The sequence below is a fragment of the Mytilus trossulus genome, unplaced genomic scaffold (genome assembly GCF_036588685.1).
Source record: "Mytilus trossulus isolate FHL-02 unplaced genomic scaffold, PNRI_Mtr1.1.1.hap1 h1tg000085l___fragment_1__unscaffolded, whole genome shotgun sequence".
NCBI classification, from domain to species: Eukaryota; Metazoa; Mollusca; class Bivalvia; order Mytilida; family Mytilidae; genus Mytilus; species Mytilus trossulus.
The window spans coordinates 615935-688023 of NW_026963295.1; the positions used below are offsets into that span (position 1 = coordinate 615935).

Consider the following 72089-nt stretch of genomic DNA (forward strand, 5'->3'; position numbering starts at 1 on the left):
GAAGACTAAAAAATTCCCGAGGCACATAAGTATAACGGGAATTGATTGTCTTCTTGCGCATGTGTAATACATGTACGTGTTAGCGTAGGAATTTTTGGCGCCAAAAAATTAGGTTGTAAAGTGACTGTTTTATATAGTTAATTCTAGCCTGTACTTCGTACTGTGAACATCGTATTTTTAAGTTTTTTTTAAGGAAAAAAGATTTGCATAATTTTGTATTTGATAAATATATTGATTTTGATGTAGGTTGATTGGCTATACAAACGTAATCGTATTTAGACTTTTGTACCAAAACTTTTCATAGCTCTTGAGTCCTAATGACTCGCTTTCTTTTCTATTTCGATATTTACAAACAAAATTATGTTTTTCTTTTTCTCATTTGATAAGTGAGGTCCAACACTTAGAGTTTCGTTGGCATGGACAAAAGGACACTGGTTTCCTAAAAGGGGTTTTCCTGGGCGGCCACGAAACGGTACTTTCAAATGCCGATAAATGTATGGTTTCTGTTCCTAGTATTTCTAAATCTATTTTCGACGCTAACTCCTCGGTAACAAAAGAGCGCTGTGCTCCTTCATCAAACAAAATGTGCGTATCAACATATCGATTTCCCCCAACTGGTGCAACGGCAGTTTTTAGAAGCACGTTCGAATGGGATTTTTCTCCAGACGAATGAAAACTTGCGGCGATCAATGTATTTTCGCTATCATCAACTACGGCATTAACTGACATTTGCTGATCATTAGTACATGTATTTCCATGGCAAAGACTTGTGTGGTGCTTTTGATGGAACTGGCGGCAGCGAAATTTCGATTTACAATCTACGGAACGGTGTGATCCTAAACAGTTAAAACATAACTTCTTTTCTTTGACGACTAATAGGCGTGTATCGTGATCTGTAACATTTGGGCATTTTGCAGGGTCATGTATATTCTGGCAGAATATGCAAGGTTTTTGTCGAATATTTTGTGTTTGTCTCTCACGGTTATCGAATGTAACTACTCTACTCGGTTCACATTTTCTATTAGCGCATGTCAAAAACGATGCGGTCATTGTGGTAGGCTGCATTGAATCCATAAACGACGACGAACGTTGTCCAGCTTCAATTATAGTGATTTCTTTCAAAATTCCACGTCTAAAATCAATCAATTCCCAATTATCGGAACCGTTTTCACGAGCTAAGTGTTGTCGTATTTCTGACGGAAGCTTGTTTAGTATTATCGGAATAAGTAATGCACCATACGATTCTCCGGAGCGGCCTAACGATTCAAGACCTCTTATATATGCCTCTAACTTGTCGTAATAAACACGTAGACTGAGTAGGTTGTTTTGTGGTGCTCTAAGTTCTAGCATAGCTTTCATATAAGCATTTGTAATCTTATGCGATTGTCCGTAACGCTCCTTTAAAAGTTTAATAGCTTCCATGTAATTTGAGTTTGTGAGCGGTAATCCGTCAATAGTTCTTGCAGCATCATTAACACGCTGGGATTTTAAATAACTAAATTTCTGTACGTCTGTGAGTGTTACATTGTAATGGACGGAAGATTCAAAAGAGTCCCAAAATGTTTGCCAAGTCAGAATTTCTCCGTTAAACATGGGTAGTGTAAGTTTCGGCAAATGGTGATTTTGGTTGCTAGGTTGCTGAACGGGATACATTTGTGTTGTGTACGGAACAGAACTGTGTTGATTAATGTTTTCAAAAGTGTGAGAAGGTAATGCGTGATCATGCGGTGGGATATCATTATCAGTACATAATTTGTTTGCGAATGTTTTCCGTAAATGTCGTATTTTGGTGTTCAAAAAGAATTTGTACTCATCTGCATTTAGAATTTCTTCCTCGATGTTCTCATCCTTTAAATAATTCATAATATCTTCGTCCAATGCACTAATAATTTTCTGTTTTTGAATTAATGTTTCTAAAAGTTAAGCACTTTCTTCATTGTCCAAGTTTGAATCATCTTCCGTTCTCCGTAAAAGTCTCTTTACTGCACTTTTGTGACCATCTCTGACTGCTTTTAGCTTGCTGTCCAAATGTGTGAAATAAACTAAATAAGTCGTATAGGTACTTTGCGTTGTGTTTACTTTGCGTATAATATTTACAATCAGTTGGAAAGCAGGTCACGGTTTGACCCCAAGTTTATCAGCAACAATAGAGTCACGTGACCGTGAAAATTCAGTAAAAAAACGGATAAGACAAACCTCATTTTAACTCACTGAATACTATTGTCGTAATAAAAACTTATTGACCTAACTAATCTTGAGTATCCATAGTTTATTCTCATCAAAGCTCACACATCAAATCAAAGTCCTTTATTCTTTATTTTATCTGCAAACTTGGAGTTTGGGTGAAAATTGTCAAGTCTCCTGAACGAAAAATCTAAATATTTACGAGGAAACTAAAAATGATGGGCTGAATTTAAATTTCATAAAGCATCTAATTGAGACAAACACTCGATATGAATATCTCGGCAATAGAATGTTGGATACGCAAACGTCAAATTGATTTCAAACTGAAGCGGTGGTTTTTATGCCGATTTGTGCAAGTGGTTATCTCCCCTTAATATCACCAGTCAAAAAAAAAACAAAACAGCAAAATGCATAAAAATTAAAAAAGGAGTTTACTTTACAAAAATCAGAAAAAAATAAACGAAACTCGATTTATAACTATGTTATGATAATATAAAGAAGAGATACTTCCCCCTATTTTTTTTAGAGAAGGACTAAATGTAAATATAAAAAGACAAAATATTACTGCAGTAAAAAAAATTAAAAAAATCAGAAATCTGGATAATGACACCTACATGTAAAATTAAAAACCTAGCTATATTGAAAGAAATTAGATCTGGCAGATGAAATATACTACATGTAATTTTTATATGTGGGATCATTCCTAGCAGAATTTTTTTAAACACTTCTGATTATACTTAAGGTAGATCATAAGTAAATATTTTTTGAGACAGAATTTTCTTATTTTTAGCCAGAATGAAGATTTTAATATGGTTTTTTCAAAAATATAATAAAAAGGAGGGGTCACCGTGCTATTTTTCAAGCTATGAGTCGTTAAAAATTGCCTAAATTTGGATAGATTGTTCATGGAAAAACACATTTGTGTGCATAAAAAAAAATCTATGAGATAGAATTTTGAAATAAATTGTGAAAAGATAGGTTTTGTAATATGTTTTAAGAAAATAAAAAGAAAAAATGGTGTCAACGAACTTGTTTTCTTGCTACAAGTAAAAAGAAAAAAATTCCCTATCTGTCCAGTATATTTTTTGTACTAAAAGAGTTATCTACCCTTAAATGGCTCGTTTGAAAAAAATGATTATAAAATCAAAAAAATTGATATTAATATGAATATTTTGGATTATACAATAAATTGCCAAGTTTTCTTTATATCATTAAACAGTATAACCATTAAATTGCAAATCTGTCTTCAAATTTGCAGATTTAGGCAAATAACTAGACCGATTTTTTACTGTGATTGTTCAATCCAAGATGGCGGTATACCATGCATCTACCTTAATGCAATAAAACATATAGTTTATACAATTTCAATAATCATTCTGAAAATTGATATAATTATTAAATAAATACTGATCATATATATTTTATATTCTATAAAGTGTGACAACAAATTTCTTCAAATTAAAAAAGCCTTTAACTCAAGCCTATGTTTCTTAGTTGAACAGTAAAATACAAAAAAGGGATTTATAAGATTTATTCCAAAAATATTGACAGAAATTCTGTAAAAAAAATATGCTTTAAATTATAAGTGAAAGTGACACAATTTTGAATTTCAGAATCATTATTATTGTAAAATTAACCTATTAGATTAGCTTACACAGTAGCCCTTTGTCTTATTTCTCAGGGTATTTTATAGATTATGAAAGTAAACTTTGTGGAAAAAAATGGGGCTTCTTCTCTTGAACAGGTTGCTGTATCAGCTTCTTTAAATAATTACATATTTATAAACAAAGTATTGTGTATATTCTCTACCTGAATACTAGTAATAGGAAATGAAATGAAACTGGTGGGACAAATTTTGTGCATTTTACTTCAATAATGATCAAAGATGCTTAAATTGGACAAGAATTTGCCATTTGAATAAATTCAATTTTGTAATAACACATCTCTATGAATAAACTTCTTGTTTGGCTGACTTGGCTTGATAAGCTAGTTTTTGCTCTTAATACAATAAAATTGAGAATTGAAATATAGCTTTCTAAGTAAAGAGATAATTATGTAAGCAAGATTTTATTAACTGACCTTCATTTTCTTTTTTCATATGTTTTTTCCTACAGAATTTTCTTTGCAATGCATTTTCTATTGCTATTTTTGTGCTTTTGTCCATCCATATAGTAGGCTATCAATAATTTGTCACTCAGATCTGTCAAAATTTTCCAAGACGTTTAGCTTTAAACGCAATAAAGAAGATCTTTGTTTGTTGTTTCACTTTTCCAATGTGTAAATTTTTACCATGCACATGACCCTGACACATATTTTGTTATAAACGTTACATGACGTATGTTGAGAAAAGAAAACAATGTCACCGTCAATTTGTGTAGGGGATCAACAGGGGTTTTTGTTACTTTAAAATACCAGTCTCGTATGGAATTGTGAAAATCCACAACTGTTAATCAAAATTTCATTCATGTCTTTAATAAAATCAGTATTTTAGAGCACTTTGAAACAGGTACAATGAAAAAAGCTAAACTTTACTGTTTTGAAGTAGAAACGTAGCTAAATCCAGATAAAAATTGACACTGCTGGTGGTCACTAAAATTGATGTAAAAAAGTAAAAAATGATGGCTTCAAAACAGTGTATAAATTTGAAATAGGTTTCCCGGTTTCATTTAAGATTCTAACCGTTCTTTTCTGTATTTGGATACGCAAACGTCAAATTAGGAAAAATCTTTTTTTATAACGGACAGGATAAAGGAATAGCAATAACAAGCTATTTTGTATAATATTTGTATGTCGTAAAGAAATGATATTGGTCACAAAACCTACAAATTAAAAAATTCAATTGTAATAAAAGCATGACAAGTTGCAAAAAATACTTTAAACGTCAATCTTTTAGCCGATTGATTTGGCGGACTTTTTGACGTTACGGACGACTGTAGCGCCACCTAATTAATCCCCCCTGCTATTGTTGCTGATAAAGCTTGACGACAACGGATGTTTCCAAGGACTTGCTTTCCAACTGCAATGGCGAAGCCCATACAAGGTGTAAGAAACGTCACAAACATGTGAACGTAAATACAGGAAACGTAACGTTATAACTTCGAACTATTCTCAACAATAATATTTAACGACCTGCTATGCTGCATAGGTTTTGTTGATGGTGGTTGACATACATTCATTAATTCAATCATTGTACATGTAGACTACTAGTTTTTAAAATCTTCATTTGATGTTGGATGGATAGTTGTCTTATTTCAATCATATCCCATGTGTGACTCTCCTTGTTATTTTACTACACATACATGTACATCGTCAATATACATAGTACACTCAACACCAAGCAGATTTGAAGTATTAAATAAATCTGGCATGTAATGGAATTAAAAAAAAGATTTTCAATGATTTTTTTTTTTATGTTAAAATATAGAAATAAAACAATTTAACCCAGGTATCACATGATCATCTATCAAGTCACTATCAAAGTTCCCTACACACAAAGCGTAGCTTTCACATGTTGGTATAACAGATTGAATGTTAATGATCCCATGAAACATTGTTGGTATATCCTCCATAAATGATATTCAGAGGAACATTCTGGTCAAAAGTGGCATTCAGTTGTACCGATACACTTGTATTTCTATTTCTATTTGAAGGCATGCCATATATATATATATAAGTCCAAATGATTAGTGCATGAATGGTCAACTGCTGTTGGCACACAACTGCTTAGACTTTTTTGGGGACTTGAATCCTTGTGCCTAGACTTTTCTTCTTAGCATTCACCAGTTTGAGCATTTTGGAAAATACTGAAAAAAGGTGTAATAAAGTTACATGTGGCAATAATAATACAATACCATATGGCTTAAACAATTCCAATATCAAATATGTCCTTAACAATAGCAATACTACCTCAAGATCTTTGCTCTTACATTTATATTTGCAAAATTTATGTTAGATTTCTATGGGTTTATTCAAATTTAGGATTAATTTATATTTGTAGCAATGTTTCTACTGTTTTAAAATAAAATATTTTGCAATATTGTAGGATCAAAAGATGTCGCAAACAAAACAAAATCAAAAATAACAATAAAAGGAATAAATGTTAGATATTTTGGATAACAGAATATCCTTTATATATAATATATATAAACCTCTAACTGGACTTGACTGAAGTAGTTATGAGCAGTTCGGTCTACAAAAGATAAAGCTCAGGTACATTTGTAATGCACAGGTTTAAAAAAATTATGACGTCTTGCTATTTTAATTATTTGCTTTGACACCGTTGCAGGAAAAAATCTTGCAAGGCTACTTTGATTTTTGCTTTGACACCGTTGCAAGAAAACATCTTTCATTTTTTGATTTGAAGTTGTTGCAGGAAAACATTATTTAGCCTAGCAAAATGCCAGATAGAGAAGGGGGTTAATAATAATAACATGCATAATAAAGGGGGGGGGGGGGGGGGGGCAGTGATTTATAATGAAGACAAAAACAGCACTACCTATACATCATTAAAGGCATTAAAGAAGATGACCTGTGTTGGTGTATTATTTTGATGTCAGTAAAAATGTACATTCATCATTCATTTGTACAGTTGTACACAATGTACTTTCACAATATCATGATGCTGGTTAACATTGGGCTGAACATTTGAAAAGATTACCATCCATGCATTGTCCCTTTCCACATCGGCAAAGGCAAATCTATAGAGTTTTCTATGGAACATGGCTAGTTAAAATTTATGTAAAACTATTTCAAAACACATGGTTTAACAATTTCACTTCAGCATATTAACAGGAAGGAAGTATCAGATTATTATGACAACTGGATCCCCTCCCAATTTAGGCCTGGTAAATTGCGATTCATCTGAGAACCACATTGATTTTTAAAGACAAAAAAGTATCACAATTCCCTTATTTAGCGGTTTGAGATTTCTTCAATACACTTTATCACCAATGTTTTACGTTTGTAAACATGTTTGAACATTAATCTAGGCCAATTGAAAAACTTTATTCATTTTTCTCAAGCCACCCGCATTTTCGCTCCAGAACGCTATTTTTGTTGTAATCAACTCAAAGAAACGTAAAAAAATAGGAAAACTAATGCACCAATCACTACAAAATTTACTCAATACACGAAGAAATCATATATCTATCAGAAAATGTAAATTTTATCACTCATCTCCGTTTTTTTAGAAAGGAGTATAAAAATAGAAAATGATGATAGTAACGCCCAATAGGCGGGATAGGGTGAGGTCACTTCGGTCAATATGCAAATTAATTCTATGGAGCCGTGTATTCTTACTACGATCGTAAAAGTTATTAATTACACCAGAACCATTTTAAACTTCTTATTTCAAGCATAAAATTTGATAGATATGGATTGTAATACTTACATATCGGGTGTCAATTTGTTAAGGTGATGCAAATGTCCGCCATTAACCAAGGCACATTGAGCATTTTCCAGATGCATCACGGGTAATCACACAAAATCTCGCGCTGCATAAGACATTATACTACAGTCTATGCAAAATTTCACGAGATTCCAATCCTTCTTACTATAAAAATCCTTGATATAACATAGTAGCGAGCTAGATCATAACAATGGCAAGTATTTCAGCATTTATTGGGTAGAACACAAATCTAGGGTGCTCGCATAATATGCAGCTTAACTGCATAAAAATGCACAATTACTTAGAATAGCACATGCAATATACAGATTACATTAAATTTCTACATATTATACACAAGGAACATAAAAATAGATCGTGATACGATAATATAGCAAAATGAACCACTTCTCCCCACTTCTCCCTGATGTCTTCCCACTTCTCCCTGCCATTCTCAAAAAGAGAAGTCATTTCTCCCTGAAATTCTGGAGTAGTGTGAGCCCTTCCATAGAGTTGCTTTTTCCATGGAATTCAATGAAAATATTTCCATCATTTTTATTTAAAATGAAATGCTCAAATTAACCTTTTGGCAATATACCCTGTTTAACCGTATCTGTAATAATGAAGGTAAAACTAGAGGCTCTAAAGAGCATGTGTCACTCACTTTGGTATATGTGCATATTGAACAAAAGAACAATGGATTAATGACAAAATTGTGTTTTGGTGATGGTGATGTGTTTGTAGATCTTACTTTACTGAACATTCCTGCTACTAACAATTATCTATATCTATAATGAACTTGGCCCATTAATTAGTTACAGATCTTAGTGATTAGTACAGCAAATAAGGAGGGTCTAGAGTTATCCTTCTCTTAAGAGGTGGTCAATCATGATTTGAAAGAAAAATAGAAGGTAGACTTTCTTTTGCTGTTGAAATTTTGCCAAACATTCTAAATAAATACAATAGACCTTCAATTTTATCATATCATTTGGTACTTTCACAAAAATAATTTTTTCAACCATTACATAGAATTATTGAACATTTTCATGGGTACATAGTTATTGGAAATTTTAAGTAATAATATATATGGCCCAGACAGGACAAGTTAGAAACAGAATTACTAGGGTTTACTACAGAATAAGAAATTGGATTACTCAGAGCGGAAGTGATTTACTCTTTTACCTCATGAATAAATGTCTAGCTGAGATGAGGATTATTTCCCTTACCAAATGATCAAATGCATTTGCTGTTCCAGCTGGCTGTGAGGGTCTATGTGGCTGCTGAGAACTATACTGATGCGAGGGAGGATGCTGTTGTTGTCCATAACTCTGTGGCTGACCAGTTGGTTGACCATAGCCACCTGGTTGTGATGTTGGCTGACCATAGCTACCAGGTTGTAATGTTGGCGGACCATAGCTACCAGGTTGTGACGTTGGCAGACCATAGCTACCAGGTTGTGGTGAGGGTGAACCATACCCACTCTGCTGATGTGGAGGTGGGGCACAGTATGATCCTCCGGAAGGGGATGGGGCAGAGGCTCCATAGGATTGTACTGACTGTGGATAACCTTGGTAATAACCAGGTGTTGGTTTCTGTGGAGGTGGATTTAATCCTCCTTGTGGCTTTGGGCGACCATATACACTTTGATGAGGATTGTTGTACCCAGGAGCAGATCTATAGGCAGGTGTAGAACTCTGAAAATAAACCATCTCACATAATTAGACATGCTGGACCCCAATTACTACTTTTTTAAAACCCTTTCAGAATCCTCTGGTTTGATTGGATTATTTTTTTTTATAATTTTTTTTTAATATATTATATATACTTTATTGAAAAGCACTTTAGACCCATATGGGCCAATGGCTTAAAACAGTATACATGATATACATATATTAAACAATGAAAATAAACAATGCAGACACTTTGAACTATAATCCTTGTCCTTCTTTAAATCAATATATATATATATATACGACTCGTCTAAACATCAACCCAACAATCTTAGATGCTTTCGCAAATTTTTTGTTCTTCCCTCGCCGGGATTCAAACCCATGCTACTGAGATATCGCGACACCAAATCGGCTGCACTGTAGCCATCCCCCTAGACCACACAACCACCTGGGCTTCATAAAATGAAGCTTTCAGTGGCCGGGTGTTACCTTTCCTCGTCAATTTTAATCTAGCATCGTACTTCAGTACATGATATGTAACAAAGAGGCTGCTGGCTTCCTTGTTACAGGGTCATAATTTTATACATACAATCATTAGAAAAACATTGAGATCAGCTAGAAAAGCTTAAGACGTAAACTTAGCTCTGCCACTGAACTAATACCAAACTCACAGTAAGATTTTCTAATTTAATTCCAAACCAAAATCACATACAATGGTAAATGTCTATATAATATGACTCCTACTGTAATAATATAATTCTATCGATGTTACTATCCTACTCTCTTCTTACTTATTGAATTAACAACATATATACTTTTGAGTAAACGAATTCACTCTAGATAATTAGTACAAATTCATAATTACAATTATGTCAACTAATAATACTGATGCTAATGAGAATGTCCAATTAATTACATTACACATAATTAACTCAACTTGATCTTGTCACGTGATGATTTCTCTAAATTTATGACACCACAAATAATTAGAACTAGTCCAAATCTATACAAAATGCTGAAGGTCAAAATAACTCAAAATGCTCCTATGACAGATATATAAGGCATGGAGATGTTATTTCTTCACTCGCTGGGATTCGAAAAAAAATTGTGAAAGCAAATTTACAGATCTAACATTGTTGGGCTGATGTTTAGACGAATTTTATAAACAGAATGAATTGTCAGCCTTGTATCACCATCATTGTTGGTGATCCAATGGATCAAATCTGTTGTAGAGTCGTCATTGGTTCAGACGTACTTATAATATAATTATTTCTGTGACTGCATCTTGCATTAATTTGTAGGTTCCTTTACAATAGATAATTTAGCTGATCTGTTACAATTCCATCTTCATGCCTTATATATCATGTACTGTGTTACGAAGCTAGATTAAAACTGAAAAGGAAAGGTCAAGGAAAGGTAACACCCGGCCACCTAAAGCTCTTTTTTAAGAGCCTAGGTGGTCGATTAGCGCGTTGGGCACAGTGCAGGCGATTTGGTGCCACAATATCTCCATCAGTAGCATGAGTTTGAAACCTGGCAAGGAAAGAACAAAATTTGTGAAAGCAAATTTACAGATCTGACATTGTTGGGCTGATGTTTAGAAAAGAGATTCAAATTATATGAAGGACTCCATGCCCTCAGTCTTAGTGACTTTATAAAAAAGCAGCCTAATTGTAAGTGTCCTGTTTTGTTTCAGGATTGATGATATGTTTTAATTTATCTATATCATTTAAGTAATTATATTTATTTTCATTTAAAAATTCTTTTCTTAATTGTTCATTTGTTTTACATTTAAAAAAAAATGAAACTCATCATCTAGTACATCACAATGTGTACATAGTCTTAAACCTCTGGGAATTTTCCCGTATCTACCAGTTTCTATTAATAAACGATGGTCACTTATTCGCAATTTACAAATTAGTTGTCTATGTTCAAAGTTTTGAGAAAGTAGGTATGGTTCAAAGTTATAGCTTTTTTTATTTTTTTTTAAAAGTTGGAGTTTACTATTCTCCTGTAAATTTAATATCTTATCATTATATAAATTTTCATAAGAGTTTTGAATTCTAAATTTTGTTTGTATATTAGCCTATTATTTTTATCCTTATTTTGGTTTACAATTTCTAAATCATTTTGACTTCTGACATGATTAACATAGGAGTACCAAGAATAAATACCTGCATTATGTAAAGTTTTTGCCAAATTTAGTGTTTCTTTTAGTAGGGGCTAGATTTTACCCTTAAAAGTCTATCATGAAAAAGGAAGAGTTTGTCTTTTTATAAAGCAATCAAATGGGTAGTTGCCTAATTCAGATCGAGCAGCTATATAACAAGAGGCATTTTCACACATCTAAAAAATTTGAAGGTTGAACTTTCATTGGCTGATGTTATTCCAATCAGAACAGAGAGAAAATTGAAAAGATGTCAGACACTTGTAAGAAAAGCTTGGACACAGGATCTGTATTTTGGATAATGATAGAATAAAGATAAGACATATGTAAGATTAAATGTACTGATGCTGTGATTGAAAATATTATGGATAATTGATTGGTGATTGCTTTAAGCAACTCCAGCAGAAAACAATATGAATGCATTGCAGATTTATAGTTACATTAATTGACGTAAGGTTTACCTGATACTGAGGTTGTGGAGGGCCATAATTTGAAGGCATGACAGTTTGAGGGGGCTGTGGTGCTCCATATGAGGTCACAGGAGGGGGTCCATATCCAGCTACTGGTGGAGGTCCAACAACCTGAAAATATTTTAATGGCTCTTTTTTCAAATATATTCAATACACAATTTTACACCCATTTTGGTCAAAATATCAATTAACAAGTTGTCCCTCAAGTTTAATAATATTTTTTTTATTCTTTGTTTAAAATCAAAATTGAAATATATTTACATGTGATTAATAAAATTACCGGTACCAATTTTCTTGCACCAGATGCGCATTTCGACAATACATGTCTCTTCAGTGATGCTCGTGGCCAAAATATTTGAAATCCAAAGCTTATATAAACTGATCATAGATACCAGGATTGAATTTTTTTTCATCTACAAAAGACTCACCAGTGACTCTCAAATCAAAACTAGAGGCTCTTAAGAGCCTGTGTCGCTCACCTTGGTCTATGTGAATATTAAACAAAGGACACAGATGGATTCATGACAAAATTGTGTTTTGGTGATAGTGATGTGTTTGTAGATCTTACTTTACTGAACATTCTTGCTTCTTACAATTATCTCAATTTATAATGAACTTGGCCCATTAGTTACAGAGGAAAATGTTTTGTTACAATTTACAAAAATTTACAAAATTTACAAAAATTTACAGAATTTACAAAAATTTACAGAATTTACAAAAATTTACAGAATTTACAAAAATTTACAGAATTTACAAAAATTTACAAAATTTACAAATATTTACAAAAATTTACAAAATTTACAAAATTATTAAAAATTGACTTTATAGGGCAATAATAACTCCTAAAGGGGTCAACTGACCTTTTTGGTCATGTTGACTTATTTGTGGATCTTACTTTGCTGAACATTATTGCTGTTCACAGTTTATCTCTATCTATAACCAGATGCTCCGCAGGGCGCAGCTTTATACGACCGCAGAGGTTAAATCCTGAACAGTTGGGGCTAGTATGGACACAACATTCAAACTGGATACAGCTCTGAATTTGGATTGTGATTAAATAGTTGACACAGCATCGATTTCTGACACAGAATGAATGTGGTTTAATGAACTTAAAATGTTTTTTTTTTGCTTTTGAGCAATTCAGTATGCTGTTGAATATTAATCCTTTGATATTTGAAGAAATTTTCTTTTTCATTTATGAAATCTGAAATGAGAAAAATTGCACCCCCACCCCAATTTTTTTTCACATCCCCGTTTCCCTTATTCCAAAATAAGGGATCTAAATTCAAATTTCTTATGATGTTTTCAACAATAACTACTCATTTAAATACATCATAAAATATACATGATTTAAATTAATTTAACTACTATTCTGGACAAAGAAAGATAACTCCAAAGCAACATTTTATATTGGCAAATTTCCAATGAAGTTCATTAACCTAAAGTTTTTGGCAAATTTCCAATATACATAATTTAAGAGCAGTTAAGGTGAGATATTAAAATGAGTTTCAATTACCAACCTTACACTGCTTTTAAATTATGTTTTGTACTTAAGTAATTGTCCATAATTTAACCTGGAAACCCTTTCCCCCCCTTTTTTGCACCTTAGTCCTTAACAGTTTGAGCCATAACTCCCAAAGACAATTTTTACCATCCCTTTGTGGTATTCCAATATCATCAAGAGGCTGTCACAACGACAGCAAACCGGATTTATTAATATTTTTTTGTTTCGTGGCAATATCACAAGAACCATTACTGATGAATGGTGAAAGTGAAAATCGTCAATATCAAATTTGACCTCCATTTTGTCATCAGTATCAACATCTTAAAATTTGAAAAGCTTAGATTAAATGGTTCATGAGTAAATGCAACAAAGTGAATTTAAACGCCATTTCACAATCTTTCAAGAACCATAACTCCTGAACGGTAAAAGTCATAATCGTCATTATTGAACTTGACCTCTAATTTGGCATCAGTAACAACATATTAAAATTTGGGAAGCTTTGGTAAAACAGTTCATGCGTAAATGCATGGACATGACTGGAAACTCCATTTTTCAATCTTTCAAGAACCATAACTCCTGAACGGTAAAAATCAAAAATCGCTTTTATTGAAATTGACATCCATTTTGTCATCAGTAACAACATATTAAAATTTGGGAAGCTTAGGTAGAATGGTTCATGCGTAAATGCACGGACACGACTGAAAACTACATTTTCCAATCTTTCAAGAACAATAACTCCTGAACGGTAAAAGTCAAAATCGCCATTATTGAACTTGACCTTCATTAAGTTGTCAGTAACAACATATTAAAATTTTAAAAGCTTTGGTTGAACGGTTCATGAGTTAATGCACGGACAACATTTGATTGCCGCCCGCCCGCCCGCCCCACCGCCGTACATCCCCAAGTCAATAACCGACATTTTTGTCACAAAAATCCGGTTAAAAATGTTGGAAGCTTTGGTAGAACAGTTCATGCGTAAATGCACGAATACGACTGGAAACTCCATTTTTCAATCTTTCAAGAACCATAACTCCTGAACGGTAAAAGTCAAAATATTCATTATTGAACTTGACCTCTATTTTGTCAACAGTAACAACATATAAAAATTTCAAAAGCTTTGGTTGAATGGTTCATGAGAAAAGGCACGGACACGACTGGAAACACCATTTTTCAATCTTTCAAGAACCACAACTCCTGAACGGTAAAAGTCAAAATCGCCATTTTTGAACTTGACCTCCATTTTGTCATCAGTAACAACATATAAAAATGTTGGAAGCTTTGGTAGAAAAGTTCATGCGTAAATGCACGGACACGACTGGAAACTCCATTTTTCAATCTTTCAAGAACCATAACTCCTGAACGGTAAAAGTCAAAATCGCCATTCTTGAACTTGACCTTCATTGTAAGTAACAACATATTAAAATTTTAAAAGCTTTGGTTGAACGGTTCATGAGTTAATGCACGGACAACATTTGATTGCCGCCCGCTCGACCATCCGGCCGCCCGCCGTACATCCCCAAATCAATAACCGACATTTTTGTCACAAAAATCCGGTTAAAAATCTAAATACATGGTTAGATTCATCATATCAAAGAACCCCAAGAATTCAATTTTTGATGAAATCAAATAAAGTTCAGTTTTGGACCCTTTATGCGAACCAATTTGATAACAGGTCCTAAATATTAAAAATCTAAATGCATGGTTGGATTCAGCATATTGAAGAACCCCATATATTGATTTTTTTGTTGAAATCAAACAAAGTTTAATTTTGGACCCCGATTTGGACCAACTTGAAAACTGGGTCCATAATCAAAAAACTAAGTACATGTTTAGATTCAGCATATCAAAGAACCCCAAGAATTCAATTTTTGTTAAAATCTAACTAAGTTTAATTTTGGACCCTTTTGACCTTAATGTAAACCTTTTTGAAAACGGGACCAAAAATTAAGATTCTAAATACACGGTTAGATTCGGCATATCAAAGAACCCAAATTATTCAATTTTTGATGAAATCAAACAAAGTTTAATTTTGGCCCCTTATAGCCCCTAATTTGTTGGGACCAAAACTCCCAATCCCAACCTTCCTTTTATGGTCATAAACCTTGTGTTTAAATTTCACAGATTTCTTTTTTGCTTATACTAATGTTATTGTGCAAAAGCAAGAAAAATGCTTATTTGGACCCTTTTTGACCCCTAATTCTTAAACTGTTGGGACCACAACTCCCAACATCAATCCCAACCTTCCTTTTGTGGTCATAGACCTAATGTTAAAAGGAGTAGGTCCGGTAAGGGCCGATTTTGGCCTGAAATTTCAAGTTCATCTAACGAAAGTTTTTGGAAACTTTTTATAAACACTTGAGTGTCTATTTCAATTGATTCGATTAGTTTATGTGAAAGATTTTAACTGATTTAGTCATTAAAAACGCTCTGATTCAAGCTTAAATATGAAAAATCTATCAAATATTCCAAAAAACGCCGCTTTTCAGATGTTTTTTGTCAAAAATGAATGTGGCCGCATCCGTGTTCATCCTCAACCTTTATATATGTTTTGTATTATCATCAAATACAACTTACATTTCAATATAAAATAATTATGAATGAACACGAATGCGGCCACTTTCATTTTAGACGGAAACCGTCTAAAAAATGACCAAAATGGTAAGATTTTGAAGATTACAGTAATTTAGCACGACTTAATGATGCTAAAACGCGATATTTGTGCATTGTATCGTCAAGAACAGCTCATATTTATGTAACAGAAGCATTTTACTTTCCAAAATATAGCTTAAAGATTACATTTTCACAATTTTCTAAAACTGCTATATTTTGGGGCCAAAAAGGGGTCTTAGTGAACCTACTCCTTTCATTGATTACTATTTACTTATACTAAAGTTATTGTGCGAAAACCAAGAATAATGCTTATTTGGGCCCTTTTTTGGCCCCTAATTCCTATACTGTTTAGACCAACACTCCAAAAATATATCCCAACCTTTCTTTTGTGGCAATAAACCTTGTGTCAAAATTTCATAGATTTCTATTAACTTAAACTAAAGTTGTAGGGCGAAAACCAAGAAAATGCTTATTTGGCCCATTTTTTTGCCCCTAATTCCGAATCTGTTGGGACAAAAACTTCCAAAATAAATCCCAACCTTCCTTTTTGTGGTCATAAACCTGTTGTTTAACATAGATTTCTATAGACTTATACTAAAGTTACAGTGCGAAAACCAAAAGTATTCAGACGCCGACGCTGCCGCCGACGACGACGACGACAACGACGACGCAGACGACGACGCCAACGTGATACCAATATACGACCAAAACATTTTCAATTTTTGCGGTAGTATAAAAAAAAATTCAATTTTTGCGGTCGTATAATAATATTCAAGAAAATAACCAAAAACAGGAAAATTTCCATAAAAATTTACAATTCAGGGGCAGCAACCCAACAACCAGTTGTCGGATTCATCTGAAAATTTCAGGGCAGATTGATCTTGACAATTTAACCCCATGTCTGAATTGCTCTTAATGCTTTGGTTTCTGAGTTATAAGCTTAAATATATATTTTACACCTATGCTCTATTTTTATCCATGGCGGCCATCTTGGTTGATTGGCAGGGTCACCACACACATTTTTAAAACTAGACACCTCAATGATGATTATGGCCAAGTAAGGTTAAATTTGGACCAGTAGTTTTAGAGGAGATGATTTTTGTACAAGATGAGAAAAAATTAGGAAAAATTGGTAAAAAATGACTATAAAGGGCAATAACTCCTGAAGGGGTCAAATGACCATTTTAGTCATATAAACTTATTTGTAGATCTTACTTTGCTGAACATTATTGCTGTTTACAGTTTATCTCTATCTATAATAATATTCAAGATAATGGCCAAAAAACGTTATAATTTCCTTAAAATTGCCAATTCAGGGGCAGCAACCCAACAGCCAGTTGTCCGATTCGTCTGAAAATTTCAGGCCAGATAGATCTTCACCTGGTAAACAATTGTACCCCCCATGTCAGATATGCTCTTAATGCTTTGGTTTCAGAGTTATAAGCCAAAATCTACATTTTCCCCCTATGTTCTATTTTTAGACCATGTTGGTTGGCAGGCCGGGTCATCGGACACATTTTTTAAACTAGATACCTTAATGATGATTGTGGCAAAGTTTGGTTAAATTTGGCCTAGTCGTTTCAGAGGAGAACATTTTTGTAAAAGTTAACGGACGACAACGATGACGGACGAAGGACAACGGACGCCAAGTGATGAGAAAAACTCACTTGGCCCCAGGTGAACTAAAAAGTTAAAAAGGCCAAATAAAGTACGAAGTTGAAGAGCATTGAATACCAAAAATGCCTAAACGTTTTGCAAAAAAAAGCTAAGGTAACCTATTCCTGAGATAGATTGCCATTTTCTATATATCTACATAAAAAATAAAAATATTTGGTATGTTTGCAAATCAGACAATTCTACAACGGAGACCAAATGTTGTCTTAATCTAAGGAAATGTACAAATAATTTTAAAGTAAATTTAATGATAAAATTCACTATCAAAGTGAAAACCAATTCGCCGTTTTAGAATATAATGCTATAATATTATGGATAATATTTTCAAAAGTGTACACCAAAACATCATGATTGGTAAAAACATCCTTACCAATGGGAATCCAACCAATGACGTGACGTTGTTTTCATTTTGGTGTACAAACAATGAAATTACCCATAGTCTTTTAGATTCTGAAATGGCTAATTTTCTTTAATAAAAAAAGTGCCTTATTTGTATATTAAATATATACTCAAGATAAAGTTCACCAAGAAAAATTAACATCAAGTTTTTCTGAGAATTTCTACTAATAATTATATCAGCGAATTTGGTTGAGACTTTATAATCTTCAACGGTAAAGTAACAAATCACAAAACAGAACTTGGCCTATATTTCATGTTGGACAACATTGTATTAATATTTCAAAATCTTTGGTCAAGAGGAACATGCAAAAAATAAAATGTTAAGGTAACTGAGGTCACAACTTTTGAAAAGTGAGTGTCTAAAACACCAAAATCAAACTTTATTTTATTATCTATAATAATTATCTATTACATGTGCTTCATTATTCATACTTTTCCAATTTGAAGGTTGTTTTCATATTTATATTCCATGAATATCTTATTAAATCAATTAAGGTGCTTGTGAACACTGAATGATAAGGGTTGTATTCATTTTGCAATGGGCACTTAGTTAATTATATATAAACATTACATTTGCAGTGAGAGGTCCAACTTTGCATTGTAGATATCATCATAATTGTATTTGGTTCAACTTCAATTTATATTATTATGAACAAAGGAAGATAACACTAAACTGGTAATGCTATTTTTGGAAGAAGTATGATAATTATGTGTATAGACATCATTTTGTTCCTTGAATATCTGAGTATGCACATCATTGATACATTATTAGAAATACAAATGAATGAATGTAGGAATATGAACAATATTACTGTTCTTTGAAATTTCAAAAGTGGTGATTTGAGAAAGTCAGAAAGATATGATTATCATCCAGTAAAAACCCGCTATTAAGGTAACTAAGGGCATTGGAACTAAGCTGCAAATGTCAAAACCATATAAATCAAACATGAGCTGTTTTTTATGGTTGTCTTTAATTTTCAAAAAACGTTTTGTGAAGTAGTAGTTTTATTTTCATCACATAACAGAAGAAAACCTAACTTTTAAGGAAGTAAGGGAGATAACTCTTGAGCAGTAATTGTCAAAACCATCAAATCAAAATTTAAATGTATTTTGTTAAAAGGAGAAGATCCGGAAAGGACTAACTTTGGCCTAAAATTTAAAATACATCTGATGAGAGATTGTTGACATTTTTTCAAACACTAAAGTGTCCACTTCATTTGATTCAATTAGTTTATACATGTAAACAAGATTGAACTGCTTTGGTCATTAACAATGCTCAAATTTAAGCTACAATATGAAATATCTATCACATATGCCATAAAACATCACTTTTCTGATGGTTTTTGTCTGAAATATGTGGCCGCTTTAGTGTTCAGTATCAACCTTTATATATATGTTATATGAATAATCATCAAATACAACATGTATTTAAATATTAAGACTGAACACAAGTGCAGCCACTTCTGTTTCAGACAAAAAAACATCTAAAAAATAGCTTTTAAATGCTAAACTTGTGAAGCTTTTGGTCAAAAACAGCCCATAGTTATAACAACTTAGATATTCTACTTTCAAAAAAATGGAGAATGTGTCCCCATGGACACATATGATGCCCTCACTTGCATACAACATTAAACAGGGACATAACTCAAGAACAATAAAAGTGACGCTACCCATTTTGTACTTGATCTGAGTTTTGTGGTAATAAGTATTGTGTATAGGTTACATTATGTTTGGTTGGGGCAAACTTAAGTTACAGAAAGGAAACTAAACATTTTGCAATTTTTCAATTTATAAAGGGGCATAACTTGATAATGATTCAAATGATGCCACCAAAATTCAACTTGATCTGTGTTTTGTGGTAAAAAGCATTGTGTATAAGTTTCATAACATTTGGTTGAGGCAGTTTTAATCAGAGAACGGAAACTAAAAATTTAGCATTTTTTTCCATTTATAAAGGGGCATAACTCTAGAATGGTTAAAGTGACACAACTAAAATTCAAACTTGAGCTGTATTTTGTGGTAATAAACATTATGTATAAGTTTCATAATATTTGGTTGAGGCAAATTAACTCAAGTTAAAGAACGGAAACCAGTTTTGGGACGTACGTACAGAGGGACAAGGGTAAAACTTAATGTCCCCTCCGCTATGGCGGGTACAACCAGATGCTCCGCAAAGCAGCTTTATAATACCCAAGAGGCCAAACCCTGAACAGTAAGGGCAAGTATGTACACAACAGACAAGCTTGATATTTGGACCAATTTGAAAACTGGGCCTATAATCAAAAATCTAAATACATCTTTGGATTCAGTATATCAAAGAACCCCAAGAATTCAATTTTTGTTGAAATCAAACAAAGTTCAATTTTGGAACCTTTTTTTGGATCAACTTGCAAACTGGGCCCATAATAAAAAATCTAAGTACATGTTTAGATTCAGCATATCAAAGAACTCAAGAATTCAATTTTTGATGAAATCAAATAAAGTTCAATTTTGGACCCTTTAGACCTCAATGTGGACCAATTTGACAACCAAGCTCAAATATCAAAAATCTAAACACATGGTTAGATTCAGCATACATCAAAGAACCCCATATATTCAATTTCTGATGAAATCAAACAAAGTTTAATTTTGGACCCTGATATGGACCAACTTGAAAACTGGGCCTATAATCAAAAATCTAAATACATGTTTAAATCTGCCATATCAAAGAACCCAAAGGATTCAATTTTTGTTGAAATCTACATGTAACAATGTTAAATTTTGGACCCTGATTTGGACCAACTTGCAAACTGAATCCATAATCAACCAGATGCTCCGCAGGGGGCAGCTTTATACGAGGTTGAACCCTGAACGGTTGGGGCAAGTATGGACACAACATTCAAGCTGGATTCAGCTCTAAATTTGGATTGTGATTAAATAGTTGACACAGCATAAGTTTCTGACACACAATGAATGTGGTCTAATGAACTTAAAATTATTTTTTTTGCCTTTGAGCAATTCACTTTGCTGTTGAATACTAATTCTCTCAAAAAAACGTTTGAAGAAATTTTCTTTTTATTTATAAAATCTGAAATGAGAAAAATTTAACCCCCCCCCCCCCCCCCCCGCCATTTTTTTCACATCCCCTTTCCCTTTTTCCAAAACTGATCTCAATTAAAATTTCTAATGAAGTTTGCAACAATAACTACTCATTTAAATACAACATAAAATATTAAAATGTAAAATAAAGTGCTTGTTATCACTGAATGGTAAAGATTGTTTTAATTTATCAGTTGGTAGTAAAAGTTAATATACATTGTATATTGTATAAAACAATGATTTAAGTTGATTCAACTACTATTCTGGACAAAGAGAGATAACTCCAATTGAAAATTTCTTGCTATTGCACAATATTGTGCAATAAGATATTTCTTGCTATTGTGCAATACTGTGCAATTAAAAATATTTGCTATTGCACAATACTGTGCAATTGAAGATTTCTTGCTATTGCGCAATACTGTGCAATTGAAAATTTCTTGATATTGCACAATACTGTGCAATTGAAGATTTCTTGCTACTGCTGAATACTGTGCAATTGAAATTTTCTTGCTATTGCACAATACTAAATATAATAATTTTGGATCCTAATTTGAACCAACTTGAAAACTGGGCCCATAATCAAAAATCTAAGTACATGTTTAGATTCAGCATATCAAAAAAGTCCAAGAATTCATTTTTTGCTAAAATCAAACTTAGTTTAATTTTGTAACCTTTTGACTTTAATGTAAACCAATTTGAAAACGAGACCAAAAATTAAGAATCTACATACACAGTTAGATTTGGCATATCAAAGAACCCCAATTATTAAATTTTTGATGGAATCAAACAAAGTTTAATTTTGGACCCCGATTTGGACCAACTTGAAAAACTGGGCCAATAATCAAAAATCTAAATACATTTTTAGATTCAGCATATCAAAGAACCCCAAAGATTCAATTTTTGTTAAAATCAAACTTAGTTTAATTTTGGACCCTTTGGACCTTAATGTAGACCAATTTGAAAACGGGACCAAAAATTAAGAATCTACATACACAGTTAGATTCGGCATATCAAAGAACCCCAATTATTCAATTTTTGATGAAATCAATCAAAGTTCAATTTTGGACCCTTTTGGCCCCTTATTCCTAAACTGTTTAGACCAAAACTCCCAAAATCAAACCCAACCTTTCTTTTTTGGTCATAAACCTTGTGTTTAAATTTCGTAGATTTCTATTTACTTATACTAAAGTTATGGTGCAAAAACCAAGAAAATGCTTATTTGGGCCCTTGTTGGCCCCTAATTCCAAAACTGTTGGGACCAAAACTCCCAAAATTAATCCCAACCTTCCTTTTGTGGTCTTAAACCTTGTTTTTAAATTTCATAGATTTCTATTTACCAGTACTTACACTAAAGTTATTGTGTGAATCAGGTGCTCCAGGGCACAGCTTTATATGACCCCAGTGGTTGAACCCTGAACAATTGGGCAAATTTGGTTACAATATAATATTCAAGCTTGATTCTGTCTGAATTTGGATTGTGATCAAATTTTTGACATAATATATAGGTTTTTGTCACAAAATTAATGTGGTCAAAGATCTAACAAATCTATTGCACAATACTGTGCAATTGAAGATTTCTTCTTGAAACTTTTCAAAATTTAAAATTTGAAAAATGTTTGAAAACAAGAGGCTCTAAAAAGCTTGTGTCGCTCACCTTGGTCTATGTGAATATTAAACAAAGGACGGAGATAGATTCATGACAAAATTGTGTTTTGGTGATGATGATGTGTTTGTACATCTTACTTTACTGAACATTCTTGCTGCTTACAATTATCTCTATCTATAATGAACTTGGCCCAGTAGTTTCAGTGGAAAATGTTAGTAAAAATTTACAAATTTAATGGAAATTGTTAAAAATTGACTATAAAGGGCAGATTCCAAATAAGAAAGTTGAAAAGTTCCCAAAATTATGTTTAACGAAATCAACACCAATGAAGTTCTGTTTTGGAATACATGTTATACTTATATAAGTTAACACTTTTTGACAAAAAATAGATCTATTCACATTATATTTTTTAAATAAAGACCACCTTAAAAACTAGAGGATCTCAAGAGCCTGTGTCGCTCACCTGTTACTGTATTTACTGATGTCGGCCATCTTGGTTGGTAGGCGGGGTCATTAGACACTTTTTTTTAATAGATACCCTAGTAATTATTTTGGCCAAGTTTGGTTAAAATTGGCATATAGTTTTAGAAAAGAAGATTTTTGCACAAGTTAAAAAAGGACGAAAAGTTGTTCAATATTGACTATACAGGGCAATAACTCCTTAAGGGGTCCTTGGCAATTTTGGTCATGTTGACTTATTTGTAGATCTTACTTTGCTGACCATAATTGCTATTTACAGTTTATCTCTATCTACATTAGTATTCAAGATAATAACCAAAAACTGCAAAATTTCCTCAAAATTACCAATTTTAGGGCAGCAACCCAACAACGGGTTGTCGGATTCATCTGAAAATTTGTGAGGGGATAGATCTTATTCTGATGGACATTTAAATCTTGAAAGCCTTAGTTTCAAAGATGTAAAGCAAAAATTACATTTTACCACTATGTTCTAATTTTAGCCATGTCGGCCACTTTTTTTGGTAGGCGGAGTCATGTGACACATTTTTTAAACTATATACCACAATGATAATTGTGGCCAAGTTTGGTTAAATTTGGCCAAGTAGTTTCACAGAAGAAGATTTTTGTACAAGTTACAAAAAATGACAAAAAGTTGTTAAAAATTGACTATAAAGGGCAATAACTCCTTAAGGGGTTGACTGACAATTTTGGTCATGTTGACTTATTTGTAGGTCTTACTTTGCTGAATATTATTGCTGTTTACAGTTTATCTCTGTCTATAATAGTATTCAAGATAATAACCAAAAAATGCAAAATTTCCTTAAAATAACCTATTCAGGGACAGCAACCCAACAACAGGTTGTTCGATTTGTCTGAAAATTTCAGGGCAGATAGATCTTGACCTGATCAACAATTTTACCCCATGTCAGATTTGCTCTAAATGGTTTGTTTGGTTTTAAAGATATAAGCCAAAATATACATTTTGCCCCTGTGTTCTATTTTTAGCCATGGCGGCCATCTTGGTTGGATGGCCAGGTCATTGGACACATTTTTTAAACTAGATACCCCAAGGATGATTGTGGCCAAGTTTGGTTAAATTTGGCCAAGTAGTTTCAGAGGAGAAGATTTTTGTAAAAGTTTACGGACGACGGACGACGGACGCCAAGTGATGAGAAAACCTCACTTGACCTTTCAGGTCAGGTGAGCTAAAAACAATGCTGCTAACATAAGATTTGACAGAAATTAAGTTGTTGTTAACATAAAAATTGACGTTTTTTTTTGTTGCTAGCATAACATTTGACAGACTTTTTTGTTGCTAACATAATATTTGAGGGACTTTTTTGTTGCTAACATAAAATTTGACGAACATTGTTGTTGCTAACATAAAATTTGACGGACTAAATAGTGTTGCTAACATAAGATGCTGACGGACTTGTTGCTAACATAAGATTGTGCTAACATAAATAAATTTGACGGACAATAAATGTATATATTTGAGATTTTTAACCAACATTGGAGATCTTATCCTAATTGAAAGTCATATTAAGAACTCCTGCAAAATACCGCTGCCTGAAATCTAAAAAGATTTTAACGCAGGACAGATAACTCTTATTTGTAGCACATCCAAATGTTGCTAACATAAAATGATAAGTTTGACAAAAATTATGTTAGCAACAGATTTGATAAAATTATTGATTAAATAAAGTAAATTGAAAGATCCAAAATGTGTATGAATAATGTACATCATGAAATACAATTTTAACAGGCTTAGATAAGTACCTACAATGATGTGGCAAGATTTTATGAACCTGTTGCTATCATAACATTTATTGACAGACGAGCATCTAATAAGTAAGGTATTTGAAATTGAAAAAAATACATATCACAGATGTTTTTAACAAAAGAAAAGCAAAAGATTTGGAAACAGAGATGTTTGAATAATCAGACTACACTAATAAAAACCATTATACCAGTGTCAACGTAAAGCCTCGTAAAACATGAACCTTGTGTCAAAACATGGGAAGTAATTTCCGTCAAACATTTCACATTTTTCAACTTGTTGTGATCATTTCTACTTTTAATGTAAACAATCATATCCAATAATTGGTTTGCTTGCTTTATATAACGTTACTATTCAATAAAACATTCACATATTATCATTCAAATAACAGTTAGTATTATTTTTCTTAATTTGTTCTTTTTGACGGAAATTTTCTTTTCTTTTTGGAATCTGCCAGAGGACAATAACTCCTTAGGGGGTCAATTGACCATTTTGATCATATTGACTTATTTTAAGGTCTTACTTTGCTGTACATTATTGCTGTTTACAGTTTATCTCTATCTATAATAATATTCAAAATAATAAAAAAAAACGGCAAAATTTCCTTAAAATTACCAATTCAGGGGCAGCAACCCAACAACGGGTTGTTCGATTTATCTGAAAATTTCAGGGCAGATAGATCTTATCCTGATAAACAAATTTACCCCCATGTCGGATTTGCTCTAAATGCTTTGGTTTTTGAGTTATAAGCCAAAAACTGCATTTTACCACCTATGTTCTATTTTTAGCCATGGTGGCCATCTTGGTTGGTTGGCCGGGTCACGCCACACATTTTTTAAACTAGATACCCCAATGATGAGTGTGGCCAAGTTTGTTTAAATTTGGCCTAGTAGTTTCAGAGGAGAAGATTTTTGTAAAAGCTAACGACGACGGACGATGACGACGGACGCCAAGTGATGAGAAAAGCTCACTTGGCCCTTCGGGCCAGGTGAGCTAAAAAAGGAACCCCTTCAAAAAATGGTAAACAAAAATTTCCCCTCCCCCAACTTTTTGAAATCCCCTTGGAGCAATAACCCTTACACTCAATCCCATGCTTTCCTTTGCAGTATTGAACCTTGTAGTACAATTTCAGAGAGATCCGTACACTTAACCACAAGTTATTGTCATAATTGTTTGGAAACTAGAAACATGCTTCTTTTTGGCCCTTTTTTTACCCCTAATTCCTACATATTTTGGGCAATTAACCCAAAACTTAATCCCAGCCTCCCCTTTGTTATAGCATACATTGTGGTACAATTTCAGAGAGCTCCATACAATTACACATCGTTTTGAAACTAGAAAAATGCTTGTTTTGATCCCTTTTTGGCCCTTAATTCCTAAACTTTGGTCCCATAACCCCTAAACTGAATCCAAACCTTCTACTTGTGGTTTTAAACATTGAGGTATGATTTCAGAGCAATTGAAATACTTCTACACAAGTTATTATCCTGAAACTAGAAAAAATGCTTGTTTGGGCTTCTTTTGTGCCCCTATTTCCTAATCGGTTGGAACCATCATCCCAAAAACCAATCCCAACCTTCGTTTTGTGGTATTTTCATGAAGATCTATTCACTTAAACTAAAGTCATAATCCGGAAACCAATGTGTCTTGGACGACAACGACGACGCAGACAACGCAGACAACGCAGACGAAGACATCATTCCATAATACGATCCCAAAATAATTTTGGGGTCGTATAAAAACCAAGAAAAATGATTTTTTGGGCCCTTTTTTGGCCCCTTATTTCTGAACTGTTGCGACCAAAACTCGCAAAATCATTCCCAACCTTCCTTTTGTGGTCATAAACCTCGTGTTTAAATTTCATAGATTTCTATTTACTTATACTAAAGGTATTGTGCGAAAACCAAGAATAAACAGCTGTTCCATGAGCACATGATACAACCGTTGTTTTGTGTGTGAAGTTTTATGCAATAATCATCAACATATATAGTTTCTAAGATATGGCGAGACATGTGACAACCTCCCATTTTAACAAAAAAACTCAATAACTCCCCCAGAGAAAACGAAAACTGGATCCATCGGGATGCCAATGAAATCTCGGTGAAATTGTTGGGATAAGCCGGGATAAGCCGGGATAAGCATCTGGAGTCGGGATCCCATTCGGGATAATTATCTGAAACTGGGATCCCATTCGGGATAACTGTCTAAAGCCGGGATTCCAGTATAAATGAAACGGGATAAATATAGGACACTGGGATCCCAATCGGGATAACTGTCTGAAGCTAGGATCCCAATCGGAACTGTCTAAAGCTGGGACCCAATTGGGATAAATATCTGAAACTGGGATCTCATTCAGGATAACTGTCTAAAGCCGGGATTCCAGTATAAATGAAAAGGGATAAATATAGGACACTGTGATCCCAATCGGGATAACTGTCTGAAGCTGGGATCCCAATCGGAACTGTCTAAAGCTGGGATCCCAATTGGGATAACTGCATGAAGCTGGGATCCCGTTCTAGTTGAAACGGGAAAACATATGAACCATAATTATGTTGTTATATGTAAGTGTTTGATTTGTGTATATATGTCTCTGATGACATCAAGTATAGGTTGTTGGTGTTGATTAACAATGTGAATGACACCAAAGCTGTCAGGTGAAGCCAATCACTTAATAGGTCACTTAATTTTCAGTTTGACAGATATTTCTTAGTCAGACAAATTTTCGCAATTAAAATGGCAGGGTGTCCGAGAAATTTCAACGGCTGTTTTGCTAGACAAGCTGGGGCATTTCTGATGCTCCCCAAGTTCACATAAGTACGTTTCTATTAGTTGTCGTCAAGCATCAATGATAAGATATTGATCGACATCGTAAAACGTTGGTTTCTCAACTTATGTAAAATGTAACCAGATGATCCGCAGGGCCCAGCTTTATAAGACCGGAGAGGTTGCACCCTGAACGGTTGGGGCAAATATGGACACAACATTCAAGCTGGATTCAGCTCTAAATTTGGATTGTGATTAAATAGTTGACACAGCATATGTTTCTGACACAGAATGAATGTGGTATAATGAACTTAAAATATTTATTTTGCCTTTGAGCAATTCACTATGCTGTTGAATATTAATCCTCTCAAAAAAATGTTTGAAGAAATTTTCTTTTTATTTATGAAATCTGAAAGAATAAATATTGAACCTCCCCCCCCCCCCCCCTCCCCCAATTTTTGTTCACATTCCTCTTTCCCTTATTCCAAAACTGATCTCAATTCAAATTTCTAATGGAGTTTGCAACAATAACTACTCATTTAAATACATCATAAAATATTGCTTGTTTTCACTGAATGGTAAAGATTGTTTTAATTTATCAGTTGGTAGTAAAAGTGAATATACATTGTATAATGTATAAAACAATGATTTAAGTTGATTCAACTACTATTCTGGACAAAGAAAGATAACTCCAATTGAAAATTTCTTTCTATTGCGCAATTTTGTGCAATTAGATATTTCTTGTTATTGCGCAATACTGTGAAATTGAAAATACTTGCTATTGCACAATACTGTGCAATTGAAGATTTCTTGCTATTGCACAATACTGTGCAATTGAAAATTTCTTGCTATTGCACAATACTTTGCAATTGAAGATTTCTTGTTAATGCTGAATACTGTGCAATTGAAAATTTCTTGCTATTGCACAATACTTAATATAATAATTTTGGATCCTGATTTGGACAAACTTTTTTATTTATGAAATTTCAAATGAGAAAAATTGAACCCAATTTTTTTAATCACATCCCCCTTTCCCTTATTCCAAAACTAATCTCAATTAAAATTTCTAATGGAGTTTGCAACAATAACTACTCATTTAAGTACATCATAAAATATTAAGATGTAAAAAAAACTGCTTGTTATCACTAAATGGTAAAGATTATTTTAATTTATCAGTTTGTAGTAAAAAGTAAATATACATTGTATATTGTATATAACAAAGATTTAAGTTGATTCTGGACAAAGAAAGATAACTCCAATTAAAAAAAAATCTTGCTATTGCACAATATTTTGCAATTAGATATTTCTTGCTTACTATTCTGGACAAAGAAAGATAACTCTAATTAAAAAAAAAATAGCTATTTCACAATATTGTGCAATTAGATATTTCTTGCCATTGCGCAATACTGTGCAATTGAAAAGACTTGCTATTGCACAATACTTAATATAATAATTTTAGATCCTGATTTGGACCAACTTGAAAACTGGGCCCATAATCAAAAATCTAAGTACATGTTTAGATTTGGCATATCAAAGAACCCCAATTATTAAATTTTTGATGAAATCAAACAAAGTTAAATTTTGGACCCTTTGAGCACCTTATTCCTAAACTGTTGGGACCAAAACTCCCAAAATCAATCCCAACCTTCCTTTTATGGTCATAAACCTTGTGTTTAAATTTCATAGATTTCTATTTACTTATACTAAAGTTATGGTGCGAAAACCAAGAAAAATGCTTATTTGGGCCCCTTTTTGAGCCTTTTATTCGTAAACTGTTGGAACTTCAACTCCAAAAATCAATCCTAACCTCCTTTTGTGGTCATAAACCTTGTGTTTACATTTCATTGATTTCTATTTACTTATACTAAAGTTATTGTGCGAAAACCAAGAATAATACTTATTTGGCCCTTTTTTGGTCCATAATTCCTAAACTGTTGGAACCAAAACTCCCAAAATCAATCCCAACCTTCCTTTTGTGGTCATAAACCTTGTCATGAAGGACCTGATGATGAATCCGATGCAGATGTTTTTCAGATAAGTGCATTAATAATTTAATTAAACATGTGTATATGTGAATATAATGATTATAAATATAATTTATTGAGGAACTATGATTTTTATGGTTTTTATTTGAGCAAATCAACACCAGAAAGTCTGAAAGCATAAACTGAAAATATATTTATTTTTAACATACAAAATTTAATTCAGTTGTGTAAATGTTTATTTGGTGAAAACAATAAGTCGCTAGTTTTTTTTTCCTTTTTCAGGGGATAAAAAAGGGGGAGGGTAATTAATTTGATTCCAAATGGCTTCCAATTTACTGTATAAACATGCACCAATATTTGTATTGAATTTGTTGCTTCAAAATGTATTGAACAAATGATTCTTTGTGGATTTTTTTTTATACTTTTAGAGGATTAAATGATATTTTTAAATGTAGCTGCCAACAGATTGCATGCAGATATTCCAGTTACCTTAATTTACTCAGCAATACTAGTTGGAAGTACAGAGACAGCAAATTAATTTACAGAAATGAGAATTTGACATGTATCCTTTTGCATAAATAACCCAGGAATCCCAGTGGCAGTAGAGTCTAGTACGTGCAATTTGAATTGGTGCATGTATATCCTGCTGGGATTTGCTTATGGGATCCCGCTTTTTTTCTGGGAATCCCAGTATATTCTCATCAAAATCCCAGTATATTTCTACTGGGATTTCCATCGAAATCCAGCTTTTTTAGTGGGAATCCTGAAATTTTATCCCAGTATATTTACATAGGGATCCCCCTTCTTTTTCGGGATTCCCAAAATTTTATCCCAGTGGAATCCCAATTGAAATACCACAATATCCAGTGGGATCCCAGTATATTTCCACAACAATTCACATCGCGATTCCCGCTTCTTTTGGGGGATTCCCGAAATTTTATCCCAGTGGAATTAGGTTGGAACCCAATTGGAATCCCATCAGAATTCCAGCCGGAATTCCATTGGAATCCCAGATTTATTGTCTCTTGGGTCTAAAATAAAAATTTTAATCATCACCAAAAAGTATACAGATTTTTTAGATTATTATATCTAACCAAGTGCTCCGCAGGGCGCAGCTTATACGACTGCACAGGTCGAACCCTGAAAGTTCTGGCAAGTATGGACACAACATACATTTAGCTTGATACAGCTCTGAATTTGAATTGTGATCAAATTTTTGACATAATATGAGTTTCTGACACAAAACAAATGTCAAGATCTTACAAATCTATTTCGCAATATTGTGCAATAAAAGAATTCTACTTCAAACTCTTTAAAAATTTAGAATTTGAGAAATTTGGAAAAATAATATTGAAAACTATTACCACCCCCCTTTTTTGGCAATTAGTCCCAAACCTGACATTTCTGTATACATTATTTAAATTATTGTAATGGAGGTAAATTCGAACATACCCAACATTGTATGTTAAATGTTTTTGATTTATCTCTTGATTAACACTGCTTTTAAATTGTCTTAATTGTCCATTGACGAAAAAAACCTAATTTTCCCCTTTTTTTTGCCCCTGATACCAAAAGATTTTGAGCCATAACCCCCCAATGTAAATACTAACCATCCCTTCATGGTGTAGAAACTTGTGGTATAATTTCAGAGAGATTCATACACTTAAACTCAAGTAATTGTTTGAAAACTACAAAAATGCTTATTTTGCCCCCTTTTTGGTCCCTAATTCCTAATTTTTTAGGAACATAACCCCAAAAAAATCAACCCCAGCCTTCCTTTAGTGGTATTGAACCTTCTGGTAAAAATTTATAGAGATCCATTCACTAAAACTAAAGTTATTGTCCGGAATCTAAATGCGTCTTCGGGTGGCGACAACACAGACGACGACGACATGATAGCATAATACGACGCAAAACATTTTTTGCAGTCGTATAAAAAGTGTGTAAAGTTTTAAGCAATAATCATTAATGGTTTTTGAGATACGGTGCGACATGTGAACCCCCCCCCCTTTTTTTTACAAGATACTCATTAACTCTTAAATAAAATGCTTAATCATCACCAAAATGTATACAGATCTTTAGATTAATAAAACTAAGAAGTGTGTAAAGTTTTAAGCAACAATCATAAATAGTTTTTGAGATACTGCACATATGAAAAAAACACCCCTGTTTTAGAAATAAAATCCCACAACTCAAAAAGTTTAAATCTTATTTTCAATTAAAAGTATACAGATCGTTTGACCATCATAAGAAACAACTATCTTAAGTTTCATGAAATTTGGATTAGTGGTTCTCAAGTAACAGTGCGACATGTGGACGACGGACAGACAGACAGACAGACGGACATTTGTATACCATATTACGTCCCATCAAAATTTGACGGGCGTATAAAAATGCTGATTTTTTTTGGTCCTTAATAGTAAATACCTAAACTGTTGGGACCAAAACTCTCAAAATCAATCTCAACCTTCCTTTTGTGGTCATAAATCTTATACTAAAGTTATTGTGCGAAAAACAAATGTCTGCAGACGAAGATGACCTCGTGAAACCAATATACGGACCACCAAAAAAAATTTAGAGGTCTTCTCAATATAATGCTTCAATAAAATGCTTCTCTGAGCACAGCCTGATAAGAATTTTGGACACATATTCAAGCTTGATACTATCAGAATTCGGATTGTGATCAAATTTTTGACATAAGACATGTAAGATAGGTTTCAGACAAAAAATAAATGTGGTGAAAGATTTAAAAATTCAAAATTGGGTAAAATAATCTGTATTTAATTTCAATTGAAGATTTCTTGCTATTGCGCAATACTGTGATATTGTGTAATACTGTGCTATTGCACAATACTGTGATATTGTGCTACTGCGCAATACTGTGCAAAAGATTTCTTGCTATTGCACAATACTTTGTAATTGATGATTTCTTGCTATTGCGCAATACTGTGCAATTGGATATTTCTTGCTATTGCGCAATACTGTGCAATTGGATATTTCTTGCTATTGCGCAATACTGTGCTATGCAAAATTTCTAGCGAATGTACAATATTTTGCTATCGTGCAGTACTGTTCAATTGGATATTAAATGCTATTGTGCAATACTGTGCAATTGAAGATTTCTTGCTATTGCACAAAACTGTCAGCAGAAAACAATATGAAGACTTTGCAGATTTATAGTTACATTAATTGACGTTAGGTTTACCTGATACTGAGGTTGTGGAGTGCCATAACTTGAAGGCATGGCTGGTTGAGGGGAATGTGGTAATAACAGTGGTGCAACCTGATAATATTAAAATGGCTCTTTCTTCAAATACATGCGATACACAATTTTACACCCCTTTGAACAAAATATCAATTTACAAATGCAAGTTGTCCCTCAAGTATATAAATAATTTTTAATTCTTTGTTTAAAATATAAATTGAAATATATTTACATCATTGTACATGTGAATGAACTAATCATAGATACCAGGATTTAATTTTGTATTTGTGCCAGACACGCGTTTGTCTACAAAAGACTCATCAGTGACGCTGAAATCAAAAAAAGTTAAAGGCCAAATAAAGTACGAGTTGAAGAGCATATAGAGGACCAAAAATGCCTAAATGTTTTGCCAAATAAAGCATATTAGAGAACCCCAAGAATTCAATTTTTAATGAAATCAAATAAAGTTCAATTTTTGACCTTTTAGACCTCAATGTGGACCAATTGGATAACCCGGCTCAAATATCAAAAAGGTAAATACATGGTTAGATTCAGCATACATCAAAGAACCCTATATAATCAATTTTTGATGAAATCAAAAAAAGTTTAATTTTGGACCACAATTTGCAAAATGATTTGGATCAACTTGAAAACTGGGCCTCTTATCAACAAGAGTGCACACGCTGAAATGTCTCGCCTTCTTTACTAATCATTGATATTATGTTGATCATCATTAAGTCCTAAATATAAAGCTTTATTTCAATTAACCAAGATAACTACACAAAGACAAACGAACTATGAAAATGAGGTCAAGGTCAGATGAATCATGCAAGCAGAAATGTACAGCTAACAATGCTTCCATACAACAAATATAGTTGACCTATTGCTTATAGTTTAAGAAATATAGACCAAAACACAAAAACTTAACACTGAGCAATGAACCGTGAAAATGAAGTCAAGGTCAAATAAAACCTGCTCGACTGAAATATAGATCATAAAATATTTCTATACCTGTATACAGCAAATATAGTTGACCTATGGCATATAGTATTATATAGTAAAGACCAAAACTCAAAAACTTAACTTTCGACCACTGAACCATGAAAATGAGGTCAAGGTCAGATGACATCTGCCCGCTAGACATGTACACCTTACAATCATGCCATACAACAAATATTGTAGACCTATTGCATAAAGTATGAGAAAAACAGACCAAAGCACAAAAACTTAACTATAACCACTGAACCATGAAAATGAGGTCAAGGTCAGATGACACCTGCCAGTTGGACATGTACACCTTACAGTCCTTCCATACATCAAATATACTAGACCTATTGCTTATCGTATATTAGATATGGACTTGACCTTGTTCACTAATCCATAAACTGAGGTCGTGGTCAATTGAAAACTGTCTGACGGGCATGAGGACCTTGCAAGTTATGCACATACAAAATAAAGTTATCATATTACTGATAATAAGAGAGAATTCAACATTACAAAATATCTGATTTTTTTTTTCAAGTGGTCACTGAACCGTAAAAATGAGGTCGAGGACATTAAACATGTGACTGAAGGAAACTTCTTAACATGAAGCATCTATATACAAAGTATGAAGCATCCAGGTCTTCATCCTTCTAAAATATAAAGCTTTTATGAAGTTAGCTAACGACCCCGCTGTAGCCGTAGCCGCCACCGGATCACTATCCCTATGTCCAGCTTTCTGCAACAAAAGTTGCTGGCTCGACAAAAATCTAAATACATGTTTAGATTCAGCATATCAAAGAACCTCAAGGATTCAATTTTTGTTGAAATCAAACAAAGTTTAATTTTGGTCCCAAATTTGGACCAACTTGAAAACTGGGCCCATAATCAACAAGAGGCTGTCACAACGACAGCAAACCGGATTTATTAACATTTATTTGTGTCCTGGCAATATCACAAGAACCATTACTGATGAATGGTGAAATGAAAATCGTCAATATCAAATTTGACTTCCGTTTTGTCATCAGTATCAACATATTAAAATTTGAAAAGCTTAGATTGAATGGTTCATGAGTAAACGCAACAACGTGAAAGGAAACGCCATTTTACGATCTTTCAAGAACCATAACTCCTGAACAGTAAAAGTCAAAATCGTCATTATTGAACTTGACCTCTATTTTGTCGACAGTAACAACATATTAAAATTTCAAAAACTTTGGTTGAATTGTTCATGAGAAAATGCACGGACACGACGGGAAACACCATTTTTCAATCTTTCAAGAACCACAACTCCTGAACGGTAAAAGTCAAAATCGTCATTATTGAACTTGTCCTCCATTTTGTCATCAGTAACAGCATATATAAAATCAAAAATCTAAATACATGCATGTTTACATTCAGCATATCAAAGAACCCCGAGGATTCAATTTTTGTTGAAATCAAACAAAATGTTGAATTTTTGACCAACTTGCAAACTGGCCCGATAATCAAAAATCTAAATACGTGCATGTTTAGAATCAGCATATCAAAGAACCCCAAGAATTCGATTTTTTTTAAAATCAAACTAAGTTTAATTTTGGACCCTTTGGACCTTAATGTAGACCAATTTGAAAACGTGACCAAATAATTGAAAACATAAATACACAGTAAGATTTGGCATATCAAAGAACCCCAATTATTCAAAATTTGATGAAATCAAACAAAGTTTAATTTTGGACCCTTTGAACGCCTAATTCCTAAACTGTTGGGACCAAAACTCCTAAAATAAATCCGAACCTTCCTTTTATGGTCATTTCTATTTACTTATACTAAAGTTGTTGTGCGAAAACAAAACAAAATGCTTATTTGGGCCCCTTTTTGGCTCCTTATTCCTAAACTGTTGGGACCAAAACTCCCAAAATCAATCCCTACCTTCCTTTGTGGTCATTAACCTTGTGTTTGAAATTCATAGATTTCTATCTACTTCTTCTAAAGTTATTGTGCAAGAACCAAGAAAAACGATTATTTGGGCCCTTTTTTGGCCCCTAATTCATAAACTTTTGCGACTAAAACTAACAAAATCAATCCCAACCTTCCTCTTCTGGTCATAAACCTTGTGATTAAATTTCATAGATTTCTATTTACTTATACTAAAGTTATAGTGCGAAAATCAAGAATTAACAGCTGCGCCATGAGTGCATGATATGCCTGTTGTCTTGTGTGTGAAGCTTTCTGCAATAATCATAAATAGTTTCTGAAAACATGTGAAAACCCCCCCCCTTTTTTTTACAAAAAACTCAATAACTCTAAAATAAAAATTGTAATCATCACCGAAAAGTATACAGATCTTAAGGTGAATATGTCTAAAAAGTGTGTAAAGTTTTAAGCTATAATTATTAACGTTTTTTGAGATACAGTGCTACATGTGAAACCCCCCCCCCCCTTTTTTTTACAAAAAAACTCAATAAGTCTAAAATAAAATTTTGAATCATCACCAAAAAGGATACAGATCTTCCGATTAATATAACCAAGAAGTGTGAAAAGTTTTAAGCAATACTCATAAACAGTTTTTGAGATACTGAGCGACATGTGAAAAAAAACACCCCTGTTTTAGCATATTTAGTTATAAAGTCCCATAACTTAAAAAGTTTAAATCTTATTTTGACTAAAAAAAGTATACAGATCGTTTGACCATCATAAGAAACAACTATCTTAAGTTTCATGAAATCTGGATAAGTTGTTCTCAAGTTACAGTGCGACATGTGGACACCGGACAGACAGACAGACAGACGGAAGGACGGTGGACATTTGACTACCATAATACGTAACATCAAAATTTTGACGGGTGTATAAAAATGCTTATTGATACCAATATACGGTCAATTTTTTTTTTTGTGGTTGTATAAAAATAATGCTTTAATAAAATGCTTCGCAGAGCACAGCCTGATATTTTAGACCACAAAGGTCGAACCTTGAATAGTTGGTGCAAGTTTGGACACAATACTCAAGCTTGATACTGTCTGAATTTGGATTGTGATCAAATTTTTGACATAATATAGGTTTCAGACACAAAATAAATGTGGTGAAAGATTTAAAAATTCAAAATTGGGTAAAATAATCTGTATTTTATTTCAATTGAAGATTTCTTGATATTGCACAATACTGTGTAATTGATGATTTCTTGCTAATGCCCAATACTGTGCTATTGAAGATTTATAGCTATTGCACAATATTGTGCTATCGTGCAATACTGTGCAATTTCTGAATTGGATATTAAATGCTATTGCGCAATACTCTGCAATTGAGATTTCTTGCTATTGCACAATACCACTGTGTCTAAACCACACCAGTAAAAAATGTTTGGACTCGATGGTATCTAATATCTGGAATGGTGACGGAACATTAAGACAGAGAAAAGGTTGATTTCTGTTTATTTATTTGCTATTTTTATGGTATCGAAGAATTTGTACTCATACTTTATTTGGCTTTTTTAAACTTTTTTGGATTAGAGCGTCACTGATGAGTCTTTTGTAGACGAAATGCGCGTCTGGCGTATATATATAAAATTTAGTCCTGGTATCTAAGATGAGTTCATATACTACTATTTTCTATTGTGAGGTGTAATATTTTCTACAACCGTTCTATATTAAAGGAAATATAAGTAAAAATGCATGTCAAAATGACGAATGAGTGAACCTTGCCTCAAATTTGTTTAATATCTCGTTAAATTGAAAAGAAAGATATTGACACGAAGATTGCAAAACTAGCCACTTTGAGCACCTCAATACTTGTATTTTTGTGTATAAAACGAAAGAAATGGGTCATGTCAAAATGGAAGAGGCAGGTTTGGTCAATGTTGTTTACTACACAATCACCCGGCGGTTTATGTATATCACACGGTTTTGTTTTGTTTTAAAACCACGAATTTATGAAAAACAACGCTAACACAAATCTTAACATTGTCCATCGAAAGAAATTCAACATAAATATGACTGTTATCGTAAAACAACTTCACTTGCGTTTTTTTCAACAACAAAATTAAGATACTGCATACAATGTACTATTTATACAAGAGTGTACACGCTGACACGTAGCGACTGCTTGAATGTTCGTCATTTTGAATCTATTTTGAACATCTGTAAGATAAATAATTTAATAAAAGTATCACTGCATAAACTTTACATATATTGTTGATGGAACCATAAACTAGAGGCTCTAAAGAGCCTATGTCGCTCACCTTGGTCTATGTGAATATTAAACAAAAGAAGCAGATGGATTCATGACAAAATTGTGTTTTGGTGATGGTGATGTGTTTTTACATCTGACTTTACTAAACATTCTTGCTCCTTACAATTATCTCTATCTATAATGAACTTGGCCCAGAAGTTTCAGTGGAAAATGTTAGTAAAAATTTACAAATTTTATGAAAATTGTTAAAAATTTACTATAAAGGACAATAACTCCTTAGGGGTCAAATGACCGTTTCGGTCATGTTGACTTATTTGTAAATCTAACTATGCTGAACATTATTGCTGTTTACAGTTTATCTCTATCTATAATAAAATTCAAGATAATAACCAACTAGAGGCTCTTAAGAGCCTGTGTCGCTCACCTGTTACTGTATTTACTGATGTCGGCCATTTTGGTTGGTAGGCGGGGTCATTAGACAATTTTTTTAAATAGATACCCTAGTAATGATTGTGGCCAAGTTTAGTTAAATTTTGCCCATAGTTTTAGAAAAGAAGATTTTTGTACAAGTTACAAAAATGACGAAAAGTTGTTCAATATTAACTATAAAGGACAATAACTCCTTAAGGGGTTCTCTGACAATTTTGGTCATGTTGACTTATTTGTAGATCTTACTTTGCTGAACATTATTGCTGTTAACAGTTTATCTCTATCTATAATAGTATTCAAGATAATAACCAACCAGATGCTCCACAGGACGCAGCTTTATACGACCGCAGAGGTCGAACCCAGAACAGTTGGGGCAAGTATGGACACAACATTTAAGCTTGATACAGCTCTGAATTTGGATTGTGATTAAATAGTTGACACAGCATAGGTTTCTGTCACAGAATGAATGTGGTCTAAGAACTTAAACTTAAAAACTTAAAAATTTTAAATTGGACATTTACCTTTTATGGTCCAATATCCAAAATTTAAATACATGGTTAGATTCAGCATATCATAGAACCCCAAGAATTTAATTTTTGATAAAATCAAATAATGTTCAATTTTAGACCCTTTAGACCTCAACGTGGACCAATTTGATAACTAGGCCCAAACATTAAAAATCTAAATACATGGTTAGATTCAGCATATCAAAGAACCCCTAAATTTCAATTTTTGTTAAAATCAAACTAAGTTTAAATTTGGACCCTTTGGACCTTAATGTAGACCAATTTGAAAACAGGACCAAATATTAAGAATCTAAATACACGGTTAGATTCGGCATATCAAAAAACCCCAATAATTCATTTTTTGGTGAAATCAAACAAAGTTTAATTTTGGACCCTTTTGGTCCCTAATTCCTAAACTGTTATGACCAAAACTCCCAAAATCAATCCCAACCTTTCTTTTGTGGTCATAAACCTTGTGTTAAAATTTCATAGATTTCTATTTACTTATACTAAAGTTATTGTGCAAAAACCAAGAAAAATGCTTATTTGGGACCTTTTTTTGGCCCCTAATACCTAAAATGTTGGGACCAAAACTCCCAAAATCAACCTCAACCTTCCTTTTGTGGTCATAAACCTTATGTTAAAATTTCATAGATTTCTATTTACTTATACTAAAGTTAGAGTGCAAAAAACAAGAAAAATGTTTATTTGGGACCTTTTTTTGGCCCCTAATTCCTAAACTGTTAATACCAAACCTCCCCAAATCGATCCCAACCTTCCTTTTGTAGTTATAAACCTTATGTTAAAATTTCATAGATATCTATTTACTTATACTACAGTTATAGTGCGAAAACCAAGAAAAATGCTTATTTGGGCATTTTTGAGTTATTGACCAACATCACAGGTAGACAACAGACAGATATTATGGACAACAGTATAATATTATACGTCCCCAGTGTTTTCCATTCGACATTTAAGCCAGGTGTGCCGACCACCTTTCGATTTTAGAAGGGGATCGGTTCTGTTCTATTAAAATTTGAATACTAATCGCGCCTCGCTGACTTTTTTTTCATTGACACAGATGTCGTCCAATCGTCAAATTTCAATGTTTTCATTAATCAATCAGGGAAAAAGAAAGGCAGATGACGATGATGATAAAGAAAATACCAGACCAAATAAGTTAAATAAAATTGATAGTAATGGTGAAGTTGTGGAAATTGAACAAAAATCTACCAAACAACGGAAAGACACGCAAGTGAAGACAAATATGAGCAAGACTTCAAATGGCTTATAGTCACAGGGGAAGGATACTACTGTTCTGTGTGCCAAAAATACGACACAAAAGCAAGAAACAGGACAGAAACTTGGATCGAAAGGCCTTGCTTTCGCAGGAGGAGGGAGTTCTGTTGTTGTTAAATCCATGCTGATGCATAAAATTGTAAATGAAAGAAGAGAGAGAAGAAATAAATTGTAGAAAAAAATCCAATCAAAGAATATTTGACAATTGATATGACTACTTCTATTTATGTTTGTTCAACTCCATTAAATGTGAATATTATACTAATCTTTATTTTTGTGACCCACATGTGCACCCACAGTAAATGAACCACCACGTTGCAAGTGATTTTTTTTTAAACACCCACCTTACCTTAGTGGAAAAAGGAAAACACTGGTCCCATAATGGGCGTAAACATTTCATTGCTAAGCAGTTTTTTTTTTTTACATTGAACACTTCCAACCTATTTGTTAATCGATGCCGTTATTTGCTGAGTATTAAAAACAGTCCTTCCAATAGATAGTTTGGGATCAAAACAATTTGAGCAAAACTTGTATCCCTTTTATAGCCATGTTGACGATGTTGTAGGTCTATATGAACACTTGTTGTACAGTATAATGACTGCTACACTTAAGAAAAAAAATGTTTTCTGATTAATTTCAATGTTTTTAGCCTTGATTAATTCAACACTACAATCTAGTAAGAATCTCTTATCAGACTTATTTGAACAAGGTGTTTCAAATAAGGAAAACTACCATTTAATTACATCGTCTAAATGGAGGCCAAGGGAAATATCCCAATTTAAATTATGTCATTTCGGTCAAACTCAAATTAGTTCATATCAAACAATATCTATTATGGTTAATTTTGTCTTAGAAATTTTTATGTGTCACCTATACTGAGTATTTCTGACATACAATGTATATACATACATGTGTAGGTTCACTGCACTTGTCACACGATGTAGTTGTGATAATTTTGATTAAGAAATATTTTTTTTAACAATGTACATGTTTATAAACAGAAGTAACATGTTTGCTTACCTCTACTCTACCACCTTCTGTCTGTCGAGAACCATGTAATATTTGGTAGACTTCATCTTCCTGTTCCAGACTACCGAAGTCTCCAAATGATATCTCCTGTAAAATATTTATGACATTTATCTATGTAACATGTGTAAAAGAAATTGTTGATTAACATGATTGAGAAAAGAGATGGGCATGCACCCCTATAAATGAACCAATAGAAAACAAGAATGTGTCCCTAGTACACGGATGCCCCATCCGCATTATCATTTTTTATGTTCAGTAGACCATGTCAGAAAATGGGGTGAAAACTCTAATTTGGCATTAAAATTAGACAGATCTTATCATAAGGAACATGTAATAATACTAAGTTTCAAGCTCTTTTTTGGCCCCTAATTCATAAACTTTTGCGACCAAAACTAACAAAATCAATCCCAACCTTCCTCTTCTGGTCATAAACCTTGTGATTAAATTTCATAGATTTCTATTTACTTATTCTAAAGTTATAGTGCGAAAACCAAGAATAAACAGCTGCGCCATGAGTGCATGATATGCCTGTTGTCTTGTGTGTGAAGTTTTCTGCAATAATCATAAATAGATTGTGAAAACCCCCCTTTTTTTTACAAAAAAACTCAATAACTCTAAAATAAAAATTGTAATCATCACCAAAAAGTATACAGAACTTAAGGTTAATATGTCTAAAAAGTGTGTAAAGTTTTAAGCTATAATCATTAACGTTTTTTCAGATACAGTGCTACATGTGAACCCCGACCCCCTTTTTTTACAAAAAAAACTCAATAAGTCTAAAATAAAATTTTGAATCATCACCAAAAAGGATACAAATCTTTCGATTAATATAACCAAGAAGTGTGTAAAGTTTTAAGCAATACTCATAAATAGCTTTTGAGATACTGAGAGACATGTGAAAAAAACCACCCCTGTTTTAGCATATTTAGTTATAAAGTCCCATAACTTAAAAAGTTTAAATCTTATTTTCACTAAAAAAAAAGTATACAGATCGTTTGACCATCATACGAAACAACTATCTTAAGTTTCATGAAATCTGGATAAGTTGTTCTCAAGTTACAGTGCGACATGTGGACACAGGACAGACAGACAGACAGACAGACGGAAGGACGGTAGACATTTGTATACCATAATACGTAACATCAAAATTTTGACGGGCGTATAAAAATGCTTATTGATACCAATATACGGACCACAATTTTTTTTTTGTGGTTGTATAAAAATAATGCTTTAATAAAATGCTTCGTAGAGCACAGCCTGATATTTTAGACCACAAAGGTCGAACCTTGAATAGTTGGTGCAAGTTTGGACACAATACTCAAGCTTGATACTGTCTGATTTTGGATTGTGATCAAATTTTTTACATAATATAGGTTTCAGACAGAAAATAAATGTGGTGAAAGATTTAAAAATTCAAAATTGGGTAAAATAATCTGTATTTTAATTCAATTGAAGATTTCTTGCTATTGCACAATACTGTGATATTGTGCAATAATGTGCTATTGCGCAATACTGTACAAAAGAAGATTTCTTGATATTGCATAATACTGTGTAATTGATGATTTCTTGCTATTGCCCAATACTGTGCTATTGAAGATTTATAGCTATTGCACAATATTGTGCTATCGTGCAATACTGTGCAATTTCTGAATTGGATATTAAATGCTATTGCGCGATACTGTGCAATTGAGATTTCTTGCTATTCCACAATACCACTGTGTCTAAACCACACCGGCAAAAAATGTTTGGACTCGATGGTATCTAATATCTGGAATGGTGACGGAACTTTAATAGACAGAGAAAAAGTTGATTTCTGTTTATTTTTTTGCTATTTTTATGATATCGAAGAATGTGTACTCATACTTTATTTGGCTTTTTTAAACTTTTTTGGATTAGAGCGTCACTGATGAGTCTTTTGTAGACGAAATGCGCGTCTGGCGTATATATAAAATTTAATCCTGGTATCTATGATGAGTTTACATAATACTATTTTCTATTGTGAGGTGTAATATTTTCTACAACCGTTCTATATTAAATAAATATAAGTAAAACTGCATGTCAAAATGACGAATGAGTGAACCTTGCCTCAAATTTGTTTAATATCTCGATAAATTGAAAAGAAAGATATTGACACGAAGATTGCAAAACTAGCCACTTTGAGCACCTCAATACTTGTATTTTTGTGTATGAAACGAAAGAAATGGGTCATGTCAAAATGGAGGAGGCAGGTTTGGTCAATGTTGTTTACTACACAATCACCCGGTGGTTTATGTATATCACACGGTTTTGTTTTGTTTTAAAACCACGAATTTATGAAAAACAACGCTAACACAAATCTTAACATTGTCCATCGAAAGAAATTCAACATAAATATGACTGTTATCGTAAAACAACTTCACTTGCGTTTTTTTCAACAACAAAATTAAGATACTGCATACAATGTACTATTTATACAAGAGTGTACACGCTGACACGTAGCGACTGCTTGAATGTTCGTCATTTTGAATCTATTTTGAACATCTGTAAGATAAATAATTTAATAAAAGTATCACTGCATAAACTTTACATATATTGTTGATGGAACCATAAACTAGAGGCTCTAAAGAGCCTATGTCGCTCACCTTGGTCTATGTGAATATTAAACAAAAGAAGCAGATGGATTCATGACAAAATTGTGTTTTGGTGATGGTGATGTGTTTTTACATCTGACTTTACTAAACATTCTTGCTCCTTACAATTATCTCTATCTATAATGAACTTGGCCCAGAAGTTTCAGTGGAAAATGTTAGTAAAAATTTACAAATTTTATGAAAATTGTTAAAAATTTACTATAAAGGACAATAACTCCTTTGGGGTCAAATGACCGTTTCGGTCATGTTGACTTATTTGTAAATCTAACTTCGCTGAACATTATTGCTGTTTACAGTTTATCTCTATCTATAATAAAATTCAAGATAATAACCAACTAGAGGCTCTTAAGAGCCTGTGTCGCTCACCTGTTACTGTATTTACTGATGTCGGCCATTTTGGTTGGTAGGCGGGGTCATTAGACAATTTTTTTAAATAGATACCCTAGTAATGATTGTGGCCAAGTTTAGTTAAATTTTGCCCATAGTTTTAGAAAAGAAGATTTTTGTACAAGTTACAAAAATGACGAAAAGTTGTTCAATATTAACTATAAAGGACAATAACTCCTTAAGGGGTTCTCTGACAATTTTGGTCATGTTGACTAATTTGTAGATCTTACTTTGCTGAACATTATTGCTGTTAACAGTTTATCTCTATCTATAATAGTATTCAAGATAATAACCAACCAGATGCTCCACAGGACGCAGCTTTATACGACCGCAGAGGTCGAACCCAGAACAGTTGGGGCAAGTATGGACACAACATTTAAGCTTGATGCAGCTCTGAATTTGGATTGTGATTAAATAGTTGACACAGCATAGGTTTCTGTCACAGAATGAATGTGGTCTAAGAACTTAAACTTAAAAACTTAAAAATTTTAAATTGGACATTTACCTTTTATGGTCCAATATCCAAAATTTAAATACATGGTTAGATTCAGCATATCATAGAACCCCAAGAATTTAATTTTTGATAAAATCAAATAATGTTCAATTTTAGACCCTTTAGACCTCAACGTGGACCAATTTGATAACTAGGCCCAAATATTAAAAATCTAAATACATGGTTAGATTCAGCATATCAAAGAACCCCTAAATTTCAATTTTTGTTAAAATCAAACTAAGTTTAAATTTGGACCCTTTGGACCTTAATGTAGACCAATTTGAAAACAGGACCAAATATTAAGAATCTAAATACACGGTTAGATTCGGCATATCAAAAAACCCCAATAATTCATTTTTTGGTGAAATAAAACAAAGTTTAATTTTGGACCCTTTTGGTCCCTAATTCCTAAACTGTTATGACCAAAACTCCCAAAATCAATCCCAACCTTTCTTTTGTGGTCATAAACCTTGTGTTAAAATTTCATAGATTTCTATTTACTTATACTAAAGTTATTGTGCAAAAACCAAGAAAAATGCTTATTTGGGACCTTTTTTTGGCCCCTAATACCTAAAATGTTGGGACCAAAACTCCCAAAATCAACCTCAACCTTCCTTTTGTGGTCATAAACCTTATGTTAAAATTTCATAGATTTCTATTTACTTATACTAAAATTAGAGTGCAAAAAACAAGAAAAATGTTTATTTGGGACCTTTTTTTGGCCCCTAATTCCTAAACTGTTAAGACCAAACCTCCCCAAATCGATCCCAACCTTCCTTTTGTAGTTATAAACCTTATGTTAAAATTTCATAGATATCTATTTACTTATACTACAGTTATAGTGCGAAAACCAAGAAAAATGCTTATTTGGGCATTTTTGAGTTATTGACCAACATCACAGGTAGACAACAGACAGATATTATGGACAACAGTATGATATTATACGTCCCCAGTGTTTTCCATTCGACATTTAAGCCAGGTGTGCCGACCACCTTTCGATTTTAGAAGGGGATCGGTTCTGTTCTGTTAAAATTTGAATACTAATCGCGCCTCGCTGACTTTTTTTTCATTGACACAGATGTCGTCCAATCGTCAAATTTCAATGTTTTCATTAATCAATCAGGGAAAAAGAAAGGCAGATGACGATGATGATAAAGAAAATACCAGACCAAATAAGTTAAATAAAATTGATAGTAATGGTGAAGTTGTGGAAATTGAACAAAAATCTACCAAACAACGGAAAGACACGCAAGTGAAGACAAATATGAGCAAGACTTCAAATGGCTTATAGTCACAGGGGAAGGATACTACTGTTCTGTGTGCCAAAAATACGACACAAAAGCAAGAAACAGGACAGAAACTTGGATCGAAAGGCCTTGCTTTCGCAGGAGGAGGGAGTTCTGTTGTTGTTAAATCCATGCTGATGCATAAAATTGTAAATGAAAGAAGAGAGAGAAGAAATAAATTGTAGAAAAAAATCCAATCAAAGAATATTTGACAATTGATATGACTACTTCTATTTATGTTTGTTCAACTCCATTAAATGTGAATATTATACTAATCTTTATTTTTGTGACCCACATGTGCACCCACAGTAAATGAACCACCACGTTGCAAGTGATTTTTTTTTTTAAACACCCACCTTACCTTAGTGGAAAAAGGAAAACACTGGTCCCATAATGGGCGTAAACATTTCATTGCTAAGCAGTTTTTTTTTTTACATTGAACACTTCCAACCTATTTGTTAATCGATGCCGTTATTTGCTGAGTATTAAAAACAGTCCTTCCAATAGATAGTTTGGGATCAAAACAATTTGAGCAAAACTTGTATCCCTTTTATAGCCATGTTGACGATGTTGTAGGTCTATATGAACACTTGTTGTACAGTATAATGACTGCTACACTTAAGAAAAAAAATGTTTTCTGATTAATTTCAATGTTTTTAGCCTTGATTAATTCAACACTACAATCTAGTAAGAATCTCTTATCAGACTTATTTGAACAATTTGTTTCAAATAAGGAAAACTACCATTTAATTACATCGTCTAAATGGAGGCCAAGGGAAATATCCCAATTTAAATTATGTCATTTCGGTCAAACTCAAATTAGTTCATATCAAACAATATCTATTATGGTTAATTTTGTCTTAGAAATTTTTATGTGTCACCTATACTGAGTATTTCTGACATACAATGTATATACATACATGTGTAGGTTCACTGCACTTGTCAGACGATGTAGTTGTGATAATTTTGATTAAGAAATATTTTTTTTAACAATGTACATGTTTATAAACAGAAGTAACATGTTTGCTTACCTCTACTCTACCACCTTCTGTCTGTCGAGAACCATGTAATATTTGGTGGTAGACTTCATCTTCCTGTTCCAGACTACCGAAGTCTCCAAATGATATATCCTGTAAAATATTTATGACATTTATCTATGTAACATGTGTAAAAGAAATTGTTGATTAACATGATTGAGAAAAGAGATGGGCATGCACCCCTATAAATGAACCAATAGAAAACAAGAATGTGTCCCTAGTACACGGATGCCCCATCCGCATTATCATTTTTTATGTTCAGTAGACCATGTCAGAAAATGGGGTGAAAACTCTAATTTGGCATTAAAATTAGACAGATCTTATCATAAGGAACATGTAATAATACTAAGTTTCAAGCTCTTTTTTGGCCCCTAATTCATAAACTTTTGCGACCAAAACTAACAAAATCAATCCCAACCTTCCTCTTCTGGTCATAAACCTTGTGATTAAATTTCATAGATTTCTATTTACTTATTCTAAAGTTATAGTGCGAAAACCAAGAATAAACAGCTGCGCCATGAGTGCATGATATGCCTGTTGTCTTGTTTGTGAAGTTTTCTGCAATAATCATAAATAGATTGTGAAAACCCCCCTTTTTTTTACAAAAAAACTCAATAACTCTAAAATAAAAATTGTAATCATCACCAAAAAGTATACAGAACTTAAGGTTAATATGTCTAAAAAGTGTGTAAAGTTTTAAGCTATAATCATTAACGTTTTTTGAGATACAGTGCTACATTTGAACCCCGACCCCCTTTTTTTACAAAAAAAACTCAATAAGTCTAAAATAAAATTTTGAATCATCACCAAAAAGGATACAAATCTTTCGATTAATATAACCAAGAAGTGTGTAAAGTTTTAAGCAATACTCATAAATAGCTTTTGAGATACTGAGAGACATGTGAAAAAAACCACCCCTGTTTTAGCATATTTAGTTATAAAGTCCCATAACTTAAAAAGTTTAAATCTTATTTTCACTAAAAAAAAAGTATACAGATCGTTTGACCATCATAAGAAACAACTATCTTAAGTTTCATGAAATCTGGATAAGTTGTTCTCAAGTTACAGTGCGACATGTGGACACAGGTCAGACAGACAGACAGACGGAAGGACGGTGGACATTTGTATACCATAATACGTAACATCAAAATTTTGACGGGCGTATAAAAATGCTTATTGATACCAATATACGGACCACAATTTTTTTTTTTGTGGTTGTATAAAAATAATGCTTTAATAAAATGCTTCGTAGAGCACAGCCTGATATTTTAGACCACAAAGGTCGAACCTTGAATAGTTGGTGCAAGTTTGGACACAATACTCAAGCTTGATACTGTCTGATTTTAGATTGTGATCAAATTTTTTACGTAATATAGGTTTCAGACAGAAAATAAATGTGGTGAAAGATTTAAAAATTCAAAATTGGGTAAAATAATCTGTATTTTAATTCAATTGAAGATTTCTTGCTATTGCACAATACTGTGATATTGTGCAATAATGTGCTATTGCGCAATACTGTACAAAAGAAGATTTCTTGATATTGCATAATACTGTGTAATTGATGATTTCTTGCTATTGCCCAATACTGTGCTATTGAAGATTTATAGCTATTGCACAATATTGTGCTATCGTGCAATACTGTGCAATTTCTGAATTGGATATTAAATGCTATTGCGCAATACTGTGCAATTGAGATTTCTTGCTATTCCACAATACCACTGTGTCTAAACCACACCGGCAAAAAATGTTTGGACTCGATGGTATCTAATATCTGGAATGGTGACGGAACTTTAATAGACAGAGAAAAAGTTGATTTCTGTTTATTTTTTTGCTATTTTTATGATATCGAAGAATGTGTACTCATACTTTATTTGGCTTTTTTAAACTTTTTTGGATTAGAGCGTCACTGATGAGTCTTTTGTAGACGAAATGCGCGTCTGGCGTATATATAAAATTTAATCCTGGTATCTATGATGAGTTTACATAATACTATTTTCTATTGTGAGGTGTAATATTTTCTACAACCGTTCTATATTAAATAAATATAAGTAAAACTGCATGTCAAAATGACGAATGAGTGAACCTTGCCTCAAATTTGTTTAATATCTCGATAAATTGAAAAGAAAGATATTGACACGAAGATTGCAAAACTAGCCACTTTGAGCACCTCAATACTTGTATTTCTGTGTATGAAACGAAAGAAATGGGTCATGTCAAAATGGAAGAGGCCAGTTTGGTCAATGTTGTTTATTACACAATCACCCGGTGGTCTATGTATATCACACGGTTGTGTTTTGTTTTGATACCACGAATTTATGAAAAACAACGCTAACACAAATCTTAACATTGTCCATCGAAAGAAATTCAACATAAATATGACTGTTATCGTAAAACAACTTCACTTGCGTTTTTTTCAACAACAAAATTAAGATACTGCATACAATGTACTATTTATACAAGAGTGTACACGCTGACACGTAGCGACTGCTTGAATGTTCGTCATTTTGAATCTATTTTGAACATCTGTAAGATAAATAATTTAATAAAAGTATCACTGCATAAACTTTACATATATTGTTGATGGAACCATAAACTAGAGGCTCTAAAGAGCATATGTCGCTCACCTTGGTCTATGTGAATATTAAACAAAAAAAGCAGATGGATTCATGACAAAATTGTGTTTTGGTGATGGTGATGTGTTTTTACATCTGACTTTACTAAACATTCTTGCTCCTTACAATTATCTCTATCTATAATGAACTTGGCCCAGAAGTTTCAGTGGAAAATGTTAGTAAAAATTTACAAATTTTATGAAAATTGTTAAAAATTTACTATAAAGGACAATAACTCCTTTGGGGTCAAATGACCGTTTCGGTCATTTTGACTTATTTGTAAATCTAACTTTGCTGAACATTATTGCTGTTTACAGTTTATCTCTATCTATAATAAAATTCAAGATAATGATTGTGGCCAAGTTTGGTTAAATTTTTCCCATAGTTTTAGAAAAGAAGATTTGTGTACAAGATACAACCAGAGGCTCCGCAGGGCGTAGCTTTATACGACCGCAGAGGTTGAACCCTGAACGGTTGGGGCAAGTATGGACACAACATTCAAGCTGGATTCAGCTCTAAATTTGGATTGTGATTAAATAGTTGACACAGCATAGGTTTCTGACACAGAATGAATGTGTTCTAATGAACTTAAAATTTTTGTTTTCTCTTAGAGCAATTCACTATGCTGTTGAATATTAATCCTCTCAAAAAAATGTTTGAAGAAATTTTCTTTTTTATTTATGAAATTTCAAATGAGAAAAATTGAACCCAATTTTTTTAATCACATCCCCCTTTCCCTTATTCCAAAACTAATCTCAATTAAAATTTCTAATGGAGTTTGCAACAATAACTACTCATTTAAGTACATCATAAAATATTAAGATGAAAAAAAAACTGCTTGTTATCACTGAATGGTAAAGATTATTTTAATTTATCAGTTTGTAGTAAAAAGTAAATATACATTGTATATTGTATATAACAAAGATTTAAGTTGATTCTGGACAAAGAAAGATAACTCCAATTAAAAAAAAATCTTGCTATTGCACAATATTTTTCAATTAGATATTTCTTGCTTACTATTCTGGACAAAGAAAGATAACTCTAATTAAAAAAAAATTAGCTATTTCACAATATTGTGCAATTAGATATTTCTTGCCATTGCGCAATACTGTGCAATTGAAAAGACTTGCTATTGCACAATACTTAATATAATAATTTTAGATCCTGATTTGGACCAACTTGAAAACTGGGCCCATAATAAAATTTTGTTAAAATCAGACTAAGTTTAATTTTGGATCCTTTAGACCTCAACGTGGACCAATTTGATAACTAGGCCCCAAATATTAAAAATCTAAATACATGGTTATATTCAGCATATCAAAGAACCCCTAAATTTCAATTTTTGTTAAAATCAAACTAAGTTTAATTTTGGACCCTTTGGACCTTAATTTAGACCAATTTGAAAACGGGACCTAAAGTTAAGAATTTACATACACAGTCATGACAGTAAGATTCGGCATATCAAAGAACCCCAATTATTCAATTTTGATGAAATCAAACAAAGTTTAATTTTGGACCCTTTGGACCCCTTATTATTTTGGGACCAAAACTCCCAAAATCAATACCAACCTTCCTTTTATGGTCATAAACCTTGTGTTTAAATTTCATATATTTCTATTTACTAACACTAACGTTATGGTGCGAAAACCAAGAAAAATGCTTATTTGGGTCCCTTTTTGGCCCCTAATTCCTAAACTGTTGGGACCTAAACTCCCAAAATCAATACCAACCTTCCTTTTGTAGTCATTAACATTGTGTTTAATTTCATTGATTTCTATTTACTTAAACTAAAGTTATTGTGCGAAAACCAAGAATAATGCTTATTTGGGCCCTTTTTTGGCCCCTAATTCCTAACCTGTTGAAACCAAAACTCCCAAAATCAATCCCAACCGTTCTTTTGTGGTCATAAACCTTGTGTCAAAATTTCATAGATTTCTATTAACTTAAACTAAAGTTATAGTGTGAAAACCAAGAAAATGCTTATTTAGGCCCTTTTTGGCCCCTAATTCCTAAAATGTTGTGACCAAAACTCCCAAAATCAATAACAACCTTCTCTATCTATAATAAAATTCAAGATAATAACCAACTAGAGGCTCTTAAGAGCCTGTGTCGCTCACCTGTTACTGTATTTACTGATGTCGGCCATCTTGGCTGGTAGGCGGGGTCATTAAACATTTTTTTTTAAATAGATACCCTAGTAATGATTGTGGCCAAAGTTGGTTAAATTTTGCCCATAGCTTTAGAAAAGAAGATTTTTGTACAAGTTACAAAAATGACGAAAAGTTGTTCAATATTAACTATAAAGGACAATAACTCCTTAAGGGGTTCTCTGACAATTTTGGTCATGTTGACTTATTTGTAGATCTTACTTTGCTGGACATTATTGCTGTTTACAGTTTATCTCTATCTATAATAGTATTCAAGATAATAACCAACCAGATGCTCCACAGGGCGCAGCTTTATACGACCGCAGAGGTCGAACCCAGAACAGTTGGGGCAAATATGGAAACAACATTTAAGCTTGATACAGCTCTGAATTTGGATTGTGATTAAATAGTTGACACAACATAGGTTTCTGACACAGAATGAATGTGGTCTAAGAACTTAAACTTAAAAACTTAAAAATTTTAAATTGGACATTTACCTTTTATGGTCCAATATCCAAAATTTAAATACATGGTTAGATTCAGCATATCATAGAACCCCAAGAATTCAATTTGTGATGAAATCAAATAATGTTCAATTTTAGATCCTTTAGACCTCAACGTGGACCAATTTGATAACTAGGCCCCAAATATTAAAAATCTAAATACATGGTTATATTCAGCATATCAAAGAACCCCTAAATTTCAATTTTTGTTAAAATCAAACTAAGTTTAATTTTGGACCCTTTGGACCTTAATGTAGACCAATTTGAAAACAGGACCAACTATTAAGAATCTAAATACACGGTTAGATTCGGCATATATAAAGAACCCCAATAATTCATTTTTTGATGAAATCAAACAAAGTTTAATTTTGGATCCTTTTGGCCCCTTATTCCTAAACTGTTATGACCAAAACTCCCAAAATCAATCCCAACCTTTCTTTTGTGGTCATAAACCTTGTGTTAAAATTTCATACATTTCTATTTACTTATACTAAAGTTATTGTGCAAAACCCAAGAAAAATACTTTTTTGGGACCTTTTTTTGGCACCCAATTCCTAAAATGTTGGGACCAAAACTCCCAAAATCAACCCCTACCTTCCTTTTGTGGTCATAAACCTTATATTAAAATTTCATAGATTTCTATTTACTTATACTAAAGTTAGAGTGCAAAAAACAAGAAAAATGCTTATTTGGGACCTTTTTTTTGGCCCCTAATCCCTAAACTGTTAGGACCAAACCTCCCCAAATCAATCCCAACCTTCCTTTTGTGGTTATAAACCTTGTGTTAAAATTTCATAGATATCTATTTACTTATACTAAAGTGCGAAAACCAAGAAAAATGCTTATTTGGGCCTTTTTGAGTTATTGACCAACATCACAAGAAGACAACAGACAGATATTATGGACAACAGTATAATAGTATACGTCCCCAGTGTTTTCCATTCGACATTTAAGCCAGGTGTGCCGACCACCTTTCGATTTTAGAAGGTGGTCGGTTCTGTTCTGTTTAAATTAGAATACTTATCGAGCCTCGCTGATTTTTTTCAATGACAAATATGTCGTCCAATCGTCAAATTTCAATGTTTTCATTAATCAATCAGGTAAAAAGAAAGGCAGATGACGATGATGATAAAGAAAATACCAGACCAAATAAGTTAAATAAAATTAATAGTAATGTTGAAGTTGTGGAAATTGAACAAAAATCAACCAAACAACGGAAAGACACGCAATTGAAGACAAATACGAGCAAGACTTCAAATGGCTTATAGTCACAGAGGAAGGATACTACTGTTCTGTGTGCCAAAAATACGACACAAAAGCAAGAAACAGGACAGAAACCTGGATCGAAAGGCCTTGCTTCCGCAGGAGGAGGGAGTCCTGTTGTTGTTAAATCCATGCCGATGCATAAATTGTAAATGAAAGAAGAGAGAAAAGAGATAAATTGTTGAAAAAAAATCGAATCAAAGAATATTTTACAATTAATATGACTACTTCTATTTTATTTGTTCAACTCCATTAAATGTGAATATTATACTAATCTTTATTTTTGTTACCCCCATGTGCACCCACAGTGAATGAACCACCACGTTGCAAGTGATTTTTTTTAAAACACCCACCTTACCTCAGTGAAAAAAGGAAAACACTGGTCCCATAATGGGCGTTATTGAACACTTCCAACCTATTTGTTAATCGATGCTGTTATTTGCTGAGTATTAAAAACAGTCCTTCCGATAGAAAGTTTTGGATCAAACCAATTTGAGCAAAACTTTTATCCCTTGTATAGCCATGTTGACGATGTTGTAGGTCTATATGAACACTTGTTGTACAGTATAATGACTGCTACACTTAAGAAAAAAGTAGTTTTTTGATTAATTTCAATGATTTTAGCCTTGCTTAATTCAACACTACAATCTAGTAAGAATCTCTTATCAGACTTATTTGAACAACTTGTTTCAAATAAGGAAAACTACCATTTAATTTACATCGTCTAAATGGAGGCCAAGGGAAATATCCCAATTTAAATTATGTCATTTCGCTCAAACTCAAATTAGTTCATATCAAACAATATCTATTATGGTTAATTTTGTCTTAGAAATTTGTATGTGTCACCTATTCTGAGTATTTCTGACATACAATGTATATCCATACGTTCACTGCACTTGTCACACGATGTAGTTGTGATAATTTTAATTAAGAAATATTTTTTTTAACAATGTAGATGTTTATAAACAGAAGTAACATGTTTGCTTACCTCTACTCTACCACCTTCTGTCTGTCGAGAACCATATAATATTTGGTAGACTTCATCTTCCTGTTCCAGATTACCGAAGTCTCCAAATACTATATCCTGTAAAATATTTATGACATTTATCTATGTAACATGTGTAAAAGAAATTGCTGATTAGAATGATTGAGAAAAGAGATGAGCATGCACCCCTATAAATGAACCAATAGAAAACAAGAATGTCCCTAGTACACGGATGCCCCATCCGCATTATCATTTTTTATGTTCAGTGGACCGTGTCAGAAAATGAGGTGAAAACTCTAATTTGGCATTAAAATTAGAAAGATCTTATCATAAGGAACATGTAATAATACTAAGTTTCAAGTTGATTGGACTTCAACTTCATCAAAAACTACCTCAACCAAAAACTTTAACCTGAAGTGGGACAGTCGAACGAACGAACGTACAGACTAGAAAACATAATGCCCATAAATGGGGCATAAATATAAGATAGAAAAACATTCGGGTGCTGGATTTTCTCTCTGCATTGGAGACCCATAGGTGGCCTTTGGCTGTTATCTGCTCTTTGTTAGGGTTGTTGTCTCTAAAATATTTCCCATTTCCATTCTTAATTTTATTGTGATTCATTCTTGATTTGTTTAATCCTACTCAATGATTGAGACGAAACCTCAGATTTTACTATTTTTTCACATGATCTTGATTGTAAAGTGGAATATTTTCTTATGTGAGAATTTTAAAATAAACCAATTTCAAGGCTTGCCATTCCAAATCAAGATGTTAAAGCACTTTCATGGATACCTCAATTTCCTATTTTTCAGACAGCATAATTCTGAATCACGGTAATCAATGGAAGATCAGACAAAAGATTCATATTTTAAATTTCTGCCTTCTTAATCACAATAATTAAATTTTGAAGGTCTTTAGACCTCTCCCTTTTCATCTGTGTAACGGGAGGAGATAATGAGTGATGGCTTGTGAGCATTCATTATTTTGTTTTAAAGATTTACATATTTGAGCTAAATTTAGCACACAAGATAAAATGAAACTAGTTATCTATATAATATAATATAATACATACGTTTAATCTGTTAATTAGGGTCTCACTAATTAGAGACAAGAAGCGTCAAGAAGCGACAGGGAGCATCAAGAAGCGACAAGAAAACTTTTTTTTAATAAAATATAAAGACATATTCATTTTTAAAATTTTTTTGTAAACGGGCAAAAATAAATTGATAGTTTTTTTTATGGATTGATAAATCTATAAAGAAATTAAACATTTGTGAGGAAGAAAGGAATTGTGTCGGGAATGCACACGCTATAAAATGGAAATAAAACAAACATTTTGAACTTTCCTTTTGAAGGAATTATTGAAACAAAATATAACAGTACAATTCATTGTTCTTGATTGGAACAACATTAGATCTATGTGCCTTCACCCTAAAGTAATAACAGTACCGGTGTGTAGAAATACTGCAAAGGACTTCTTATTGCACTAAGAGGAAAGTTTTTGCACTAAGGACACTAAAATGATGTTTTAAGACCACAAAGAACATGATTATAAGAGGATATGAGTATATATAAAGTTTGGTATCAATAGATAGTTAATTTGAAGTAAAACGACTTTTTAATCAGTGTGTGCCACTCGGCACATGACCAACAGCTTACTGCAAATTCCCAATCATCAAGTTCAATCAACCATATCCAAATAACAATCTTCTTTTGGTCGTTACTAGTTGATTAGTTTATGATAGTTGTTGAATAAACCCAACAGTTTAGGGTGTTATAATTTCAAGCTGATGAAAGAAAAAATAACCAGATGCTCCACAGGGCGCAGCTTTATACGACCGTAGAGGTTGAACCCTGAACGGTTGGGGCAAGTATGGACACAACATTCAAGCTGGATTCAGCTCTTAATTTGGATTGTGATTAAATAGTTGAAACAGCAGACTAAGGTTTCTGACACAGAATGAATGAGGTCTAATGAGACTTAAAATATTGTTTTTGCCTTTGAGCAATTCACTATGCTGTTGAATATTAATCCTCTCAAAAAAGGGTGATCCTATATATAGCTAGTTTGTGGGGGTTTCAAGAGTAAAACGTTTAAACACAATTTTAAAATATTGATTGAGAATAATGTTGTTGATTTACAAGGCAAAACACTTTTTAATCTGTCTGTCTAAATAATACCTGTGATAAATATGCCATGCTACTTTTAGCAGTGTTGCTGTTTCATTCACTTCAATTCTTGCCTGTGTTACATCACTCTGAAAAATAAAAGGTTTCTGATGACGTCATGTTAAATTGCTATTTCTTCTGATTAATTCATGCACCCCTATAAATGACAGACTTTTGACCTAGGAAGTTGTACATACATCATGACACACCTTCTGGTGTTGGTTAAAATGGATGTCAAGTATAATATTTGAAATCATAACGGTTATCTAGATATGGAGCAGACACGATCATCACCACAGGACACGGGGTTGTCAACTGAAACCAAAGTTTTTGACCTTGACCTTTGACCTAGGAAGTTGTACATACATCATGACACACCCTCTGGTGTTGGTTAATGAACATGTTAAGTATTTAGTATAAAATCATAACGGTTATTTAGATATGGAGCGGACACGATTTTCACCACAGGACACGGGGTTGTCAACTGAAACCAAAGTTTTTGACCTTGACCTTTGACCTAGGAAGTTGTACATACATCATGACACACCCTCTGGTGTTGGTTAATGAACATGTTAAGTATTTAGTATAAAATCATAACGGTTATTTAGATATGGAGCGGACACGATTTTCACCACAGGACACGGGGTTGTCAACTGAAACCAAAGTTTTTGACCTTGACCTTTGACCTAGGAAGTTGTACATACATCATGACACACCCTCTAGTGTTGGTTAAAATGGATGTCAAGTATAAACTTTGAAATCATAACGGTTCTCAAGATATAGAGCGGACACGATCTTTCCCACAAGACACAGGGTTGTCAACTGAAACCAAAGTTTTTTTACATTGACCTTTGACCTAGGAAGTTGTGACACGTCATGACACGCCCTCTGGTGGTGGTTAATAAACATGTAAAGTATAAAGTATGAAATCATAATGGATCTCTAGATATAAATCAGTTATTTTTAACGACCGCAAAAATTGAAAAATTTTTTGGTCGTATATTGGTATGACGTTGGCGTCGCCGTCGTCGTCATCCGAATACTTTTAGTTTTCGCACTCTAACTTTATTTAAAGTGAATAGAAATCTATGAAATTTTAACACAAGGTTTATGACCACAAAAGGAAGGTTGGGATTGATTTTTGGAGCTTTGGTCCCAACATTTTAGGAATTAGGGGCCAAAAAGGGCCCACAAAAGCATTTTCTCGGTTTTCGCACTATAACTTTAGTTTAAGTTAATAGAAATCTATGAAATTTCGACATCAGGTTTATGACCACAAAAGGAAGGTTGGGATTGATTTTGGGAGTTTCAGTTCAAACAGTTTAGGAATTAGGCCCAAATAAGCATTATTCTTGGTTTTCGCACAATAATTTTAGTACAAGTAAATAGAAATCAATGAAATTTAAACACAAGGTTTATGACCACAAAAGGAAGGTTGGGATATATTTTGGGAGTTGAGGTCAGAACAATGCAGGAATTAGGGGCCAAAAAGGGGCCCAAGTAAGCATTATTCTTCACAAGGTTTATGACCACTAAAGGAAGGTTGGGTTTGTTTTGGGGATGTTTTGGTCCTAACAGTTTAGGAATAAGACCCAAAGGGTCCAAAATTAAACTTTGTTTGATTTCATCAAAAATTGAATAATTGGGGTTCTTTGATATGCCAAATCTAACTGTGTATGTAGATTCTTAATTTTTAGAACCGTTTTCAAATAGGTCTACATTAAAGTCCAAAGGGTCCAAAATTAAACTAAGTTTGATTTTAACAAAAATTGAATTCTTGGGCTTTTTTTATATGTTGAATCAAAACATGTACTTAGATTTTTGATTATGGGCCCAGTTTTCAAGTTGGTTCAAATCAGGATCCAAAATTACTATATTAAGTATTGTGCAATAGCAAGAAATTTTCAATTGCACAGTATTCAGCAATAGCAAGAAATCTTCAATTGCACAGTATTGCGCAATAGCAAGAAATCTTCAATTGCACAGTATTGTGCAATAGCAAATATTTTCAATTGCACAGTATTGCGCAATAGCAAGAAATATCTAATTGCACAATATTGTGCAATAGCAAGAAATTTTCAATCTTTCTTTGTCCAGAATAGTAGTTGAATCAACTTAAATCATTGTTTTATACAATATACAATGTATATTCACTTTTACTACCAACTGATAAATTAAAACAATCTTTACCATTCAGTGATAACAAGCACCTTTTGTTACATTTTAATATTCTATGATGTAATTATTGTTGCAAACTCCATTAGAAATTTGAATTGAGATCAGTTTTGGAAAAAGGGAAAGGGGGATGTGGAAAAAGGGAAAGGGGGATGTGAAAAAAAATGGGGGGGGGTTAATTTTTTTTCATTTCACATTTCATAAATAAAAAGAAACTAACTTCAAACATTTTTAGAGAGGATTAATATTCCACAGCATAGTGAATTGCTCAAAGGCAAAAACAATATTTTAAGTTCATTAGACCACATTCATTCTGTGTCAGAAACCTATGCTGTGTCAACTATTTAATCACAATCCAAATTTAGAGCTGAATACAGCTTGAATGTTGTGTCCATACTTGCCCCAACCGTTCAGGGTTCAACCTCTGCGGTCGTATAAAGCTGCGCCCTGCGGATCATCTGGTTATTAATTTTTTAGCAAATTTTAATGAATTGAAATGAAAAGAAATGTACAGATAAAATCTAAATTAAAATATTATCATTAAAGAATGGTCTTTTCCGTTTTTATTTAGGTTATAATATTTTGAAACCCGGCGAGTTCTAAAACGATGTCTATGTATCGAGAATTTGGTTTTATTATTTTCCAAAAATACTCGGGAAAACGAAATGAAAGGATCAGTTAGGCCACGCCAATTTGATTCCTTGTTCGACGGTCCCGCCCGCATCTATTTTTTCCAAAACAGATTTTTTTAATACTCTCGCTTCCTGCATCCGGAAATGTAATCATGTCCATTTCCAGCACCGTTTATGTTGTAAATATTATAAAAAGATATCAACATTTGTTTTTAAAATCACAGTCTATTAACCTGTATATAACGATTTTAAACATAAAAGCAGCCCACCACACTTTGTAAATATCTGTGAGAATATTTGCTTCAGCATGAAACCTATTTATCCAAAGCGGGAGTGCTCCGATATAAATTTATAACAGCGGAAATACCTGTAAAGAACAAAAAAATTGTTACTTTTCCCCTTAGTTATATTCCCTATCAAAAAATGTTCGTTGTTAGAATAAAGCACAAAGAACTTCTAAAGGATTTTCCTTCAACTGCAATTATATTGTATGCTGGCGAAACAAAACTATCCATAGCCGCTGCATGTTTATGCACCTGTCCTGATCAATTGAGGGGCCTGTCGTTCAGCAGTTATCAATCGTTGATGTTGTTCATTGGTATTTTCCCGTTTTGATATACATGATATATAAATTAGATCATTGGTTTTCCTGTTCGAATTGTGTACGCTTATAATTTTGGGGTCCTTTATAGCCTGCTATTTGGTCTGTATCAAAGCTCTGTGTAAAAGGCCGTACTTTGACCTGTGTTGGTTATTACCAGGTTGAGAACAACCCTCCCTCAGACAAGGGGTCGTTTTACTGATGTAGAAAAAAAATAGAAATACCAAGGATTTGTATAGTTCTTCTATACAAAACCTTTGAAAACTTGGAATTTTGTACTAAAAAAGAGGAGAGTTACATCATATTTTAAACAACTTTTTCTAAAAGAGGGGTCCACTTATTTTGAATAATATTAAACTGTTAAAGTAAATGTGTTAACATGGTTAAAGTCCAGGAATATTACAAAATTCTTGGACATGTTTTGACCATTTGATACCAGCTAGATATATAGTTCTTTGAGAAAATATGAGCCCTTTTGTACAAACAAATATATTATAACTTATATTGATCCCTCATAAAATATGTAAAAGGGATATTTATAACATTAAGGGGTTGTCCCCAAACTGATTATGACTTGGATGGAGAATTGTCTCGTTGTCAGTCACACATGCATAGACCAGATTTAATTATTTCTTGGTGAACAGGGAAAAAATACTTCAGAAATTAAAGAAATGTGAAAGTACAAGTGATAAATCAAGCTTTAATATTGTCAAAACCTACTATTTTATGTTTGCAAAAAAAAATATAATCGCTCGCCTTTACTTTTCAAGCTTCGCCTGAACAATTTGCAAATTAAAATATTTTTTTATTAAAATTTTCAAATGTTCGCTCGCCCCAAATTTGGGAGTCCAAAAATCTGTAGAACAAGAAATTAAATTGGTGTGGCCTTATTGAAAATGTCTATTATATTTAGTATTTTAAATTTTTGTATCCTTATCATCATAAAATTCTATATTTTTTTTATGATAATCACGGCCTTTCTATAAAAAAGTTGTCACAATCGAAGCCTTTAAAATAACAAATTACAAAAAATGGTGTTTTTATAACAAGAAATATGAATAATTTTGAACAATGCAAACAACATTACATTATATTTTACTGATAGTCTTTTTTTAACTCATTAAAATAACCAGTACTAAACCATAAAAAAGTGCAAAAATCTAACCCTTCCCTAGATTTTCCATCAAACATGATGGAATTTTGTGATGGAACAAATGCCACCAAATTCCATCAGTTGATGGAGTATTGGAACAACTTTCCATCAACTTTCCATCAATGCTGGAAAATGGTTGATGGAAATTGTTTGATGGAAAACTGATAGCATAATTTCCATCTGATGGATAATTGATGGTATTTCTGCCATCTGAAGGATAATTGATGGATCATTTTAACTGATGGAGTATTTCCCATTACATGTAAAATGATGAAAACTTGATGGAGAATTGACCAGCAGATGGAAGCATATTCTGTGATTTAATAAAACATTGTATTTGTTCTCTGTCATCTATAAGTACACCTGTTACATGTGTGTATCGTTTAGTTCAGTGCATGCCCTATTGAACTTGCTGTCCTTAAAGTTGGATTTGTTGATGGGAAATTCTGCAAAAAAAAAAATACTAAAACTTTTATTTTTGTGAATAAGAATGCAGTTATTGCTTTATTTTGATACAAATTTATAACCGCCATATGATTTTAGTACTTTTTGTTCATCAGGATTGGTTGTTCTTCATAAATTATGTTTACTTTTAGGAAAAAGATATTAAATTTTTGTACGCGTTGCCTAAAATGCAAAAATTACTTTCTCATATTGGAAAATTTTTAACTTCAATTGCAATGAGTTGTTATTTATACATTTCATATGTATGTACTTTGTACAAAATGTGAATAATTGAAGAATAAATCTGCTGAAAGTTTTGTTTTTGTTGAACAAACATGAAGTTTTCATGGAATATATTGACCGCCTTCCCCTTCCCTAGATCTTCCATCAATTTCTTCATTTTCCATCAACACTTGATGGACAATTGATGGAAATCTGATGGTACTTGATGGAATTCCATCCAAAACCAAAAAAATCTTTCAAAGGATGATGGAGATTAGGAATATTATTTCCATCAGCATTCTTTTGATGGAAAATTTGATGGCATCTTTAACCCCTGATGGAAAATTGGATGGCATTTTTACCCTCTGATGGAAAATTGGATGGGATTTTTACCCTCTGATGGATAATATGATGGCACTCATTCCATCTGATGGTAAATAGGATTGAAATGAAAGAAGTTTGTTGGAAATTGGACTTAAACATTTTCTTTGATGGAAAGTGGGATGGAATTGGGACTTAGAATATTTTGTTGATGGAAAGACTGTGATGGTATGGCAATTTTTCCATCAACTGGAAATGAGCTGGTGATGGAAACAGGTGTCAGGTGCCAATCTGTTTTTCTTTAACCTTTGTGTACAGGATGTGACATCATTAATGTACACAGAGTTTGAGGCAGACAAGAAGCAAAGATGTCTAATATCATGATCAAATTATGGATTTTACAATGGATGCAAGATCAAAAAGTTCTAATTAATTCTATTGACATTGAACAATGCAGATGTATTATTCTAATGACATATGTCTCTTGGATATAGGAAGATTAGTGTGTACATATATTTTGGATTACATCTTTTGGTAAGTACAAAAAGTATCAGGATTTGCACCATTTTGAATATATGTATATGCTCTTTAACTTTCAAAGTAGCAATATATATAGTGATATCTAAAGTGTTAATTAACTTTTAAGAATCTAGAAAAAAATTACCATAGCTTTATAAAAAAAAATATTAATAAAGAAGATTTGGTATGATTGCCAATGAGACAACTCTCCACAAGAGACCATTTTTTTTATGACACAAAAAATATTCATATACATTATTATAGAATAATGTAGGACAGGAGTCATATTTTGTTTCTTTTTAAAACATTATTTGTTTTATAACATATAACTTCTAATAAAGTAATTTTGCTATAAAATTAGAGATCTGTGGTATGACACACAATAAGACATTTATATATCCACAAATGACAAAACAATATATCTTTATATATACATGTATAGTATGTACACTACCCACCAAAATTATTATCTACACAGGGCCATTATGTTAATAGTAGAATGATTATGAAAAAAAATATTAAACAAAAAAAGAAAGGACCTCTTTAGATATTGTCCCTGCAAGTGACACATTTATACAAATCTTTTGAAAAAGTGTTATTTTCATTTGACTATTTCAGAATTGAGAACGAATGTAACTGCAACTAACTTTATATCTTTACAATTTCAACTAATTCTTTTATATGCTAGATTCTTTTACTTTTATTTTGCAGAATTTCCCATCAACAAATTCAACTTTAAGGACAGCAAGTTCAATAGGGCATGCACTGAACTAAACGATACACACATGTAACAGGTGTACTTATAGATGACAGAGAACAAATACTATGTTTTATTAAATCACAGAATATGCTTCCATCTGCTGGTCAATTCTCCATCAAGTTTTCATCGTTTTACATGTAATGGGAAATACTCCATCAGTTAAAATGATCCATCAATTATCCATCAGATGGCAGAAATACCATCAATTATCCATCAGATGGAAATTATGCTATCAGTTTTCCATCAAACAATTTCCATCAACCATTTTCCAGCATTGATGGAAAGTTGATGGAAAGTTGTTCCAATACTCCATCAACTGATGGAATTTGGTGGCATTTGTTCCCAAAATTCCATCATGTTTGATGGAAAATCTAGGGAAGGGTTAGATTTTTGCACTTTTTTATGGTTTAGTACTGGTTATTTTAATGAGTTAAAAAAAGACTATCAGTAAAATATAATGTAATGTTGTTTGCATTGTTCAAAATTATTCATATTTCTTGTTATAAAAACACCATTTTTTGTAATTTGTTATTTTAAAGGCTTCGATTGTGACAACTTTTTTATAGAAAGGCCGTGATTATCATAAAAAAAATATAGAATTTTAAGATGATAAGGATACAAAAATTTAAAATACTGAAAATAATAGACATTTTCAATAAGGCCACACCAATTTAATTTCTTGTTCTACAGATTTTTGGACTCCCAAATTTGGGGCGAGCGAACATTTGAAAATTTTAATAAAAAAATATTTTAATTTGCAAATTGTTCAGGCGAAGCTTGAAAAGTAAAGGCGAGCGATTATATTTTTTTTTGCAAACATAAAATAGTAGGTTTTGACAATATTAAAGCTTGATTTATCACTTGTACTTTCACATTTCTTTAATTTCTGAAGTATTTTTTCCCTGTTCACCAAGAAATAATTAAATCTGGTCTATGCATGTGTGACTGACAACGAGACAATTCTCCATCCAAGTCATAATCAGTTTGGGGACAACCCCTTAATGTTATAAATATCCCTTTTACATATTTTATGAGGGATCAATATAAGTTATAATATATTTGTTTGTACAAAAGGGCTCATATTTTCTCAAAGAACTATATATCTAGCTGGTATCAAATGGTCAAAACATGTCCAAGAATTTTGTAATATTCCTGGACTTTAACCATGTTAACACATTTACTTTAACAGTTTAATATTATTCAAAATAAGTGGACCCCTCTTTTAGAAAAAGTTGTTTAAAATATGATGTAACTCTCCTCTTTTTTAGTACAAAATTCTAAGTTTTCAAAGGTTTTGTATAGAAGAACTATACAAATCCTTGGTATTTCTATTTTCTTTTCTACATCAGTAAAACGACCCCTTGTCTGAGGGAGGGTTGTTCTCAACCTGGTAATAACCAACACAGGTCAAAGTACGGCCTTTTACACAGAGCTTTGATACAGACCAAATAGCAGGCTATAAAGGACCCCAAAATTATAAGCGTACACAATTCGAACAGGAAAACCAATGATCTAATTTATATATCATGTATATCCAAACGGGAAAATACCAATGAACAACATCAACGATTGATAACTGCTGAACGACAGGCCCCTCAATTGATCAGGACAGGTGCATAAACATGCAGCGGCTATGGATAGTTTTGTTTCGCCAGCATACAATATAATTGCAGTTGAAGGAAAATCCTTTAGAAGTTCTTAATGCTTTATTCTAACAACGAACATTTTTTGATAGGGAATATAACTAAGGGGAAAAGTAACAATTTTTTTGTTCTTTACAGGTATTTCCGCTGTTATAAATTTATATCGGAGCACTCCCGCTTTGGATAAATAGGTTTCATGCTGAAACAAATATTCTCACAGATATTTACAAAGTGTGGTGGGCTGCTTTTTTGTTTAAAATCGTTATATACAGGTTAATAGACTGTGATTTTAAAAACAAATGTTGATATCTTTTTATAATATTTACAACATAAACGGTGCTGGAAATGGACATGATTACATTTCCGGATGCAGGAAGCGAGAGTATTAAAAAAATCTGTTTTGGAAAAAATAGATGCGGGCGGGACCGTCGAACAAGGAATCAAATTGGCGTGGCCTAACTGATCCTTTCATTTCGTTTTCCCGAGTATTTTTGGAAAATAATAAAACCAAATTCGCGATATATAGACATCGTTTTAGAACTCGCCGGGTTTCAAAATATCATAACCTAAATAAAAACGGAAAAGACCATTCTTTAATGATAATATTTTAATTTAGATTTTATCTGTACATTTCTTTTCATTTCAATTCATTAAAATTTGCTAAAAAATTAATAACCAGATGATCCGCAGGGCGCAGCTTTATACGACCGCAGAGGTTGAACCCTGAACGGTTGGGGCAAGTATGGACACAACATTCAAGCTGGATTCAGCTCTAAATTTGGATTGTGATTGAAAATGTGACACAGCATAGGTTTCTGACACAGAATGAATGTGGTCTACTGAACTTTTTTGGCCTTTGACCAATTCACTATGCTGTGGAATATTAATCCTCTCAAAAAATGTTTGAAGAAAGTTTCTTTTTATTCATGAAATCTGAAATGAGAAAAACTTATCCCCCCCCCCTCATTTTTTTTTCACATCCCCTTTCCCTTAATCCAAAACTGATCTCAATTCAAATTTCTAATGGAGTTTGCAACAATAACTACTCATTTAAATACATCATAAAATATTAAAATGTAAAAAAGTGCTTGTCATCTAAAGATTGTTTTAATTTATCAGTTGGTAGTAAAAGTGAATATACATTGTATATTGTATAAAACAATGATATAAGTTGATTCAACTACTATGTTGGACAAAGAAAGATAACTTCAATTGAAAATTTCTTGCTATTGCGCAATATTGTGAAATTTGAAATTTCTTGCTATTGCGCAATACTGTGAAAATACTTGCTATTGCACAATACTGGGCAATTGAAGATTTCTTGCTATTGCGCAATATTGTGCAATACAAAAGGAGTAGGTCCGGTAAGGGCCGATTTTGGCCTCAAATTTCAGGTTCATCTAACGAAAGTTTTTGGACAATTTTTAAACACTTAAATGTCTATTTCAATTGATTCGATTAGTGTATGTGAAAGATTTTAACTGATTTAGTCATTAAAAACGCTCTGATTCAAGCTTAAATATGAAAAATCTATCAAATATGCCAAAAAACGTCACTTTTCAGATGGTTTTTGTAAAAATGAAAGTGGCCGCATCCGTGTTCATCCTCAACCTTTATATATGTTTTGTATTATCCTCAAATACAACTTACGTTTCAATATGATGAATGAACACGAATGCGGCCATTAGCCAAAATGCTAAAATTTTGAAGATTTCAGTAATTTAGCATGACTTAATGATGCTAGAACGCGATATTTGTGCATTATTTTGTCAAAAACAGCTCATATCTATGTAGCAGAAGCATTTTACTTTCCAAAATATAGCTTAAAGATTACATTTTCACAATTTTCTAAAACTGCTATATTTTGGGGCCAAAAAGGGGTCTTACTGAACCTACTCCTTTCTTGCTATTGCTGAATACTGTGCAATTGAAAATTTCTTGCTATTGCACAATACTTAATATAATAATTTTGGATCCCGATTTGGACCAACTTGAAAACTGGGCCCATAATAAAAAAAATCTAAGTACATGTTTAGATTCAGCATATCAAAAAAGGCCAAGAATTCAATTTTTGTTAAAATCAATCTTAGTTTAATTTTGGACCCTTTGGACCTTAATGAAGACCAATTTAAAAACGGGACCAAAAATTAAGAATCTACATACACAGTTAGATTTAGCATATCAAAGAACCCAAATTATTCAATTTTTGATGAAATCAAACAAACTTTAATTTTGGACCAGGATTTGGACCAACTTGAAAACTGGGCCAATAATCAAAAATCTAATTACATTTTTAGATTCAGAATCTCAAAGAACCTCAAGGATTCATTTTTTGTTAAAATCAAACTAAGTTTAATATTGGACCCTTTGGACCTTAATGTAGACCAATTGGAAAACGGGACCAAAAATTAAAAATATACATACACAGTTAGATTGGGCCCCTTATTCCTAAACTGTTGGAACCAAAACTCCCAAAATCAAACCCAACCTTCCTTTTATGGTCATAAACCTTGTGTTTAAATTTCATAGATTTCTATTTACTTATACTAAAGTTATTGTGCGAAAACCAAGAATAATGCTTATTTAGGCTCTTTTTTGGCCCCTAATTCCTAAACTATAGAAACCATAACTCTAAAAATCAATCCCAACCTTCCTTTAGTGGTCATAAACCTTGTGTCAAAATTTCATAGATTTCTATTTACTTAAACTAAAGTTATAGTGCGAAAACCAAGAAAATGCTTATTTGGGCCCTTTTTGGCCCCTTATTCCTAAAATGTTCGGACCAAAACTCCCAAAATCAATCCCAACCTTCCTTTTGTGGTCATAAACCTTGTGTTAAAATTTCATTGATTTCTATTCACTTTTACTAAAGTTAGAGTGCGAAAACTAAAAGTATTCGGACGACGACGACGACGACGACGACGCCTACGTGATAGCAATATACGACGAAAAATTAAAATTTTTGCGGTCGTATAATAATATTCAAGATAATAACCAAAATTTGCAAAATTTCCTTAAAATTACTAATTCGGGGGCAGCAACCCAACAACAGGTTGTCCGATTTGTCTGAAAATTTCAGGGCAGATACATCTTGACCTGATAAACAATTTTACCTCATGTCAGATTTGCTCTAAATGCTTTGGTTTCAGAGATATAAGCCAAAATCTACATTTCACCTCTATGTTCTATTTTTAGCCTTGGCGGCTATCTTGGTTGGTTGGCTGGGTCACGCCACACATTTTTTAAACAAGATACTCCAATAATGATTGTGGCCAAATTTGGTTAAATTTGGCCCAGTAGTTTCAGAGGAGAAGATTTTTGTAAAAGATTACAAAAATTCACGAAAAAATGGTCAAAATTGACTATAAAGGGCAATAACTCCTTAAGGGTCAACTGATGATTTTGGTCATGTTAATTTATTTGTAAAACTTGATTTGCTGAACATTATTGCTGTTTACAGTTTATCTCTATCTATAATAATATTCAAGATAATAACCAAAAATGGCAAAATGTCCATAAAACTACCAATTCAGAGGCAGCAACCCAACAACAGGTTGTCCGATCCATCTGAAAATTTCAGGGCAGATAGGTCTTAACCTGATAAACAATTTTACTCATGTCAGATTTGCTCTTAAGGCTTTTGTTTCAGAGATATAAGCCAAAATCTACATTTCACCCCTATGTTCTGTTTTTAGCCATGGCGGCCATCTTGGTTGGTTTGCAGATTTCAAATTAGATACCCCAAAGATGATTGTGGCCAAGTTTAGATTACTTTGGCCAAGTAGTTTCAGAGGAGAAGATTTTTGAAATAGATTACTAAGATTTACGAAAATTTACGAAAAATTTGACTATAAAGGGCGATTACTCCTAAAGGGGTCAAATGACCATTTTGGTCATGTTGACTTATTTGTGAATCTTACTTTGCTGAACATTATTGCTGTTTAAAGTTCATCTCTATCTATAATAATATTCAATATAATAACCAAAAACAGCAAAATTTCCTTAAAATTACCAATTCAGAGGCAGCAACCCAACAACGGGTTGTCTGATTCATCTGAAAATTTCAGGGCAGATAGATCCTGACCTGATAAACAATTTTACTCATGTTAGATTTGCTCTAAATGCTTTGGTTTTTGAGTTATAAGCCAAAAACTGCATTTTACCCCTATGTTCTATTTTTAGACGTGGCTGCCATCTTGGTTAGTTGGTCGGGTCACCGGACGCATTTTATAAACTAGATACCCCAATGATGAGTGTGGCCAAGTTTGGTTTAATTTGGCCCAGTAGTTTCAGAGGAGAAGATTTTTGTAAAAGTTAACGACACAGGACAACGCAGGACAACGACGGACGCCGGACGCAAAGTGATTGGAAAAGCTCACTTTGCCCTTTGGGCCAGGTGAGCTAAAAATGGAGAATGAGTAACCATGGATATAGATGATGCCCCCCGCTTGCCTACAACATTATAAAGAGACATAACTCAAGAACAATAAAAGTGACGCTACCCAAATTTGTACTTGATCTGAGTTTTGTGGTAATAAGTGTTGTGTATAGGTTTCATAATGTTTGGTTGGGGCAAACTTAAGTTACAGAACGGAAACTAAAAATTATGCAATTTTTCATTTTTTAAAGGGGCATTACTTGATAATGACTAAAGTGATGCCACCAAAATTCAACTTATTAGTGTTTTGTGGTAAAAAGCATTATGTATAAGTTTCATAACATTTTGGTTAAGGCAACTGAAGTTAGAGAACTGAAACGAAAAATCTCGCATTTTTTCCATTTGTAAAGGGGCATAACTCTATTGCAGTAAAAGTCATGCCACCAAAACTCATGTATTTATTGGTTATAAGCAGTGTGTATAAGTTTCATAACATTTAGTTGAAGCAAACTAAAGTAAGAGAACAGAAACAAATAAACTGCTTCGCTGAGCGCAGCTGGATACGCTCACAGATGTCCAACCCTGAACAGATGGGGCAAAAATGGACATAATACTCAAGCTTCATACAGGTCTGAATAAATGAAGTCAAAGAACTTGAAATTGGTTATATGAATTGAATTTATATTCAATTAAAAATTTCTTGCTGTTGTGCAAAACACTGTGCTGTTGCGCAATACTTAGTAAATCTGTTGTCAGACTATAAACAAATAAAGTTCAATTAATTCTCAATGTCATATAAGAAATTTATGAAAATGTAAAGGGAGCTTACATCAATAGATATAAACAATTCACCAAAGTGTAAGGAGTATTGCTGACAGCATTTTTGAGTTATTGTCCAAAAACTTGAAAATCTCCCTTTTTTTAATGAATACAACCCTGTAACTCAGAAACATAAAATCAATCAAAGAGCTGAAAGCTCTGAAGAAAAATGACGCCACTGTCTCTAATATTGGGATAGTTTTTATGCAAGTCTTGATTTTCACATACCGTAATTAGTTTAACAATGCAACATGTATCGTAAACATATAATTGATATTCGTATATGTGTGTGTGTGTGAAGTGAAGGTGACAACTGGCTGGTTTTTTAAGACAAACGAATAGGTCAAGACTAGCTGAATTGTACAAATAAATTACGTAGAAAGGCTTGTATATTTCTCACTGGTACATAGTCTGAATCTGAGTCCGTTCGCTTCCATTCACGTTTGCGCCCACTCATTTTCACCCCTTTCACTTTCACACCCTACATGTTCGCACCCAATCTTAATTGGTTTTGTGTTTAATAATTATGTAAGCAAGTGTTTTCTTATAAGTATAATTGTTGTCATTGTCTCAAAATAAAGTGAGAAAGCAATTTTTTTTTTGTGTTGAATAAATCTTAATTATGTTTTGGATAAGGTATTGCTAAAAATAATAATAATCCTTTCTAAATAAAGTGGTATTTTGTCAACGTTTTATTTTGTGTTGAATAACTCTTAATCATGTTTTGGTTAGTGTATTGCTATAACTTGTTTCATTGACTTGTTTCAAAATGAAGTGAGATTCTGACTATGTTTGTGTCTGCGTGTTGAATAAATTTTATCATGTTTTGGTTATATTAGTGGATTGCTATTTTTTGGTTTCTATGTTTTATTGTTTCGTTGTTTCAGATCAATGGGACCAAGCTGTTAAAAACAATTATCTTTTGTGTTTTTTCCTTTTAAATCTTCAATGTTTTACTCATACCAAGCTATAAATACATTCAGTATTTACACCAAAGCAATTTAAAACAACAACCATAATTTTCCAATTATTCAACTTGAATTTGAATTAAAATTGGGTGTGAATGAGTCGAGTGTGAATGAGCGAACGTGTAGGGTGCGAAAATGTATTGAGCACAAACAGACCTGATGCCACACAGTCTGAACCCCCTTCTCCCACAAAATATTAAGTAAATAATCTTTTTGTTACTGCTATCAAAGGTCTAATGAAACTCAGATAGTTTCAAACATTTGTCAAAAAATTCTACTCAAACTGGCACCTAGTTAAATTGGCACCTGAACGTCGTAGGAAGGCGTCCCAGAAAAATAATAAAATAGCCTTGCCAGACGTCATAATTATTTAGACTAATACATGAGATATTGTGTATTTTTCTGCATTATTTTAACCAGTTGAGCATTTTACAGGATTGTTGGTTTAATGCTGTTTAAACTTTACTGAAAAACAAACACCTTAAATTTGCTAATTATTTGGCATGAAAGTTTGATTTATTGAAAGGGACTCATAGTTTTCCATTTTATTTTAATAATTGACTTGTTTTTACAATTACACAAATTGTCTAA

The 72089-nt window shown here is 32.7% G+C and overlaps 1 protein-coding gene across 1 annotated transcript; it reads right to left on the reverse strand.

The window, feature by feature from the left end:
• Nucleotides 1-8745: 8745 nt before the first annotated feature.
• Nucleotides 8746-56893, reverse strand: LOC134699819 (protein tfg-1-like). Its single transcript, XM_063561232.1, has 7 exons — nucleotides 56876-56893; nucleotides 54695-54790; nucleotides 47176-47274; nucleotides 41340-41435; nucleotides 32938-33015; nucleotides 11866-11985; nucleotides 8746-9261 (listed from the first exon to the last, which is right to left on the reverse strand). The coding sequence occupies exons 1-7, from the start codon at nucleotides 56891-56893 to the stop codon at nucleotides 8746-8748; spliced, it is 1023 nt and encodes a 340-aa protein (XP_063417302.1).
• Nucleotides 56894-72089: the final 15196 nt, after the last annotated feature.

Bases quoted from the DNA above. Each gene is read 5' to 3' on its own strand.
- LOC134699819 (XM_063561232.1), bottom strand. The intron at 47,275-54,694 runs GTAAGCAAACAT...AATATTTTACAG, and splicing joins CAGAAGGTGGTAGAGTAGAG to GATATATCATTTGGAGACTT. The intron at 41,436-47,175 runs GTAAGCAAACAT...AATATTTTACAG, and splicing joins CAGAAGGTGGTAGAGTAGAG to GAGATATCATTTGGAGACTT.